We start from the raw sequence: 72089 nt of genomic DNA, 5'->3' as shown, positions 1-72089 counted from the left end.
TGTGCCTCAATCGCCACATGAAAGTACTGAACTGTGGCTCAATAGGCACAGGTCAGGCCCCAGTACAGTGCTAGAAGCTGTTGGTTTTCATTGGGGTAGGCAATGAGAGGTGATAACCATCATAGAAATCTGCCCAAAGCCTTCCACACACGCAGCCACCCAGGGACGGGCTGCCTCAGGGCACATTTCAGTATTGCCTTACCCAAAAGTTGTTTTCTCCTACATCAGGAGGAGACCAAATTCCACAAAACCTATAATATGCCAACAGTTTAATTAGCAGTATTAAACAGCTCACATAAGGGTGAACAAGGACCTTGGGAGCCTGCATAACAAAACTATGCACATCAGTCCTGGGCAGGGAGAGGGAGATGTATTCCCTCATCTTCTCCACACAATAGCTTCCCCCAGCACAGCAAAGCCATCAATGCCAGGGCAAAGTACATACCCATTATTTCTATTAACATCTTCCCAAGCTTAGCAAAACAGAGATAAGCAGTTCAGCAAACAAACTTTGTGACCCACTGTAAGAGACTGGGTTGGTGAGACCCACCATCACCACAGCAGATGTGTTTTCTCAACATTGCTATGGTAGGAAACTCATGCCATCACCACAGTGAATGATCTATCTATACATTGTTAAGGCAGGAAGATAACACCACTGCCACAGAAGAGATTTAAGGCGGGAAGATAACACCACTGCCACCGCAGAGATTTATCTATACGTTGTTAAAGGAGGAGACCGACGGAGCAATGGGGGAGGCTGATCCTGCAAAACTTAACCAAACCCCTGTGCATGGACCCAGACCTGGGGTCAGGGGGATCAAGGTGCCTGGAGGCCCCTGACAACCATGTTGGGCACGTACACGATTACCGAGTGGAAGGTGTGGTTAAGCAGAACAGCTTGTAACAACTCTATAAAAAAAAAGGAACCAACTAACATCGGATGGAATGTTCCCCCACCGGACTTGGAAATGAATCGGACTGTCGGGACACCACAGCTCCAGGGTGGTAGCTATTGCTGTGAACTCTTTCATTCTTTCCTTCTTTCTTTCCTTCCTTTCTCTCTTTATCTCTCACTCTCTCCCTTTGCATTTGCAGATGTATTGTTGGGTAAATAAAGTTCCTTGGCTCTTGACTCCATTTTGAGTCTTAATTCTGTTCCCAAGAATACAAACAGAACCATGCTCCGGTCTCAGACTGGCATGCGATACCCACACAGGAGCTTGCCACTTAATAACTACTATAGCTATAGCATATTTAATATAAAACTGCTGTTGTCTTGCCCCACATTGGGCGCCAAAAAAGACTGTTGTCAGTTGACCTTGACTGGATGACAGGTGCCTGCCAAGCCACTCTATCACTCCCCTTCTCAGCAGAACAGGCAGGGGAGAAAATAAGATGAAAATAATCCTTGTGGGTCAAGATAAAGGCAGTTGAATTAAACAATAGCAAAAGTCATGTATGCGGAAGCAAAGGAAAACAAAAGATGTCATTCTCTGCTTCCCATCAGCAGGTGATGTTTGGCCACTTCCCAGAAAGCAGGGCTTCAATATGTGTAGCAGTTGCTCTGGAAGAGAAACATTGTAAATAATGAATGCCCCCACCCTCCTCCTCCTTTCTCTTAGCTTTTGTATCTGAGCAGACATCATATGGTATGCAATATCCCTTTGGTCAAGTTGGGTCAACTGTCCTGGCTATATCACCTCCAAAGATCTTGCCCACCCACAGCATACTGGGGGGGGGGGGGGGGGGATTTTTGAAAGAGAGACGAAGAGGGTCCCCCGTGGAGAGTCAGCCAAGTCACGACAATCACACCGATATGGCTACATGCCGTGCTCACTTTATTAAACAAACAGGTCATATTTATAACTTAAACCGACCGCTCACACAACTTTACACACAGGTGATTAGATAAAAGTCTCTGGGCCACGTGGGGGTCCGTGTCACTGATTGGTGGGCATGCTGCAGGTGCCTGATCAGAGTGTGCTGATGAGAGTGTGCTGATTTCGCAGTTCCCAGGACTTGCTCTGCACCTGGCTTCTTGTTTGTGCACAGCTTGTTTTCTTTCTCCCACTGCTTGTTCCCAGGACAATTTAAAGCTGCTCTGCAGCTTCAACTAACAGGCCTGGGTTGTCCAACCCGGACAATGGTAACATATGTCCTCGGTCCTTTAAAAATCCCTCTACATATCCACCTTTTTCTTTTTAAACAACCCACGTCTGTTTCACAATAGATGTTAAACCTTTCTTCACACAAGAAAATAAACAGCTAAAAACTAAAAACATTACAACAATGATTATAACAAAGCGTATTCCTTCCATCAATAACGTCCTTAACCAACCTGTTATCCCCAATCCTCTCAACCATTCATCGAAGGGATTATCATCAGCAAGAATATGCTTCATGTTTCCCTGCAGTTATGACAACTTCTTGTGCATCGATATGGAATGATCAGAAAGGTTCACAAAACACATCCCTTCAAAATCCTCACAACCGTGTCCATGTGCTAATAACAAAAAAATCTGTTGCAGCTCTATTTTGCAATGTAGCATGCCTAACACTATCTACATCAAGCAATAACGAACTTAAAATCTGCGATGTAAGATTAAATTATTTCTCTCCCCAACACGCTAACCTTCGCATATTCTTAGCATTTAATGCTGCCATTGCCCCTGGCATAAATATGGAGGCTAGGACATTTACTGTTACAGACTGTAGATTGACTCGGTCATTACATGTTTCATCAAAGGTGCGCAGTGCCCTCCGTGATCTGTGAGATTGTTGAGTCATTTTTAATAAGTCTTTCATATGTGGAGCAAACAAAGTCAAACGCCCTAAATAACATGGTCCACCGACAGGATACAAAGGAATCCCTGGCCACGCTCTGTCCCCACATATCAAAAAGACTCCCGGTGGCAACTGATAACCCCCTCATACAACTATATTGAAACCCCCAGTTTTCAATTCACCCCAAATAGGTGAACCGGTTAGATTTTGAAACCCTGTATAAAATCCCCGTTCACCTTGACATGTTAGCCATAACTGCCACAGGTCACCAAACCAAATTACTCCAGTGCCATTCACGGGCTGAAGTGGTGATGACATGTGGGTACAGTCTGCCATACCAGTTGCAGTTACATTAACATATTCAACAGGTACAACGCTAGCCAATAGGTCTAACTCCTGCAAAGGTAAATGATGTGGCTGATTTAAATTCTCAATAACCGTCTTCTGCCACGCTGCATTACGCATAGAAGGCCAAACATATTGCCCATTTGGACTCATACATGTACCATTCTGATTGGAAGTCAGATCCACTGTTTTAACATTCCAAAAACCATCAACATTTGTTTCATTCTCTTGCAGGGGAATACCAATTAAACAAGTTCTAAAAGGGTTGTCTGCCTGTTGCAGACTTAAACAAAAGTCTGTTACTCCCGTGATATTTGCCCATGTCACCCATATGTTTGTTCTAGGCAAGACGTCAAAAATACTTTGGCCAATGGGTAAAAAATTCATCAAGACCGTAAACCAAGTCCACCACTTAAACATGTTTAGTCCTACAATTTCCACCTTTTTTTTTTTTTTTTACATTCCACCCCACAAATCTGTGCTCACAGATTCTGATGATGTATACTGTCTCCAATCAGCATGGTATTACACTAGTCGTATGCTTTCTCTTGCTTCATGCCCGGTTACCAATCAAACACATACACTCTTTACACCATTTACATTTAAGCTTTGGCTTACAGAACCATTTTACCCCACATAGCATACATTGGCACAATACCCACGGGTTACATCCCATACAACATAGACAGTTCATTCTGTCTGCTCGCTCTGAGTCTTCTCTTCCATCTTCTGATCTTGACATACAGGTCGCAGAAACTTGCTAGGGACCCATATAGGTCCTTTATCTGTGGAGATACAAAAATAACCTCTACCGATAAATAACACCGGATTAGGTCCTTCCCATACACCTGAAGCCATATTTTTATACAGAACATTCAAACCAGGAACTGTAGTTGTTTGGTTCCCTCGCGCTGTTTGGTGATGTATAACAACAGGTGGTCCCTCTCTATCCTCCATAAGGGAGAGATTAAGGTAAACAACACCTTAGTCAACCGTTTAGTTACATCTATGTCCTGCGATACTTTCTGTCTCTGAAGATAATCCTTCAGGGTACGGTTTGCCCTTTCAACAACTGCTTGCCCCGTTGGGGAGTGAGGAATCCCTTTAACGTGTTTAATTCCCCAAGTTGTCAAAAACCTAGCGACTCGTTGACTACTATAAGCTGGACCATTGTCTGTCTTTATTTCAACAGGTACTCCCATGACAGCAAACCAAGACATTAAGTGTCTCTCCACATGTAATGCCTTTTCACCGGTTTGTGCAGTGGCCCATATAAAATGAGAATAAGTGTCAATTGTGACATGCACATACTTAAGCTTCCCAAAGTCAGGTACATGTGTTACATCCATTTGCCAAACCTGAAGTGCCTTCAGACCTTTTGGGTTAGTGCCCACCCCTAAACCAGGTCCATGATGACTACATTGAGGACAGGAGCGGACAATACCCTTTGCATCTGCTATGGGTATTTGATACTGTTGATGTAAAGACTTTGCATTCTGATGAAACATCTCGTGGCTGTTACGAGCTTCTTCAAAGTTACTTGTTGGAGGAGTTATTGCCGGACAGCTGACTGCTTCATCAGCTCTAGCATTACCTTTGCCCAACCCAGCGGTCCACTGATGACTTCTAATATGCATAATACAAAATTCATGTTTTCTCTGTCGAAGAGTACTACGCAGTTGTAGAAACATTTCACCAAGATGTTGATTCTTTGTCTCTCTCAACAAGGCATCTTCAATACGCTGTACTACACCAACTACATACAACGAGTCTGATACTATGTTTACAGGTGTATTGTTCCAGCTTCCCAATGCCCAAAAAACTGCTTTCAGTTCTGAGGTTTGAAGGTTGTCCCGTGGTTCACCGGTGGTCACGTGTTTCTGCCACTGATTATCGGATTGCCAACCACATGCAGCCTTCTTCATCTTTCGTCCTGCATCTGTAAACACCGTTGGCCCGTCAACTGGTCTTTTTGAGCATAACGGTCTCGCAATCCACTGGTAATGTTCTAACATCTTCCAGAGAGGTCCTTTTGGCCAGTTGTTGTGTAGAAAACACGTATAGTCCATCAAGGCTTCCTGTATGGCTGTTGAATGGATCAGGAGCCATTCATAATCATCACCACGGACTGGAATACTGATACCTGCCGGTTCAGTCCCACCAGTTTCAACAATCCTGTCTCTTCCTTTTCTCAACAAGGCCGCTACTGCTTCAGTGTGGATAACTGGCTAGCTGAAAAGGGTCACATAGACATAGTCCAGCTGGCTGGACAAAAATGCACATCGCTCTCAGCTTATCTGAAGTAAAGCAAAATACACTGTCTTTGGCTGTCCTTGTTACACAATAACAGGAAGATTTTGGTGGGAAAAGAATGTTGCAGGTGGGAACAGAAAACTACAGAAGAGAAACTAGGGGTGGGCTTGGTATTTAGGCAACTAACCAATAATGAGCTTAACTTTTGTAATATGTATGAGCTATTTATAAGAAGGCATAAAAGGTGACTGTAAGAGACAATAAACGAAGTCTGCTGATCACTCATATTGAGTGACTGTGTCTTCCCTCCGTCGCAACACTTCAGGACGACTTAAAATACGATGTCTGGGTTGCAATGGCAAAAACAACCACTCTAAAACGATCGCCGTATTTTCCCCTTTTTCCTTTTGCCATTGCAAAATCAGGGCAAAAGGTGAAGTGGCAACATTACAAACCAAAAAAGATAACGGAAGATTCTCCATTCGGCAGCCACACCAGCCAGTCTGAATCTTGCGGGACACAACTTCTAGGGCAGCCCGCTGTTCTGGTGAACAAGTTCGAGGATGGTTGGCTTCGGTGCCATGCAACCAGGATCGGAACGGTTGCAAATCATCATTAGTGAGTCTCTTTGTGTGTCATCAGGGTGTAAGGGAATCGTAAAAAAGACAGAACAGTCTTTCACAACAATTTGCCAAATCTGAGGGATCATCATAAAAGGTGGAAGAGCAGGTTACAACACTCCCATCGCTAAAATCTGATCATTAACCTTCCATAAATCATGTCCCAATTATGTGCATCAAGATTATTAATCAGTACTGGACCAGCTAACGAGCTGGTCACCTGCCAATCACCCTCCAAAGTAGCATCATGAATAACACCAGACCAATGCTGTAGAATTGGATCTTTTCTCGAGTTCAGCATCGGTGGGGCAGTTGGGCTAACTGGAGGAATTAAAGGTATTGAAGTAGTAGGCAGGTTCATTTCAACTCGCTTTTCCACGTTTCTTAATTTATCTATTACCTCCTGTATGGATTTCCCTGTATTGTTATCACAAAGTTTCTCCCCGCCTTCCTCCTCAAATTCGTGCGATGATGTTTCAGGAAGAGGAGGATACGACATCGGACGGCGCTTTTGCCCGCCCTGACGAGACCTACGAGCTGTGGGCACTCGCCGTTTCGGCCTTGCTCCACCCACAGCTCCGATTGGTGCAGCAGGACTCGCTGCCCCGCCCTCCTGGGGAGGCTCAGCAGCCTCTTCCGGGTTCGGCTCAGTTACAGCAGACTCCCGAGGAGGAACTTCCGGTTTGTCCGCTGTCTTATCTAAAAGCTCCTGCACTATTGAACACGCAGGGGCGGACATACCCTTCCTAGGACGAGTATGCCCAACTCCGAAAAGTGTAGCCAAGAGAGAAGGCTTAGGTGAATCACCCTTCTGCTCCACCGGCTTTTCTACCACATCTCCCCCCAACGCTTCTATGGTTGCCGCCGCTACTTTTTTTTCCGCCTTCATAGTTTCCAGAGTGTTAACTATCGACCGCCACGTAGCTCCTAACGCTTTAGCTTCTTTTCCTTCTTTGCCTCCCTCGATCGTAGTATCCCAGAGGCAATTTCCCACTTCTCTCCATTCCGCTGACGTGCGGAATTAGACTCTATAACTCGAAAGTTATAAAGTAGGTATGTTTATTGCGCGCAGATGCACGGGGGATCGCTCCTCCACAAGCGTGCATACCCGAAGTGACGAACCATCTCACATTTATACAATGAACAAATGAATATTCAATTAACGCCTATACATATTCGTTACCTAAACCCCGCTTCGTATGTTAATTAGCTTATCAGTCCGTTTCCTGGAATGTGGTGGTCTTGCAGGTTTGTAGGTGATTCATGTTCTTGTGACCATCCGATCTTCTTCAGGTGATTGTGACCACCCAATCTTTCCAGCAAGGAGACTTAGCACTCCCTCCCTCTAGATAGCATTTGAATGTCTCTCATCTTTTCTTATTCTCTTTTAAATAGCCCCTTTGTTAGAGGAAGAAGGGCAGGCGTCTCCCCTTTGTTAGAGGAAGAGGGGCAGGCGTCTCCCCGTCTCCCCTTTGTTAGAGGAAGAGGGGCAGGCGTCTCCTCAAAACTGTAGTTGTCACCGCACCCATGACTAGTCACCATACCCACATTCCTTAAGCAGACACATACAATCACAATCCATGTCCATTATCCCCATTTCACATTATTTCTCCATATCACCGCAATACTAAACAATAACGCGGGCTCGGGGATCTTATTCTTTTTTCGTGCCCAGCGAACTAAGGTGTCCACTTCTTTTTCTTTAACGCCCTCCCCTCTCCCAAGGAGGATGCCAGTTAACAGCTTAATTGCCGCGTCTAATTCCATTGTGGTCTTCTCAGAGCTCCCCCCTCTCACAGAAAGGGTATCAGCGGGGAGCCCCGCCGCACTCGTTGCGGTCTTCCGTAGTGCTTCCCCCCCCCCCCCCCAGAGAGGAATTTAGCGGAGAGTCCTGCCGCGATTTACTCTACGCGGTTTTACCGCCGGCGGGGGTGCGATCTGCAGCTCTACACCGAACTCTGGACTCCGCTTTTCGCCTTCCAGGTTCCGCCCGCCTCCGACCTCCAGCTCCCTAATCGGACAACGTCCCTTCGGGTCCGATGCACGGAGACTGCCGCATTTAAGCGAATAAATGGGTCCCTGTTGGGGCGCCAGACGAAGAGGGTCCCCCGTGGAGAGTCAGCCAAGTCACGACAATCACACCAATATGGCTACATGCCGTGCCCACTTTATTAAACAAACAGGTCATATTTATAACTTAAACCGGCCGCTCACCCGACTTTGCACACAGGTGATTAGATAAAAGTCTCTGGCCACGTGGGGGTCCGCGTCGCTGATCGGTGAGCATGCTGCAAGTGTCTTATCAGAGTGTGCCGATGAGAGTGTGCTGATTTCGCAGTTCCCAGGACTTGCTCTGCACCTGGCTTCTTGTTTGTGCACAGCTTGTTTTCCTTCTCCCACTGCTTGTTCCCAGGACAATTTAAAGCTGCTCTGCAGCTTCAACTAACAGGCCTGGGTTGTCCAACCCCGAAAATGGTAACATATGTCCTCGGTTTTTTAGAAATCCCTCTACAGAGAGCCTTGATGCTGTGCGAGCACTGTTCAACAGTAGTCAAAACACTGGTGTGTTATTACCACCTTTATAGTTTCCAATAGAAAGCACAGCACTATGAGGGCTGCTATGGGGCTCAGCCAGACCCAATACAAAGGATATTGCTAGGAAGTATTTTTGCTTGTGTACTGCAACTGGTTCATTTACCGTGTGCATATGATGCAAAATTTGAGTTTGCATTAACACTTGTGAGACTTTGTATTAGGATTGAGTGCTGGGACATTGAGTTTTATTGTTTTTCTTTTTTTTTTCTGTTGAAATGTGGTATTATAAACACTGATAACTTTCATTTATGATTTAATAGATTATTTCATTAATCTTCTGTTGATACCATATCACTGCTCAACGTTTGAATCCTGTTGTTAAAAGATAACACTTTTTTGCTTTAATCACTTAAAACCTTGGTGAAAACATCTGGTCTTTGTTTTCACTGCTTAAAAAAATGTAATTTCACTTTAAAATAAGGTTGATAAACTGATGTCTCTGTGTAGCTATGTGAAATAATTCCCAGGTGCGAAGATAGCATTGGACTTATAGTGTTTTTTAAAAACTCCTATTTAGGGTTTTTACAAAGAAAGCAGTAGGTATTAAATTACCTTTTCAAGAAATAAGTGCAGCTTTTGTTAAAATGTTCTGTACTTAGTGTAGGAAAGCTTTAATCTTCTGCTGCATCTGTCTGCCCTCTGGTGGTCACACAAAGGCCAGCTGAGAGTGTTTTTTAAACAAACTGGAAGGTTGCCTCTAAGTAATCTTACCTACATCTGCTAAAAAAAAAAAAAAGAGTCTAGGTTTGTTCAGTTTTATTGGTTTACAGAGAAGGTACAAAAGATTTAGAGTTTTCCTCGTGTTTCAACTACAGCCTTGAAGTCCTGTGGTAGCAGCTGAGATGCGCATCTTGGAAATTAAACTAGTAGGATTGATGACACTGCACATTATATGGTGCTTTCTTCTTCTCACCATATTTTGGAGATTTCCTTTCATACAGATGAGATGAAGGTCAAAGATTTGTTTTTCTGAATGATAGTTTGCTGGTTTTGTCTGTGATAATTTTTAGATGCATTGAACTTTGCACAAATAGAGTAGCTGTACTACTTAATCACAAATTAAAGTTTTGCATTCCAGTGTATGTTTTCATTCTGGAAATTATTGGCTATTCTTCTCTAATCTTAATAGGAACAGAGATTAAGAAGGTTTTTTCCTATTTAAAAAAAAATAATCTTTTGAATATTTCACTAAAGCTTTTCTGCCTTTCTCTCTCTCTGCCACATGATTTTTACTTTATCACTCTATTTATTTTCCTTCCAGTTATGGGTACAGAAATGGGTAAAGTTCAAAATGCCCTAAAGGATCTAATCTGAATTTATTATGGTTTCATTTTGAAGCAAATATGTTGCATGTCTTACAGAGATGCAATCTTGTTTTATAACCTGTTGGGGTCTGCAGACAAGTTAGTTGACTTCAAAGACTTAGCCGTGTACCTTTAAGACAGTCACAAATTGTCAGGTATGTAAACAGGATGTGAAGAATCGTAACTTAGAACCGCAGCATACGGGCACCTACAGCAACAGCAAATAGCAAGCAAGAAGAAGGACACAAAAACCTATCAGGGTCTGACACCTGTACTGTCTAAGATATAAAAATAGTTTGTATAAACAATAAAGGCCATTTTGTCCGAACCCAGCCACGCAGGCATAGTGGTTTCTTTTAAGTCCGCCTTGACTTGCGTCACCACAATAACCCACTGAGGTTTTCTAAGTATAGACTATGAATCTGATCCTGCAAGCTAGTAGTAATGTAAATAGATGTTATGTAACAGTTCACAAAGTCACCAGGCAGCATCAGGTTCTTATTAGGAAAATGCTGAGGGAAAGACTTGCATAATACCACTGTTTGGTTTTGGTTTTTTCCCAAGAAAATGGGAAAACTTAGTATTTTTTTGTCATACTTCGTAAGTGTGACTTCTCATAAAGTATGTTGCAATCTTTTTAAAGTGATATATGCACTGAAGATTCAATATGCAAAATTCAACTGGAAAAGTAATCTGAAAGTTCTGTTGAAATTGCAGCCTAATCGGGCTGCCAAACAGGAGCTTATGCACAGACAATATGCAAGGCTGAAATCACAAGATATAAAGTGGAGTATTTTAATTAGAATGACTAGAAATTACTTGGATGAAAGAAGGTATGAAAACTAAGACAGAAGTCTGTATTGTGAAAAAGAAAGGTGGGTTTTTTTCTTCAGCTTTTGGAGCCAAAGATTGAAAAGAGTGTAAATATTCCGAATTTACCTCATCAATCCAGAAAGAATAGGCAATTGCAGACCTACCCACTTGTAAAATATAACTTTAGCGGTACAGCATTAAAAGGTATGTTAATGTCCGTGTGTGTATATAGATGCTTATTTTTTTACTGAAGTGTGTATTGAATATATATGTTTATCAGTATATAGGAAGGTTTATAACTGAAAAAACTTGAAAGAATGGAACAAAGAAAACTTCCATTTCCTGTTTGTCCAAGTACTGTGATCCGGTGGTCCAATTGTGAACAATTTTTCATAAAAACAAGGAGAGGGGAGTATAGGTATCTCTCATTTTTGTATCCCAAGTGCACTGAGGTTCTTGTGGCAGAGGTTCTTTCAGTTCTGCTATAGAAGATTTGTGTAGAACCCTTTCCTGAAATACTCTTGTATATAGGTTCAGGATTAGGGCTTTTGTTTTTCTAAGTAATAGCAATTAAATGTCTTCACCCAATAGCTGCTTTCTTCACATAAAAGCACTCTGACTGAAAGTGCACCACAGAAGTTGGAAACTTATTATTTTTCCCATGCAGGATCCTTTTCCTATTGTGCTTGATTAGGATAATATTAAGTTCCTATGCAAAGCTAATAATAATGACCAATAAATTATGTTCAGTGAATTGGCAAGGATGTTTGGCATCTTAAGCTGCTATGCTTCATATGCAGCTGTGTGATGGGTTTGACTTGGGCTGGAAGCTAGGTGCCCACCAAGCTGCTCTATCACTCCCCCTCCTCAACTGGACAGGGGAGAGAAAATATGCCAAAAGGCTCATGGGTTGAGATAAGGACAAGGAGTTCACTAAGCATTTACCATTACAGGCAAAACAGACTCAACTTGGGGAAATTAATTGAATTTATTACCAATTAACAACAGACTAGGGCAATGAGAAATAAGAACAAATCTAAAACCACCTTCCCCCTACCCCTCTCTTCTTTCTGGGCTCAACTTCACTCCTGAATTTTCTACCTCCCCCCCCACCAAGCAGCACAGGGGGATGGGGAATGGGGGTTGTGGTCAGTTCATCCCTCATTGTCTCTGCTGCTCCTTCCTCCTCACAGTCTTCCCCTGCTCTAGTGTGGGGTCTCTCCCACAGGAGACAGTTCTCCACAAACTGCTCCAGCATGGGTCCTTCCCACAGGCTGCAGTTCTTCACAAACTGCTCCAATGTGGGACCCCCACAAGGTCACAGGTTCTTCAGGTGCATCTGCCTGCTCTGGCATGGGATCCTCCACAGGCTGCAGGTGGATATCTGCTCCACCATGGACCTCCGTGAGCTGCAGGGGGACAATCTGCCTCACCATGGTCTTCACCATGAGCTGCAGGGGAATCTCTGCTCTGGTGCCTGGAGCACCTCCTCCCCCTCCTTCTTCACTGACCTTGGTGTCTGCAGAGTTGTTTCTCTCACCCAGCTGCTGTTGCACAGCAGTTTTCCTCCCTTCTTAAATATGTTATCACAGAGGCCCTACCACTGTTGCTGATTGGCTTGGCCTTGGCCAGCAGTGGGTCCATCTTGGAGCTGACTGACACTGGCTCTATCGGACATGGGCAAAGCTTCTGGCATCTTCTCATAGAAGCCACCCCTGCAGCCCCACCCCACCGAAACCTTGTCATGTAAACCCAATACAAGCTGCAATAATATAAACTTTAGATGATAAATTACTTTTCTCGTTTGTTTTATGATCAAAAATATTTCTGTTGAAGTTTTACTGCCTAAGATGATTGCTGGTACTGTGGGATAAGGGAAACCTGTGTTTTTGTGAGGACTGTGGGAGATCCCAAGCAGGGATGTTTTGAATAAGTTGGACTTATGGAAAAGAAATACTTCTAAAATGATCACTTTATTCCAGAAGCGAGTGTTTTAGGAGTCTCGATTAGTTTAGATCAGGGGTCCTCAAACTTTTTAAACAGGGGGCTGGCACGCAGATTAAGTGGCAGGAAGTCATCTGTGTCTGCTTGGTTTCCCCCCCCCCCCCCCCCCAAACCCCGGTGTGTGGGGGGGGTCTTTAAATACCGCGGGCCGGATTGAGGACCCTGGGCGGCTGTATCTGGCCTGTGGGCTGTAGTTTGAGGACCCCTGGTTTAGATGATTAGAGAAGTGTATATCATAGTGAGGACAAAGTACACAAATGAGATGCAAGTATTTAAGGATTTAAGTTTTGCTTTGTTCAGAGCTTTGAGAAGCATCTGCTTCTCAGAGGGAAAGTGGAACAGGGTTATGGGGAACAGATACAAAATCAGTCACTTTGAACGGGAGGTTACTGCACTGACTGTAATGTACTGCCCAACAGTTTTTAGGAACAATCTGATGGACTGTTGGTTCCTAGAAACTTCAGATAAATGGGCCCTGTACAGGTGAGTATTTACCTCACATATACAATAAGCACATGGGAACTATTGCACAATTTATTTGTGTATGTGTGTCAGCTGTGGTGCTTTAGGGACAAGTCAGATGATGTGCAGATGGCTGGATGACAGCTATGTTGCTCTTCACGTGTGGGGTTGTGGCGGTGCACCCTGGGGCCCAGGTGAATCTAAAACTTGTTGCAAGGTTAGACAAGTCCTAGGTCTTGCTGTGAACTCTGCATGTGTGCACTAGCTGCAGGTGCTGCCTTCTAGTTCCATGGCTTTGTAAGAGTGCTAACTAGGTACCTGCTGCATATGTCAATCTTCAGCTGACAATGTGCTTGTTTGGGTGTTTTGCTGACTGACTGGATACCAAGCAAAAATGATTTCCAAATCAAATGTAAGAATAAATGCAGTTTATTATATTATAATACAATAAAGGAAAATAGCATGCAATATGATAAAAGGAAACAGTAATAGTTATTATGCAAAATATGATAGAAGAGCAATAGGAGCAAAGCATCAAATCATTACTGCAAAGCATTACAGAGACTAAGAAAAGGATACATCACCAATTACCACCTTAACATCATCCAGGCCCACACTTTGGCTGGGAAGCCCCGTTGCAGCTGGTGCCAGGAGTCTCTCAGCAACTGGGAAATCCCTATGCAATGTGTCCACCCGTAGGTGAGGCTTCTGGCCCAGTCCCAGGGTTTGCCCACTTTTATACTCAGTGAAAAACAAAAACAGTTTACATACCTAGTGTATGCAAACTTTTAAGTTTAGGCTAAGTGCAGGTGTGCACTGTCTCATGATTCGTAAGGTTCACACATGCCCAGGACATTGGCCAGATGCCCAAGCGTGGTAGAGTTACTGTCATGACACAGCTGCACACAATATTTATTGTCTGGATGTTCCTGCTCATATCTTGCTTGTTCGGGAGGCTCAAGACAAACACCACCTGCTCATTAAAGTTGTCCTTGAGCTCCCTGAGCTCCCTGTCCAAGTTAAGCGATTCCTAATTAAAGACAAAGGCTTTTTCATAAGTAGTAAGCAATTTAATAAATTTCACCACAGCGGGAAAGTGGGTAAATACTGACATGTGCAGTACATGCATAGGGACAAACACCAGTATATGGCAAGGGTGGTGGTGACCCGTTTCTCCTAGATTTCTGTTACTTGAGCTACCTACTTTGGTGTGTTGTGCCTTTGCAGGCAAGAATGAAAATCCGACCCTATCCTTGCAATGAGTTCACAGGTACAGGTGTGATGTGACTGTGTTATCAAATTTTGTAACCAGAACATATAAACTAACTAACAAAAACTATATGGACATATGGTTTTGTTTAACATTTTGCACATATTCTTGAAGAAACAGAATGCACACATTATTTCAACTCAGGGTGTCCCATGCAAAGAACTATCAAGGATGATTAACTCAAGTAATTGCTGCTGAGGACAAGGCGACTTTGAAGAACAATTACATTCTGGAAAGTTGGTAACACAAGTCTCTTGCAATCAAGATATATCTGATACTTGTTGGACAAATAGCCAGATGTGTCTTTAAGCAAACTACCTTCATTATAATACTAAAAATCACTCCCCTTACACCAGGTACCCTGGCCTACAAAGACCCTTCCTCAATGAGCATGCAGTTAGCCAATAAGATTGTGTAACCATTATGTAGATTACCATCCAGTCAGTGTTAGAGGGTTGGAAGTTAAAAAATTAATATTCATGAAATCATGTATAAATCTGTTTGTGGAAACAACCAAGGTGTGCTAGTTCACCTAGCACAACTTTGGGCAACTTTGTATTAAAAGCAATATCTCATGTTTTTATACTTTTTCTTTGACTTAGCACACTGGGTAACGAACTCACTTTTGAAACGCGAACTGTAGATGCAGAACACGGAATAATGGAGGGAGGAAAGGGGCAGGCGAGTGATACCTGCGACAGTCCTCTAAGAGCAGCTCTCTCGCGCGCCTAGGCCTCAGGGAGGGAGAACTACAGGTCCCAAGAGCCTTTGCACAGTCCGCGCATGCGCATATGAGGATTCGCGCCTCAAGCGTGGTGGCAGCTTCCACGGCAGTAAGCGCAGTATTCTACGGATGGGGGAAGGGTATGTAGTTATGGGCCAGACTACAACTCCCAGTAGCCTCTGAAACGTCTTGCGCGTGCGCACGGGTCCAGCCGCAGTCCATCGTAGTCGCCGGTGGGGGGGGAAGGGAGCGAGCGCAGCGGGGAGGAGTGGGAGAGAGTTGAGAGTTCAGCCGCCATTATCACTGTCAGTTTGGACTCATGATTCCTATATGCCCGGTAGTTTCGTTCACTTATGGTAAGTAACGGCGCTCGGTGTTTATGTGTGTTTGTGCGCGTGGGGGCGGCGGTGAGGAGGAGGGGATGCGGCCTGCGCGTGGAGCGGATGAACGGGGGTCCTGAGGCGCCATATCTGACCTGGCGCTCGCGCGCTTTCTGTCTCTTGTCTGTCTGTTGTTGTTTCCACCACCACCACCACCCCCCGTCGGGTCTCCTGTCATGGCCCCGATCACCGCCGCTGCCGCCGCCTCTTGGTTATCGTCGCCACAGTGCCCAGCCGGCTGGGAGAAGATGCCAAAATGGCCACCGGCAACTACTTTGGTTTCACCCATAGTGGGGCTGCTGCCCAGTATAGGTAAACACCGCGACCCCTCCCGCCCCTCCTCTCCCTCTGTCTGGGCCCGGAACCACCCCTCCCCTCTTCGCCTTCGGCCCCGTGTCCCTGACCGGGATCTCCCCGCCCCCTCGGGGTGAATGCTCGGGACTGCTCCCACCCCCCGCCCCGTGTGTGGGGTCTCTCCTGCGCCCCGCTCCTCCGGAGTGGTTGTGTTTGGGACACTTCTGCTGGTCTGCCCTGCCCGCGGGTATGTTTCCTTATCTTCTTGGTAAGGGCCTCCCTGTATCCCTAGTGGTGGGGAGGTGGAGCCGGGCACTACGGAGGAGGAGGAGAATCAGCGGCAGCATCAGGTCCCAAGGCCCTTAAATTAAAATGGCCACTTGCAGTCAACAACACCAGCGAATTACTATCTGCTGCTCCTGGGCCCTTCATCTTCAGCGAAGATGGGGCTTGCTCCCCAAGTCTTTACCCCCCCTGCGTCAGCGTGGGAGAATGGAATTTTTTAACATAGGTTAAAATTACACCAACCCGACCTACGGGAGACTGGATGGATAAGGGAAGAGCTGAAGCACCAGAAAATACAGGCGACTGTCTCATTCCACTGAAGCAATGTTATAAGTAATGTGTCTCAGAAAGTAGAGAAGGCACTTTCAGGGCCACACACCTTTTAAAAAGATTTCCTACTTGGATATCTAAGACCAGGAGCAAGTCTTATAGTGGAGCTCAGGGACTTGTAACTGTACATCTTGTATAGACATACTGCCTTAAACCTTTGTATCTTTGTACTCTTTGTGCATCCAAATTGTGTATCAGTGTGTTTAAAAAGTAATTGTTAGCATCTGTTATCTCACTTTTTCTGAAATCAAATTATTAATTTGGCAAAACCCAGATACAGTCAGGGAACATCTTCACATTTTTGGGTTTTATTGGAGTAGCACCTTGAAGTCCACATTTTAATCTAAATTATTTGTTTCATAAATCTGTAATAAAGACTTTCCTTGACTCCTAAGTCTTGGTTAATGGGAAAAACAGAAGAATAAAGAAAATATCTGAGGGGTTATTAACAAATGAATGCAGATGTGTGCTACTGTTAACTAGCTAATAAAAAAATGCATACCTGACAGTTTCAGGAATATATAGTTTCATGGGGGTCTTGGAATGACTCCCAATCTATTCTTTCTATCTGTTCTTTCCTGGAAATGGACATAAAGTGCATAAATTTTCATTTACTCTAATGTATAACAGTTAAAGGAGAGAATTAAACTTCACCTGTCATCTTGTTCTTTTAAGATTAGGTGCTCACAGTATGTTTATGTTTTACTTGACAGTTATAGTGAAATTTGAAACTGGTTCATCATGGGGTATGAAGGAGTTTCTAAATAGCATAGAGGATTTTTTTTTTTTTTTAAGTAAATAAACAGTCTTTAAGTGAAAAATAAACTGAGATCTGTACATCTGCAATTTTGAAGTGGAGACTAATTTTTGAAAATTATTCCTTTTATTGCGGAACTGAGGTGATCTGTAGGCTTAAGAAACTGAACAACTCATTTGAAATTTCCTTTTGAATTGCAATATAAAAACGTATAATTGGAATAAATTTCAAGTTCAAAACTGTTTCAGTAGTTAATCCTAAATGTGTTCTTGAGAAAATGGAAAAACAGATTGAAAGGCACTTTTTTTCCTTTGCTGTCATAAGCGCAAGATACTATTCTATTTGCGTATCAGTAAAAGACTGCATCCTGTAAATGGTTTGTATATTTGCTGCATCTGAAAGTGAAGAGACAAAGTAATTGGTGTCGAAGCAGTCCTTTCACAAGAATTAATTTAATAAGTTGAGCAGAAAACACAGGAGTCTCTTAAAATGTCTAAAAGGGAGCTTACCTTCATGGAGCAGATTTGGCAGGTCCTTAGTAGCTTGTTTATGGAGTGCTACAAAATGTATATTCCACTCCAGTATATTTGCAAAAGAGATGGTGGTGGCAGGGTATATATAATAAAAGATTTATTATTGCAACAAGTCCTCTAAGATTGTTACCAGTATTCAAAGTAACAGTTCATAGAACAAAAAAAAATCCTATGTCGTTAGAAACTAGGATAATAGAGAATACGAATGGATGTTTATCTGCATAGTTAATATGTGAGTGAGTCTCATAAATCTACAACAACAACAAAAAAATTATGGCCACAGGACTAATCCATGGATTTTAAAAGAGTTACTCAAAATAGCAAGTTGTTTTAGGAGGGCAAATCAGACACTTGAAACTGAAGACCTTAGGTTTTTGATGTATGCCATTTAGAAGTCCTAGTGCTGTAGTTTTTATAGCAAGTAACAGAAACTTTCATAATAAAAAACATTAGTCAAATTTTTTTTGGTTCTCTCTTGACAAAAAGGCTGTTAAAAATTCTGATGCACTGGGAGGACTTTAGGCTCCAACTGTAAAGGAATCTGTCAGTACTCCCTAATGATAACATATAGAATGCTGTCAATTTCAGCACTTCAGCTAAGTGCAAAAAATCTGTGCACTTCTTTTTAGGATATAAGCCTTTCTTGGAATATCTCAAAGTATGAAACTGTTAAATCTTTAGCTGGAGTCATGCAGAAATAAAACCCCAAAACAACTTTGCATCAGAAAGAAGAGAGTCTAGTTTCTGATAGATAATTTCAAAGGAGAAAAATCTGCTATACTAACTAAATATTTGAAAGGTGCTTGTAGTAAAGGTTTCCTGTATTTAAATCTAGACTTGTAGACCAGTATAAACCCTGTTGGAATTCCAGTTTCTCAAAATGACAATATTCTAATTTGCATTAGTAGTAGTGAAGGGACAATGTATTAGAACTATTGGGTTCAAGGAAATAGCTTCTTAAAATCAACAATTGAAAAGATGATGCTATTATTGGCATAGAAATCACTGTGTCTTCCTGTGATTCTAGTTTATGTGTGGCTATGGTGGATAATTTAAATACTCCCTCATCCTTCACATGAAGGATAAATTAAAATTTGTCCAAGTAATATAGTTTTAATACTAAATACTGATATTTGAAGCAGTTAGAAAGGCCAGATTGGTAGCTGCTCAGATGTTAGATCTTGAATTAATAAGTAGTGTGTGCAGGAGTTGATAATGTATTTACTGTTGTAACAGCATAAGCAGTATAGTTCCCTGAATTGACCAGATAAGAAGGGGAATAGATGTCTGTTTTTATTGGTTCATAAATATTAGTTTTCATAAAATACACCTAAAATCTTAACTTGTTTCATATTTAATCAAAGGTAGCAAGAGTTAAGTGCTTTTTAAACCCGTAAATAATGGATTAGAAGCATTCTTGTTCCTTTCAGTGTTGTCACTGCATAAAATTTCCTGCTGCTCCACTCATTCAAAATTCTTTGTGCACTACCTGGTAATAACATCATGACTTAATGAGAGAAGCATTAAATTATGCAAATAACGATACAGGAAATTTCTCTGAATGTTGCAATACTTTTGTACTTTCTGCTAGTGGTGGTATTGGGTCCTAAGGTTATAAACCTGTGTGCAATGCAAACCTCATGTTACTTAGTTAACTGTATTAGTCGATCTATTTAGGAGCCTGAAATAAATGTGGAATTTGGTGTTACTAGTCTTCTAATGTGTGTGTGCGCATGTGCGCTCTGTAGGGCACCTGAACCACTGTGCGTGTATTCAGTTTGAAATGAGCAACTTAATATAGGCTTGTCCTTATGTGTAAAAAATATTAGCATTCTTGATTCAGTGCTGGAGAAGAGGCATATAGTTATGCTTTTATTTTAAAGTTGGCTGACTGAAATGTGGGGATGCTGATGGAGAGATGGGGATGTTGAGAAATGTTTGGATGGAGAAGTGTGTGCAAATGTGGTGGTCTTAATTAACCTTGTGTTAAGGTTTTGGTTTCTGTTAAGAAGATAAAGAATCTTTGAGTGTCTGAGTTTCATCTTAGTGATGTTCACATTGTGTCCCTGCTCTAATGAGGTAGGTCACAGACAGGAGATTCTTGGGTAGTTAGGAGTGATTTGTTAACTTTGAATTGCTATCAAATAGCATGAATATTACTGAGGTGAGCCTTCACAGACAAAGGCAATTGTAGTAGTTAGGGTCCAGAGCCAATCACAGTGCCTGTGAGTTCTAGGCAGCCATATGGAAGTGAATTCTTGCAACTATAGCTAGTTAGGCATTCAAGTACAATGCACAATTTTATGGGATATTTGAGACTGGTGCAGAACAGCAAAGGAAGGTGAAGTGCTGTGGATGGATAAGTTGGCTATTGAGAATTGTTTGGGGGTGGAGTGTTTTTTCACATTTGCTAGTACTTGTAATTAACTTCTGTCTTCTGTGTCTGCCCCAGTTACCTCTTCTTCAACTAGATACTGGTTACAAAAGTATTCAGTCTTTCAGAGATGTTAAGGCTATAATCCACACAGGCCTACTAGCCCAAGCTTAAAGTATTACTAAACATAATTTGGACTTGTACTGGTGGACAACAGGAAGATAGGGACAATAATAGTGAGTAGGACTTCAGGCTTATTCTGAACTGAAAATGTGCCACTAGACTTAAACTTAAGAAAAACATTTATTCATCTTACGGTATTGTGTTATATATACCCCATTTTAAAATGCATGGGGAATGAAAGTAATTATGGTTTTATCATAGGATGGATGTACATATATCATAGTATAAAAGTTCCAAATGCTTTATTTCTGTGAATTTTATGAAAATTATGATCTCTTGAGTTGCATCCCATCTTAAAGGATATGCAAAAGGGACTTCACTGAATAGGGTTGAGCTGCATGATGCTGATTCTCCTTTGTTCCAATCTATGTTAAAGTGCCGTCTTAAACATGCTAGTCTAGCTTATTTAATGTATGCAAGAAGCCTCTAGTAAGTTACTGCTGTTGATAAAAAAGATTTTCATAGGCTTATTTTCAAGTCGGTGAGGTCCCGCTCTCAAAGGAGATATGCCAACATTACAAAGGTAACAAGGGGCTCAGGGTTTGTTAACATGGGCTGTATGCCAGTATTGCAGTTGACTAATGGTGGGGAGAAAAAGTACCTCACTGTCATGGTTTAACCCCAGCCAGCAACTAAGGACCACGCAGCTGCTCGCTTGCCCAGGGAACTTTTGGAATCTTCCTCCTTGGAGATAGTCAGAAGCTGTCTGGACATGGTCCTGGGCAACTGGCTCTAGGTGGCCCTGCTTAGGCAGGTGGGTTGGACCAGATGATCTCCAGAGGTCCCTTTCAACCTCAGCCATTATTTGATTCTGTGATTTTGACAGGGAAAATGTTAGTAGTTGGTACTTTTTCCAGCCGATGTAACATCTCGAGCTCAGTTCTTTTTGTCTCGTGTTATCATTGTGAACAAAGCTGTTAACACTGATTTTATTCAAGTCTGGTTTTGGTAATGAAGGAAGTATTATAAGCATTGAGCTGTCCATTGTGTGCAACTGAGTAAAGAGAGGTAGATACAGAGCATATATTGCATCACTGTTACAGGCATTTGCAGTTATGTTGTGATGTACAGTGAGGAAAACATTGCAGAATTTGATTGGATATCAATCAGGTAGTGAGACTAAATGTGAAGGTGAACAAAGCAGTAAGGGTGTATTGAAAACATGAGGATATTTGTCTTTGAGGTGAGTTATTGATAGTATATGGTTTAGCTATCCATTAGAAATCGGTATTTTTTTGGTTTTAATTGAATGATGCAAAGATGTTACTAGAAACAAGGAAGAGGAAGGGAAACTCAAAATTACTAGAGATAAATGTCTTTTTAGGCTGTGTGTAGTTAAACTATAGAATATGTTACCAGGAACTGTTAAAATTTAACAGAATTCAAGAGGACTGCACATGTGCATGCCTTCGGGTTTAGTGAATTGTATTATAAACAATGTTCTGTTCACAGGGTACTAATAATAGGAAACAATAATTTTCATTAAAGTTCTAAAAATATAAATTCAGTCTTCAAAGTTTTATGCCTTTATTGAGTGACAGGCTATAGAAAAACATAAGTCTTCTAAAATGCAACTTACCGTAGTGCGATATTTCATTTAATCATTTTAGGCTGTTTATTGTCAAGTGTGGTTTAGGAGAAAAAAGCTCATTTGATTTTTTTTTTTAAATTATTATTTTGTTTTTACTTTGCCCAGGTTCCATTAACACACCTGAAACTTCATCTGACCAGTTACTCAGTAGTGTCTCTTTCTAGGTTAGAAACTGAGGAAGCAGCAGTTTGTAGTGCTTCTTTCAGTTTTTGGAGAGTTAGGTCATACTTGTTTCAGTCTTCATATCCTTGAAAGAAAAACTGCAGAATTGTATGTTTTGCTATTCTGACTAATAGAGTAGTCTATGAAACTTTGAGAAATCTAGCAGTTAGGTCTCAACAAATATAGTTTCCTTAATGCTGAAACGTTCGAATATTCCTAAAAGTTACAGTTAGAGAAATAAAACTTTGTTTGTGTGGGGTGTTTGATTGTTGTTTTTTTTTAGTTCAAGATATTTGTATTTTAAAAATTATTTTTAAGAGTAGCTTAAGTGTTATGCTAAGTTAGCCTGAAAATCACTTCTGCATTTGCATGCAAAAAAACCTGCAAGAAATATGTTTTAGAAGTTGTCATTTCTGAGGCAGCTGGTAATTTGGGTAGAGACAAAATTGGTTTTAGTCCTGATTGTAACTCTATATCAAAATAGCACTCTTCAGAAAACTAAAAAAGAAAAATAAATGTCCTTTACCTCTAGGAAGAGAATTTTCAGTGTTCATCACCCTAAACAGAGCTGAAATAGTAGTAGTGTTAATGTGTGTGGTGATTGTTAGTACAGAGATATGCTGGAGATCAGCATTTTTGTATTCCTTTGGCTTATGTGCACATTAATTACAATTAATTTTTGTTTTTAAATTAAATCAGTCAGTGTGATGAAAAGCAAGGCTTATAGGGAATCTTCTGTGTGCTTTCCTCTATATATACCTTTTATGTTCTATATATCTTATATGGAAATAGACTGTGTTTTTCTGAAAGTGTATTCCTCTGACAATAGTTGCTAGATACCTTAAGTTTCTTAATGCATGACTGCACAGATATCCTAATGTGAAAAATAAAATATATTATAATTTTAAGTCACCTGAATTTATTACCTGACAAAATAGATAGCATTATATGAAAGCGTTGCATTTTCTTGATATTGTTAATGTGCAATAAAGAAAGCTTTCTACCGTTTTTTTTGGGGGTTTTTTTGTTTACAAAAATACCTCAACACTTTTTTACTAGAAAAGGCCAATAGCTGGAAATGAAAAAGGACAAAAGCAAAGCGTTCTCCAGAAGATAATTTAGTATTTGTTTCTCAAATTCAAATACTCTTAATTCTTTGTCAGTCTTGGGCTGATAAATCCCAGGAAATCCAGACCCTCTATCAGTGTCACTATATTAAAGTAACAAGTAAGGATTCTGCTATTTTAGATCTAATAATAATACAGGTTCTCACCTAAGCTGCTTTTTTTGTGTGTGTGAATGAATGTTGCCCATTTGCAGACCTATATAAAATAGCTAAATTAGGCAAACCTGTATGGTTTTGGAACTGGAGAACAATGTTTTGTGAAGTGGACACCAATACTTCGTTAATTCCTATTGATCGGCACTTTCTGCCTCCTAGCCAGCTTCTGACTTAAAATCATTTTAGGTGTACTGCCATCTTTTTTTCACTCTGGAAGCTCATATTTCTTTTTCTGTATAACAAACACTGCTACAGTTTCCTTGTTGAAGATCTTTGTGCAGTTCAAAAAAGATTTTTTTAATTGCTTCTTGAATATTTGGGGTTTTGAAAAGGGGAACAAAAATTACTAACAGAAATATGAAATAATCTAGTTATTTTAATAACTAATGTGGAGTAGTGATGGCTAACACATTCTTTTTCAGAGCTTGTTCTCAGGGTGTGGACTTTTTGTTGCTGATGCTTTAATACAACTTAACCAAATGTAAGTATTCAGGCTGGACTTTTCCAAGCTAAATATCTACCTAGACTTATACTTTTTAAAAAAGCTATACTATAGTTTAATTAATTTTATAAGCTATACTATAGCTTAATTTGTGGTGTAGAATCGGGCAGGGAGATCTTAATAACTTTGATACCTTAGTATTTTGGAATGGGGACTTAGAATTTGCAAATGGGAAAAAGATTTTTACATGTGTTATTGTTTCAAAATCACAGTTCTGAGTGTACACAGCAATATTAAACATTGATACCATGAAAGTAGCTTCAGTGTTAGTCTTATGTCCAGCTTGTAATGTATCAACACAAAACATGCACCTGTCTTGGGAAAACTTCATTTCACTTGGTGAAAGGAGTTTCTTATACCAGACAGCAATGTGGACAAGGCTAATTTTTGCTGTGGCCTTTGCTCTGGGATGAATTCTGCAAGATTGTGAGCCAGTGTGGCCCTTTGCTCCCCAGAAATTCAGGTTGACATGGAATTGGAGGTTAGAGTGGAGAAAGATACACAGTCACAGCTCACTGCAGTCAGTCTTATCTAGAAGGTTTAATATCATAGTGATATTTCATAATATGTGGTACTTTTTCTGATACTAATGCATCAGAAAGATTAGTGTTTTCCATCATTAATTAATGTCAGTAGAAATTCGTATAGTTGTTATTCAAAGATTTGAGTCAAAGGTGTTTTACAAAAATACTTTTTTTGTGCACTGTAGTACAATAATTGTGTGTAAAGAATTAATTCTCTTGATCTTGAGGTTCCTTAGATAAGATGTGGAAGATAAGAGTAAGCTAGGTATATGCTGGAGTGTAAAACTTCTGAATAGAAGCAAGCTTATTTGGGAGGAGGAAGCAAAAAGCATGGGGAAATAGGGATATGAATGTAGCAGTTGAGGGCAGGTAGGGAGAGACAAAAAAACATTAGGTAAAGTGCTGGAAATGACCTTCTGTAATTGACTGAAACATACATCTACAGAATGTGGAGCAGAACAGTTGAGTGCAACATGTAGACTGTAAACTGGCTGTGGCTGGGATAGTGAAAACACAGTGAAATAGAAATCTGAGCCAGATGATGAGTATTGAAGAATGTGTGGTGTTACTAGAAAATAGAAACTAAAGTGAGCTTGGTGGGGAAGCACTGTTACTGTTATGATAAGCTCAAGAAATAGGTGTGGTATGAATAAAATGTATTCTTTTAAAATGAAAATCTCGGGCAGAAGAGTTATTATTAGAGCAATACAGCAGAGTAAGATTTGAAGCTTCCAAGTCCTTTGCCTGTAACTTCTTAAATCAAAGATCAGTGTTTATTTTGATAGTAAGTTAAAACACCGTAAGAATTGTAATATGAAGTTACTTTGAATTGAATGTTCACAAACTGAGTTTGCTTTAAGTAAATGTTTCTCTAGAACTCATTTGCTTTTGAAACTGAATCTTTTCTAAACTAAGGGAAAAAATCTTGAGAGTGCTCAGACACCGGAACAGGTTGTCTAGAGCAGTCTTGCAATCTCCATTCTTGGAAATGGCTAGAACCCGACTGGGCACAAAGCCCTGAGAAACCGAATGTAACTTCAAAATTAGCTGTGCTCTGAGCACAGGGTTTGAACAGATGACCTCCAAATCTTTGTTTCAGCCTAAATTATTCTGTGATTTTTAAGCTCTGCCTAGTCAGTAAAGCTAGTTGGACTGTGTATCTTTTTATCTTTTCATATGAAGAGCGCTAGAATTCCTTGAACTCAAAGATGCTAATAAGGATATTAGAATTTATTTTGGGAAAGAATTAACCTACAAAGAAAACTTGCTAAGTTGCCAGGTCAATCAGCTTCTTTGCTTGTAATTTGGTTCAACTTTTTTCTCACTGCGTTGGGGATTAAGCTAAACTGAATTACTTTCTTTGTTGTGATGAAGAACACGCATGTGGTTTGTTACCATAGCTCAGCTGACATACTGTATTTCATTGTTGCTTTGATAACTTGACCAGATTCCTAAGTCGTTTGGAGTCTTATTTATTGGGACTAAGTTTAAATACTTGATGTGATGCAGTATGGAAAATTATTACTTAAGGTAGAGGTAGTAAAAGGATTGTAGAGAAGGAGCTGATAGGAACAGTTAGTAGAATTAAAGAGTGATTATCAAATAGGAATAATTGCAGTGGAGTACCCTGGGGATTGGTCTTGAGCCTTACTTTAGTATTTATATTAGTATGGTGTATTGTGATATTTGATGCAAGGAAAATATTGTCAATACAAGAAGCTGCTCTGAGGAAGGTAGACTGTTTGGAAAGAAAGCAGTGTGTGTACCACAGCTGAAACGTCATCTGAAATGATGCATACAGTTCTTGCCATCTGTAGTAAGGAAGGAAGAATACATAATACTAGGATAGATGCAAAGAACAACTGCAAGAAAGATCAGTGGAATAGGGAGTCTTGCAAAATTAGTCTGGGAGGAGGTAAGTTCATCTCAGCAAATATGATGAGGCACTAATCACCAAACCAGGATTAAAAACTCTTGTAAGTTAAATGAAGTCGTCACAAAAATCTTTTGATATAAATTACTTACATGAAAGTGTCTGGTCATAATGTTAAGAGTTTCTCAGTAAGACCGGGGGAGAAAAAGAAACATCATAAATTTAGGAAATATGTGTCTGTGAATTTCTGTACCATAACTTTTAAAAAGGAAGGAGGAGTCAATTCTAGAATATTTTTCTTGTAGTCTTGCAAACTTGGTCACTAGCTCTGCATGATGTTGCAGAAGCAAGGGGAACAGATTTGCTAACGTAAACGTGGTCATAGAACTAATTAGCCTTAGAAATCAAAGTATTTGGACTGTTAATTTTATACCATGATAAGGAAGTTTGATACAAAAATAGCACAGAAGAAATGAAACTGTAGCAGAATCTTAATAGTCCTGCTCATAATGATCACAATCTCTTCACAATATTAAATACTGAAAACTGTCAGGCAGACTTAATCATATATGTTCTGAGAACAAAAGCATTTTCTTTGATAAACTGACTGATATTATTACCTCATAGTGTGTTGTGAACACTGTATTGTATTTTCTAATAGTAACTTAAGCATGGTTTCATGAAACATGAAGAGCCAAATTAATGCTTCCTGGACAGGTCTCTGTTCTTTCTCTCCCTCCCATTCCCCCCCCCCCTACTTCCATACATATAATTTATGTGGGGTCTGGCACTCAGCAGACTGTTTTACGAGCTCCAATGTTTGTAACGCTTCTACCATGTTAGAAAATGAGCCCAGGAAAAAAAAAATCTCAGTTTTCTGCTAGATTAATGAGTTAAATCAGTGCACTTAATAGCTTGACAAGTAGCAGAACTAGCACTAGGGATTGAATAGGATGGCATAGCCAAGTTTAGTATATGGGAGGTGGGATGTATAAGAGTGGGAATAGGATGGAGCAAGATTTTCCTTGTTGGCAGTATTAGACTGTTGATGTGTTCAAGTGCAGTCAGAGTTAAATAGTCTGCTGTCTGTTTTCTCAATTTAATGTATTTTTAGTAGATGCATACGATAATGTGAATTACCTCAGAACTTTTTAATATTTTACACCTCTGTACTGTTAGATATGTAGATAATGCAGCCTAATTTTATAGATTGTCATTGACTTTTACCATCATAAAATAATCTTCCTGAATTTTCTGGTGGAGTCTAATTTCTCATCTTAAACTGACAAAACAGAGAAACTGCCTATATACATCAAGTAGGAGGAATTGTTTCGAGCAGTGGTGGGAGCTACACCAGAATGGCTCAGGTCTTTTCCTTCCACTGTTATGTTAAGAAGCTGAAAATAAAATGAAACATAATTGTGAGTACAACTCACAGCTTAATTAAGTTTGGATGGAATGCAAGTGGTCTTTTAAGCAATCAGGGGCTTAAGATGGGAAGAAGGTGGAGTCCAGGCATGTAAATCAAATATTTTCTCTGTGTGTTTCTGCTGTAGGAATTTTATTATTTTTTTTAAATATATTAAAGTTAATGGGTTCTGCTGTAATTGACAAAATCAGTTTTTCTTAATAAATAAATAAATAAAAAATTACTAAATACAAGGGAGTTATGGAAAAGTCTTTTGCAAAAATAATAGTATCTATAATTAAAAGGTGCTTTGTTTCTGGTAGTTATGTCAGAGAGAATATTGTAGTCTTTAGGAAAAAAAATACTATAACTTCTTGTTCCTTTTGGTTTTGAGCATAACCATGCTGCAGTTCCACTTTGCCACTGAGTATGTTTGCTTCAAGTGAGATTTAATTTTTCTATTTACTTCTAAAAAATAGGGGATGCTGCCTTCTCTAATAGGCATGGAATTGGTTTTGAATTATATTTTTATAGTGGTATAGACATTCTTAAATATTATTGAAAAGCAGTGCTGGAAGTGTACTAAAAATTTCAGAATAGTCACTCAATCCCCATTTCATATCAGTGTTCCAGATAGTGATATTTTGCCAGTTTATTTGTTTAAAAATAAAAATAACTATTGTAGGCTTTTAATCATAATGCACAGTTATAGATCAATATAGGACAATAATATTAGTTTCAGTTCAAATAATTAAGCCTTTGAAGCCATATTTTTTTTATTTCCACTGTTAATATTTACTCATTCTTAGTAAATAGCCACATATTAATGTCCTACCTGCAAATTTAAGAGAGGCAGATTAGTCTCGTCATGTGTCTGGAAGCTTGCCAGAGCTCTGGTAGCAGTCATCTTGCTCGATCTGACTGACTGTTCTTTTGATGCTTTGTGTTGTGAGGCAGTAGAGTTCTGTACGAGTGAGTGGGACCAGCTTTTATAATTCTAAACTTTTGTGGGAAAAGTCCCTTATCAGAGGTGTGTATTTAAAGTGTCTTTGCCTTAAATTTAAGAGTTCTCAGCTAATTTTCATGCAAGTCTTTAAAATCTCATTACTTTAATATGGTTTACTGAAAAACATCATGCAAGTGCAGGTCAGTAATGAGCTCTCACAGAAAAGCAGTATTTTTCTGAATTTGACAGGTATGTCAGTTTTATTGAAGAACTACTAAAACACTTAAAAACTTATTGGTCATGAAAAGTTAATAGTGTAAGGCTTCTGTATTATTTTAAATGAAAGACTTGGGTTCTTTTCAAGCAGTGGAACACACCACCACCCCCTTTGCTAAGAAGAAAGTCACCACCTACATAATATGTCTGCATCCACAGAAACTTCAAAATGATACAGCCTTTTTCATGGGGGTGGAAGAGGGGTAATAAAAGCCATTAAAATGTATGATAGCTGCTCCAGGTCTGTTTGTAGAATAGACAGGTATTAATCAAATCTGTGATTTTGAAATGTTTAGGCATTAGCTAGTATGTTGAATCAATCTAATTATTTACTTACTGTCTTTTTCCAATATAGCCAGCAGCCAGCTTCAGGTGTAGCGTATTCCCATCCAACTACAGTTGCTAGCTACACTGTCCACCAGGCACCAGTTGCTGCACACACTGTTACTGCGGCCTATGCTCCAGCAGCAGCTACAGTTGCAGTAGCCAGGCCTGCTCCAGTAGCTGTTGCGGCCTCTGCAACAGCTGCTGCTTATGGAGGCTATCCTACATCGCACACAGCTACAGATTATGGTTATACACAGAGGCAACAAGAAGCTCCACCACCACCACCACCTGTCACTACGCAGAATTACCAGGTGTGTTAAAATAAGCAATTGCTTGTGTGATTTTTAAATTATATGTTCAAAGGAGGAGGCCTGCTTGGATAAGAGAATGTGATGATATTTATATCTTTTTCTTCCATGAATCAGTTTGATTGCAACTCAAATTACTTAGTAGCTAAAACTGATAGAATGTGAAGTGACTGCAGTCTCATATGCTGTGTATAGAGGATTATCAGCAGTAGTACTGCAGGAGCTAAGATTTAGATGTCCACACAGTAAGCAATGAATTGACATTTATCTCCAAATGATTTTGTGAACCTCTGCTGAAATATTTGTCTCAGCTAGCCTAAATGTTCAAGTGGCATGTGGTAAACTGGGTCATGGAACTGATTTAGATGAAAAAACTGTTCCAATAATTTTTTTCAGTGGGAGATATAGTTCCTTTGTCAGATTTCTGGGTGCCACAGGAGCCCTAGTACCAAATGTAAGAGGATAGAAGATTACCCTAGGAGAGGAACTACCCTTTGAGTAGGTTTTGGGTATCCTTTGTGAGACCACTGCCTAATCTTGTGTGGCTACAAGCTTCTACAAAAGGGAACTGTTGTCTGTTTTCGTCTAGCCCTGACCTTTGCTTGACACTTCCTTGCATTGAATCTAGCAGTTGTCAGCATTTGGGTGGGTCAGTTCAGGATAAGGATCCCACAGAAAACTAACCAACCAAAAAAGAAGTAGCATCTTTCCACAGATTTGACAGACTTCTGCAGAATTTCCTTGGTTCTGCACAGTTGTGATGCCAATGCAAGAGATAAAGGTGGGATTGTGTAGGGCTGTGAGGAGAGATGTGATGGTACCTCAGACAACTTCCCATTCTTACGCTGGCTTAAATGTCATATGAAACAACATCCTGTCAGTGACTTGTATTTCTCTTCAGTCCAGGAATAAAGAAACTTAGCAATACAAATCAGAGTGCTGCATCAGTTTTACAGTTGGAAGATTTCAGTCTGTAGTGGTTATCTTGGGACTTATCTAACATAAGTGTTTACTCCTGTTCAGTTTTTAAGAAAGAGTGAGAAATTGCAGTTTTCCCTGTCTGTCCAGATTCACACAGTGCAAGCATATATGTACATCAGTAACCCTAGCCCATTGGTTTCAGACAGCTTAGATGCAGAAAGATGAGGGATTTTACATGGCCAGGTAGTTTCCCATTGGAAATGTGAATTTTATTTGTATTTTTATCAGCTTTTTTTCTACATTAGCATTTGTTAGTCAGTCTTTAGTGGATATTTCTAGGCTGGTGTGTTTATGTGCAAGAGTTACCAAACTCTTATGGCATGGCCCGTAGTTAAAATGTGCATTTACTATGAGAAGACACTGAAATACTATGTCCCTTGTAATAATTCTTTAATTTTTTTAGTCCTAAACTTATCAAGGCATTATCTAGATTCTAATTAGTATTTTTGTTTGTTTAAAAGGACTACTGTTGCTCTATGTTATAAATTCCTTTGTATGGCTTTTGTAATTTGTCATGTATGGTAATGAATCAAAATGTAGGAATCTTTCCAGTAGCACATTTACTCATAAATACAAGGTCATTAAACTAGTCAATTATTAGATGCATTCAGGCAGAAAAGAGTCCCCTAAACTAAAGAAAAATAATTCTACTTTACACAGGCTGGATGGAAAAGAGGTTTATTGTTATATTTCTTTGAAATCAAATGAAATCGTATACGTTAGTACATTTCGGCTAATGTAGTTTGTGCCTTGCTACCCCTCAGTTGATCAACTCTGCACTTTACCATAAATATGGTGAGGATGGGAGAATATATGTACGTGCATATAGTGCCTTCCAAGCCCTCCCTTTCTAAGCTTGCTAACCATCTCCTGAGTTCTGGAGTTTTTGAGTGGGCTACTTACCTTTCCCTTATAAACTAGATATGGTTCCCCAATGGAATAGTTGATACACCAAAAAGTAAAGAAGGCTTTAAAAGTATAACTTTCATACTCTAAAAAATATAACCAAGAAAAGTATTGTTGTTTGTGGGATTTTTAAAGCCAGTAAAGGTTCATGTTTGTAAACTTGTGAATTTATTGTAGTTTGTGGAAATCTGTGGTGTTTTTTTACTTCATGTTTTACAGGAATGTAATCTGATACAGTTGTCATGAAAAACTAGTGAGAATAGTTGCTTTTTGGTAACAAAAATAATTTGGAAGGGAAAGTGACTTAATAGCATGAGGTTAATTCCTATATTAAGTCTGAAAAAGGCCATCAGGGTTGTCTTCAGGCCTGAAGTATCTGTAAACATAAATTTAATTTCTTTAATGCATATATTAGTATATACTGTCTCTAAATATTTTTTAAATATCTAATGTAGTAGAATAGAAGAAAATTCTTTGCTGCTGCTAATGATCTTTATTACTCCAGATATATATTTAAGGAGAAATTTGCTGGGTTTTCTCTTTTGAATTTTTAGGATTCCTATTCTTATGTTCGATCTACCGCCCCAGCTGTCGCTTATGACAGCAAACAATACTATCAACAACCAACAGCAACTGCTGCAGCTGTGGCTGCTGCTGCCCAGCCTCAACCTTCAGTAGCTGAATCATACTACCAGACAGGTGGGTGTCATGATTCAAACTCCTGTCATTATACACAGTCTGCGTACTACCTTAAAAATATATCTTTAAATATTTCACATTATCCAGATTTGGTTTTAGTTTAGTTTTCACATGTAATCCCTGTCAATGTGTAGAAAAATTTGCTGTACCTAGAATTTGAACGTTATTGTGACACTGCCATAAGTAACTATCTTTGAGGTCTGGATTGTTATTAAACACACTCAAAACATACTTCTAGGCAAACTTTTAAAAGTCAGTGGTGGGTTCAGATTACAACTTTTTTTTTTTTATTCTTTAGTTACTTAATGCATGTACTTTAATTATTGGTATCATGAATGCTACAATGTGTAAATCCTATTTACTTTTTGTACTATAAGTAGGGATAATAGGAAAGTTTAAATGTTTCTTAGGCTTAGTGTACACTAGTAAAACCATTGAACAAGAAGGTTGTTTAAAAACATGGCAGCACAGTTAAAAATACATAAATCTGAGGTACTGTAGAAAGAACCAAAAAACCAAAACCAAAAAACCAAACAGAATAAAATAACACCAAACAAAAAGGAAAAAAAAACCCACCCAACCAAACTAAAACAAAACCCACTTGTTATGTGTTTATTCCCCAGCATATCATTAAGTATCACTTAATATGGTTTGCATTTCATTCAACTAAAGCATGTCAGTATTCGTACACTTCTATTTTCTATCCTAATTAGCTCCAAAAGCAGGATATAGCCAAGGGGCAACTCAGTATACCCAAGCCCAGCAAACACGACAAGTGACAGCTATAAAACCTGCAACCCCAAGTCCAGCAACAACTACGTTTTCTATATATCCGGTATCCTCTACTGTGCAGCCAGTAGCAGCTGCAGCTACTGTTGTTCCATCCTATACTCAAAGTGCAACGTACAGTACAACAGCGGTTACTTATTCTGGTAAGAATTTTGTGTATTAAGTTGCTGGGAACTTTGCAGTTGTTACAGGAGAGGATTTAAATGCTCAGAATTTTAGCAGTTTGTGTTCAATTGCATCTTAGTCTACTGAGAAGTATCAACCAGTTAAATCATAATAATGGCAAAATATTTTGATGTATCTTTAAAAGAGGTTTGATGTTTGTACGTGCCTGTTTTGTTACATGTGAGAATCCAAAGTGTTGGCATTATGTGCATGGTGTTTTATGACTTACTGTAAGGTTTGGAGAGAAAAGATGGGGGATAGAAAAAATAACGAAACATCCACACAAATATAACCCAGGGAAACTGGGAGCATGCTGCCATCAAACAGCAGTGACAGAGAGGAGCGCGCCAATATAAATCTTGTAAGTTTGGGTTGTCTTGACCCAAAATGGGAGGAAAATGGGTGCTAAATAAAAAATAACTTTCCTTCAAACATTAGAAATCCAAAAAGTAGTTAAAGATGAAAAGATGTTAACTTTATGGCCAGATAGTAATCAACTGGCATATTATAGCTACCTTGAACTTTCTGTTTTGTTTTCTGTTTAAAAATGGATTTTAAGACTTCCTTGAAACAGAACCTGATCAGAGGATTAAAATGGTTGAACGTGTAGATATAGAAAGTTTATGGGAAAACCGGCTCAAAGGTGCGAAAGCCCAGTTTCCTTGATTTATTCAACTTTGATACTAGAAAACAAGGAGTGTGTAGACAGGGTGTGCTGCGGAGGTTTTAGCAGGCAAGCAGCTTCTTTGTACTAGAACAATTTAAATCAGTGAAATAGAATGTAATAGCAGTAGCAATTCTGTCTTTTATCTTTCTTTTCTACACCACGCCACCCCACCCCACCCCCCGCCCCCCCATCTGTCCTCCTTTTCATTTTGGAACTTGAACAGTAAATCTGATTCTGGAAGACTACTTACTATATGGCCTTTGATAAATCTTTTATTAAAATACTTAGAATGATAGAACTGTAGGTTTGGGTTGGAAGGGACCTTAAAGATCATCTAGTTCCAGCCCCCCTTCCATGGGCAGGGGCACCTTCCACTAGCCCAGGTTGCTCAAAGCCCCATCCAACCTGGCCTTGAACACTTTCAGGGAGGGGGCATCCACAGCTTCTCTGGGCAACCTGTTCCAGTGTCTCACCACCCTCACAGTAACGAATTTCTTCCTTATATCTAATCTAAATCTACCCTCTTTTAGCTTAAAGCCATTCCCTCTTGTCCTGTCGCTACAGGCCCTACTAAAAAGTCTGTCCCCATCTTTCTTGTAGGCTCCCTTTAGGTACTGGAAGGCTCCTATAAGGTCTCCCCAGAGCCTTCTCTTCTCCAGGCTGAAGAACCCCAACTCTCTCAGCCTTTCCTCACAGGAGAGGTACTCCAGCCCTCTGATCATCTTTGTGGCTCTCCTCTGGACTTGCTCCACCAGGTCCATGTCTTCCTTATGTTGGGAGCTCCAGAGCTGAACGCAGTACTCCAGGCGAGGTCTCATGAGAATAGAATAGAAGGGGAGAATCACCTCCCTTGACCTGCTGGTCATGTTTCTTTTGATGCAGCCCAGGATTCAGTTGGCTTTCTGGGCTTGCAAGCACACATTGTTGGGCCATGCTGAGCTTCTTGTCCACCAGCACCCCCAAGTCGTCCTCCTCAGGGCTGCTCTCAATCCATTCTCCACCCAGCTGTTATTGATACTGGGGTTGCCCTGACCCAGGTACAAGACCTTGCACTTGGCCTTGTTGAACTTCACTAGGTTTGCATGGGCCCACCTCTCAAGCTTGTCAAGGTCCCTCTGCATGGTATCCCTTCCATCCACTTGTCACCAATCTCCACTTGGCTATTGAGCCGTTGACGGCAATTCTTTGAGTGTGACTATCCAGCCAATTCCTTACCCACAGAGTGGTCCACCCATGTCTTTCCGGTTTAGAGACAAGGATGTTGTGCAGGACCATGTCGAAAGCTTTGCACAAGTCCCAGGTAGATGAGGTCAGTTGCTCTTCCCTCATCCGTCAGCACTGTAACCCCGTTGTAGAAGGCCACCAAATTTGTCAGGCATGACTTGCTCTTGGTGAAGCCACGTTGGCTGTCACCAGTCACCTCCTTGTTTTCCATGTGCCTTTGCATAGTTTCCAGGAGGATCTGCTCCATGGTCTTGCTGGGTACTGAGGTGAGACTGACTGTCCTGTAGGTTCCCGGGTCTTCCTTTTTTCCCTTTTTAAAAATGGGGGTTATGTTTACCCTTTTCCAATCCATGGGAACTTCACCGGACTGCCATGACTTCTCAAACATGATGGATAGAAGCTTAGCTTAGTTCCCTTGGCACCTGTGGATGCATCTCATCAGGTGCCCTGGACTTGTGCGCCTTCAGGTTCCTTAGATGGTCTCGAACCTGATCTTTTCCAACAGCGGGCAGTTCTTCATTCTCCCAGTCCCTGCCTTTGCCTTCTGTGACTTGGGCAGTGTGGCTGGAGTACTTCCTGGTGAAGACCGAGGCAAAGAAGTCATTGAGTACCTCAGCTTTCTCCATGTCCTGGGTAATCAGGTCTCCTGTTTCCTTCTGGAGAGGGTCCACATTTTTCCTGGTCATCTTTTTATCACTGATGTACTTATAGAAGCTTTTCTTGTTGTCCTTGACATCCCTGTCCAGATTTAATTCTGTCAGGGCTTTAGCTTTCCTAACCTAATCCCTGGCTGCTCGGGTAGTTTCTCTCTAATCCTCCCAGGCTGCCTATCCTTGCTTCCACCATCTGTATGCTTCCTTTTTGTGTTTGATTTCATCCAGCAGCTCCTTGTTCATCCATGCAGGCCTCCTGGCATTTTTGCCCAACTTTGTCTTTGTTGGGATGCATCGCTCATCGCTTCTAAGCTTGGAGGAAGTGATCTTTGAACATTAACCAGCTTTCTTGGGCCCCTCTTCCCTCCAGGGCTTTATCCCATGGTACTCTACCAAGCAGATCCCTGAAGAGGCCAGTCTTCTCTCCTAAAGTCCAGGGTGGTGATCTTGCTGCATGCCCTCCTCGCTACCCTAAGGATCTTGATTTCCATCATTTTGGGGTCACTGCAGCCAAGGCTGCTTTTGAGCTTTGCATTCCCCACCAGCCCCTCCTTGTTGGCGAGAATAAGGTCCAGCATGGCACCTCTCCTTGGAGAAGGAAGTTATCAATGCATTCCAGGAACCTCCTGAATTGCCTGTGCCCTGCTGTTGTCTCTCCAATAGATATCTTGTTACATCATACTCGGTCTTAACAGAAAATTTCACATAATTTCACGTATTCCTTAGGGATGCTTTGATATATGAAACATAACTATGTTTGATTTGTCTAAAAACAAATATATTCCTGATACAAGTGGTACGCTATGTATTTGTGGGCTGTGAAACATCAAGAAAAATTCAGACTGCATCACAAGATCTCAATAAATTGTTTATATCCTGCCCCCCCCCCCCCCCAAGTATTCAATATGCTTGGAATTAGTGGATTTTGGGATTTTGTAATTGATACATGATGTACAGTGATGTAACATTTTATTTTGATCTTTGAGGTACCTCTTATTCTGGCTATGAAGCTGCAGTGTATTCAGCTGCATCATCCTATTACCAGCAGCAGCAGCAACAGAAACAGGCAGTGGCAGCAGCTGCTGCTGCTGCTGCAACAGCCGCTTGGACAGGGACTACCTTTACTAAAAAGGCACCATTCCAAAATAAGCAGCTGAAACCGAAGCAACCTCCCAAACCACCCCAGATCCACTACTGTGATGTTTGTAAGATCAGCTGTGCTGGACCACAGGTATATATATATAAATACAATATTCTGCTACATACTTCAGTCGTAATATTTTCAGCTAAAAAATGACCCCTTTAAGAATATTTGTTAATTTTTAAAGACTTGATTCTATACTTTTACTAAAGTTTTACAATTAAATGAAAATGTGTGCTATTATAGAAAGAGGTCCTATGAGAAGACAAAAAGATAGATCCCCTTAGCTTGTATAGTGAAGCTTCTTCAGCTGTGCTTTGGACTCCAGAAGTATTCTAAACTTTGAATTTGATTTGCTTTTTTAGCACAGCAAGTTTCTTAGAAAATACTTTTTTCAAAACTTTGTGAATGGTAAGCCTGAAAATTTATTCTTCATTGTATTCCAGCATCTCAGTTTAGTTTCACGGTGGGTACAAGTGCATAAAAAGTAGATATCAATTCATGTAGAGTGCTTGTGTCTGGTGAAACAGTTCTTACTCTTTAGGCAAATTTGTCATTATTTCCTACCCTGTCTGCTCTGTAGTTTGCCACTGTTGGTATAGGAACAAATAGCAACTTCTGCATTTCATTTTCAGCACAGCTTTATTTATGCATTACCTTCTTTTGAATTTATTTTTTTTTATTCTCTGGATACATATAATAACTGTGGTTTTGCAGTTTAAGGAAAATTAAAAATCAAGAACAATTTAATGCAGTGCAGGAAACTGCAACAGAGATGCAGTTTTCTGGTCTTGTTAAGCTTTCAATGGTAATATCTGTTGACCAGTACTTGATTGAGGAAGTGAGAAGGTAGAAGAGAAAAGACCATATTGTATTACCTAAAAGTGGAATCCTGGCGGTGAAGAAAATTCCTTGGTCTTAAAGTGGCCTGCTTATTCCTTAGAGCATGTCATATGGAAGAAATGTTTGATGTAGGAAGTATTTTCTCATACAAAGCATATGTTCTGTGCTATGTTCTATATTACACGTATTCACGAGTGATGAACAAGCAGTACGAAGACAGGTTATTGTGTGTGTATTGTTTATTTAAACAGACTTATAAAGAACACTTAGAAGGCCAGAAACACAAAAAGAAAGAAGCAGCATTAAAAGCTTCCCAGAACACCAATAACAGCAGCACTTCTGTTCGTGGAACTCAGAATCAGTTGCGTTGTGAGCTTTGTGATGTGTCTTGTACAGGGGCAGATGCTTATGCTGCCCATATTCGTGGAGCCAAGCATCAGAAAGTAAGAACTTTCTCTTGTCCTTATTATACAAGTCAGTCGTATATTTCTTCCCATAATTTTTTCTCATCTAAGAGAGGAGAAAATATGCAGAAACAATATAATTTGAATTATTTTGTTTAAAGACATTTAGTTCTGGTTTTGTTTCAAACTTATCTTTAAGCTCACTATTAGAAAGGCCTTGTTGGGAGCAAGGGGGAAAAATATTGCCACTGCATCAATGAGAAGAGGATATATTGGGGAAAGTATGTAAATTGTAGGAAGAAGGTATAGAGTAAGATGGGGAAAGCATCAATGAGGACATCCAGTAGCATGCTTGTGCCCCCTAACTCTTTTCAAGACTTTTCTTGACATTTTTCTTATTTGTCTGGTGCTGAGAAACTCTCGGTGCACTTTGAAACACTGTAAGCTGAGTCAGTGCCAAAGGACAGGACTATTACGCATCACTTTTTGGTATTTCTTGCAAGGAAAACTGTTCCTTGCTCCCATATACCAATGTCCTGTAGTAGACTTTATAATGTCTGTGTTTGGAAGAGTTTTGGTAAGCATACTTTCCCTACTGTCTGGGTGCAGTTAGGTAGACATTGTGGAATAAAGACTGCGGACTGTACTGTGAACCCCTGTGGACCAGTGTTTTAAATTTGACCATATAATAGTGAACGGAATGGCTGTGTAGAATGTGTGATTAGATATTACAGATTTTCCTCATAACTCTGGAAAGGTTAATGTCAGTAACAGATACAAGTATTAATATTCAGCTTTTATAGCTCTTTGTATCTCAGAACACTGTACGAAGTGGCATCAATAACATCATTCCTATTAACATATATAGCAAATTTAAGACAATTTTCCCAATATTATTTTTTGTTAGTACAAGAACAAAAATTATAATTTAGATAGACTTTCCTAGTGTTCTTTTTTTCATTAATGAAGTTGAGCCATTAAATTTTTGGGTTGTGCCCAGTAACTCCATAGGTATATATTATCTTTATATATTTGGATGTCGCTTTCTCTTCCTTATAGATAGGCACTAACTAATGCTAATTTAGGTTGTCATCAGTGTAAAAATGAAATCTCAAAGGACTCTATTTCTTTGGTATGCTGAAGTATCTTGTGAATTCTACTGGAAAAAAGTAATTCTGAAGAGTTGCTTGAACTTAAATTTATAGTATTATGTGGCATTAATATGTCTGTATTCTGACGGGGAACATGCTTAAAAACTAACAAAACCCTAAGATGTGTGTATACAGTTGTGTTCATATCGTGATTGTGTATATGTGTTTGCATTAAAGGCATGTCTAGCAGATTTGTTTGAGGGTTTTTTTTGGTTTTGGGTGGTTTTTTTTCCAGCTACTTTCAAACTCAATCTTTAGTTTTCATTTTGCATGGTTTTTTCTTACAGACTTACATGCATTTTGCTTTTTCAGGTGATGATCAGCTGTCACCAAAAAGAAGTATTCTGTCTCAAGCATATTGTGAAAAGGCCTCTGCTTATTACTTCTAAGAATAAGCATGTACCTCTTTACTTTCTGTGAAATACTAAAGAGCTCTGAAATATGCCTCTTGCATCCTCCTTAACAGTCTCTGCAGATGTGCTTTAAAAAAACCAACAAACAAACCCCCAAACAAACAAAAAACCCCAAAACCCCCAAAAAACCCCTTTGAGGAATATCTACTGTTTTACGAAGTAACCTAGAAAGTTTATTAATAAAAATACTCTTAAAATGTAATGATCAAAAGAGACAGTGATGTTGAATCTGAATTAAATAACTCTTATTTACAAATATTATTTGGAACCACAATAGTTCAATGTACTACAATTTTTGGGGGTAGAATAAAAAGCAACCAGGCAACAAAACAGTAAGGTTGAAAGTTTGAGCAAAATGTTTCCTTGAGTTTTACTGGCTTGTGAGTTTATTGGCTTTCTGTTCTTGTCTATGCAGCTTTTGGAGTAAATATCTGAATTTCTAATGGAAATAAGCAATCTGAGATAACTATTAAGTATTTCCTTGTTACAGATGACAAGAACTTTTACATGTCTGTCCGTGTGTCGTGTCCATCCACCTGTCCCCCCGATCACTTTTTGTAAAGAAGCAATAACTTTTTAGTTATATTGATTTATATATATATATTTTAGCAATATTGATGCTTCTGTTAAAGCTTCCGTAACCTATAACAAGTTCATTTTTTATAGTTATCCCAGGAAGATCATATTATGAATTTCTCTTTATTCTTACAGGTAGTCAAGTTGCACACAAAGCTTGGCAAACCCATTCCTTCAACTGAACCAAATGTGGTTACCCAAGCTACTTCCTCAACATCCATATCTGCTTCTAAACCAACTGTCTCTGCTTCGAATATATTAACTAGCGGCAGCACTGTGAACTCCTCTGTTGCATCCTCTGCAGTGAAAATTCTTACTCCCACGGCAAATGCACCACTTAATGCAGTGTCCAACAACAAAACATCTTCAACCCCTGCTAATATAGCTGTAAAGAAAATATCTACACCGAAAATAAACTTTGTTGGCAAGTACAGAAGTCAGTCTTTATTTTAAAGCCTAACCTATTCTATATATATTTTTTTAAGATTTTAGTGCAACAAATACAAATGTATTTAGTTAACTTTTATGTGTAACTGTTGTGTTTAAGAGAATTAATGATAGGTGAAAATAAGAATATATATAAAAGTTTGGCTTCACAGTTCATGGTGTTTTCTGCTCTGTTGTCTCCACCTGACCTCTCTTGGAGGCTTCTCCCACCTTTGGTTTCTTATGTAGTAGTTGTTGGAGTATTGCAGTTTATAGTCCAGTCGGTCCTAATTTCAGTTTACAGCCTGGGCTGTTAAGGCAACCTGCAGTAGATTAGCAGTTGATAACTGGGCAACTGAAACACCCTTGTAACGCTAGAAATCTTAACAGTGGAAACATGAAATAAGCATGACAGACAGGTAGAGACAGGAAGCAGTCGTTCAATAAGCTATCCTACTCTTGAAGGAAAGACCTATGCAATTGCAACACTGAGATTATACTACCTTTGTTAGTACAAACATTATAAGGTTTTGAAGTACTTTTTTTTTTGGATCCACTAACAAAAAAATATCTGATGACAAAAAAAAAAAAAAAAAAAAGAGGAAGACAATTAAAATATATTTGCCGAGTTGTTCCCATTCAGTGCATGAAAATGAATGATAAACTTTTGCTTTATATAGTTGCAATATTGCTTCTTGCTAAAATAAAAAATTAGGTGTTTAAATAACTTTTTGTTAAACTTTTTTAAAAAAAACTTTAATTGTATTTAAAATATGTTAGTTTTAATTAATTTTAAAAGTCTGATAATGCTTTAGCCAGAACATTGCAAATAGTCTTCAGTTTTCACATCATGTGTAATCATATTCTCATTTTATGAAAGTTAATGATTTTACTTTTTTTATTTGTAGGTGGTAATAAGCTTCAGACAACAGGAAGTAAACTGGAAGAAATTAAATCAGCTGAAAGTGTTAAAACAACAACTGCTGCTACAGTACAAACGAACGAAGTAAAATCAGACACAGCAGCTGAACCAGTGACTCCTACAACTCTTGCTGCTTTGCAAAGTGATGTCCAGCCAGTAGGCCATGACTATGTGGAGGAGGTATTGATGTAAAAATGTGGATTACTTTTTAACTACTTTAGTAAAAAATTATTCAACGTGAAACATCACAGAATGGCTGAGGTTGGAAGGGACCTCTGGAGATCATCTGGTCCAACCCACCTGCTCAAGCAGGGCCACCTGGAGCCAGTTGCCCAGGTCCATGTCCAGACAGCTTTTGAATATCTCCAAGGAGGGAGATTCCACAAGTTCCCTGGGCAATCTGTGCCAGTGCTCAGTCACTCTTACAGTAACAAAACAAAACAAGTGTTTCCTGATGTTCAGAGGGAACCTCCTGTGTTTCTGTTTGTGCTTATTGCCTCTGGTTCTGTCACTGGGCACCACTGAAAAGAGCCTGACTCTATCCTCTTTGTACCCTCCCTTCAGGTATTTAAATACGTTAATTAGATCCCCTCCCAAGCCTTCTCCTCTCTAGGCTAAACAATCCCAGCTCTCTCAGCCTTTCCTCATAGGAGAGAGGCTCCAGTCCATCATCTTTGTGGCCTTTCATTGAATGCTCTCTGGTATGTCCATGTCTCTCTTGCACTGGGGAGCCCAGAACTGCATGTGGGATTCCGGGTGTGGCCTCACCAGTTGTTAAAGGGGAAATTCACACAGACGTGGGTACCGCTAGGTTGCTTTAATCACAACTCAGAGTTGGGCCACCACCTCAGTGAGTGGCAGAGAACAAAGGGATGCAGCACAGCTTATATACACTAATCAGATCATTAGTCAGTGTCTGAGGTTTTAGGAGTTTCTTTTGGTCTTATCAGCTCTGGAATCCATCACCTGACCTTGTCCCAGCTGATACATCTATTCTGGTTCCAGTCTCTGCCTCAGTTCTTAGGTCCTGTTTGGATCATGATTTTCTTTCTGCCGGCTTTAACTCACACAATCCTTCAAGCACACTTAGTCTTTGAACAAGCAATTCCTATTCATCTGCATTAAAACAAATAACGATTATTTTTTTCTAAAGCCATCTGTTTTTCAGAAAGCACCTGCGTAAACAAATTGTTCATCTATTTTTTTTTTCTATTTAAACCAGCCTTGGATTAGGGCTATACAAGGGCCAAGGCCTGGTTCTGCCAGTTATCAGCTTTAACACTTTAAATTTCTTTATTCAAACTATGTTTTCTTTAACACCAGTGCTGGGTTAGAGAAGAAGGATCACCTCACTCAACCTGCTAGGTAATACTTTGTCTAATGCAGGCCAGAATGCCATTTGCCACCTTTGCTGCAAGGGCACATTGTTGGCTCAATTTCAACTTCGTGTTCACCAGGCCCCACCCCAGGTTCTTTTCTGCCAAGATGCTTTTCAGCTGGGTGGCTCCCAGCATATATTGGTGCATGGGGTTGTTCCTCCCTAGGTGCAGGACTTCACACTTCTCCCTGTTGAACTTCACAAGGTTCCTGTCAGCCCATTTTCTCCAGCCTATTGAGATCTCTCTCTGGATGGCAGTGCAATCTTCTGGTATATCAGCCACTTGCTCCTAGTTTTGCATCATCAGTAAACTTGCTGAGGATACGCCCTGCCCCATCATCCAGATCATTAATGAAGATGTTAAAACAGGACTGGACCCAGTATTGACTCTTGAGGTAGGCTGCTAGTTACTAGCCTCCAACTAGGTTTTGTTCTACTGATCGACACCCTCTGGGCCTTGTCATTCAACCAGCTTTTTATCCACCTAACTGTATGCTTATCCAGCCCATACATCAACAGCTTGTCTATGAGAATATTATGGTGAGACTGTGTCAAAGGCCTTACTGAAGTGCAGGTAGACCAGGGGTCCTAAAACTACGGTCTGCAGGCCGGATACTGCCCCCCAGGGTCCTCAATCTGGCCCCCGGTATTTACAGAACTCCCCCGCCCCCCCACTCCCCCCCCCCGGGGGTTGGGGGGGGAAACCAAGCAGCCGCAGATGACTGCCTGCCACTTCATCCGCGCGCCGGCCCCCTGTTTAAAAAGTTTGAGGACCCCTGAGGTAGACCATATCGGCTGCTTCATCTACCAGGCCAGTCATGTCATTGCAGAAGTTTGAGTTGATCAAGCACGACTTCCCCTTGGTGAAGCCATGCTGACTATTGATGATGATTTTCTTGTCCTTAATGTGCCTGGAAATGGTTTCCAGGATCAGTTGCTCCATCACCTTCCCAGGGATTGAGGTGAGGCTGACTGGCCTGTAATTCCCTGGGTCCTCTGTGAAGATAAAAGTGATAAGGCATTGAACCTGCAAAGGCTTGTGCATATGTTTACATTTTTGTATTGTGCATGTTTCTTTTGAGCTCAGTGGGTGGCATGAGATGTGTGGATGAAGTCTGATGTAAATTTTTCATCATTTGCAGATTTGTAATTATTTGACTCAATATGTTTAGGCTCGAGTTTAAAGCTGTGTACTCTTTAGAATGGAAGAACTTTGTTCTTTGTTCATTACCAAACACAATGTTGTGTCTGTCAGAATTGAAAGTTCTTTTTTCCCTTCTTTCAGTTACTGTGTGAACTTTTTAGCATGTTTTAAGATGGGTAGATATTTTCCCATGTCACTGAATTAGGTTAATTTTTACATCAGCTTTGGTTTTCTTGTTTTGTTTTTTCGGTGGGTTTTTTTTTTTGGTTTTTTTTTTTTTAAAAAAACACCCTCAGAACCCAGTGTGTTATAACTTCATTTTCCAGGTAAGAAATGATGAAGGAAAGGTGATCCGCTTTCACTGTAAACTTTGTGAGTGCAGTTTTAATGATCCTAATGCCAAGGAGATGCACTTAAAAGGGAGGCGGCACAGACTTCAGTATAAGGTTAGTAGAAATGCTAATGCTTCTATCTAAAAATCTACCAGATGGCAGCTGACTGATTACACAACCTTACGTTTAAAGACTAGTCAAAAGTAGGTACTCTAAGTAAACAGCATATACAAGTCCCCTAGATAAATATATTTCTTGGGGAATATAATTACCAGCTGGGGTTAAACCACAGCAACTAAGTACTGCACAGCTGCTTGCTCACTCCTCCCTCACCCAGAGGGATGGGAAGGAGAATCAGAAAGGAATGTATAACTTGAGGGATGAGATAAGAACTATTTAATAATTAAAAGAAAATAAAAACAACAGTAATAATAACAACAATTATAATGAAAAGGAGGGAGAAAGGGAGGGGAACAAAATCCAAAGGGAAGGGAGGAAAGAAAACGAGTGATGCACAATACAGTTGCTCACCACCTGCTGACATGCCCAGCTAGTGCCTGAGCAATGATTGGCAGGCCCCAGCCAACCCCCCCCAGTTTATATACAGAGCATGACTTTCCATGGTATGGAATATCCCCTTGGCTAGTTCAGGTCAGCTGTCCTGGCTGTGTCCCCTCCCAGTTTCTTGTGGCTCTCCAGCCTTCTTGCTGGTAGGGCCTGAGAAACTGAAAAGTCCTTGACTTAGTATAAACACTGCCTAGCAACAACTAAAAACATCTGTTACCAACCTTGTTGTCACACCAAATCCAAAACACAGCACTGCACCAGCTACTAAGAAGAAAATTAACTCTATCCCAGCTGGAAACAGGACAGTAGTCTTTAAAGTAGTAATGCAAACTCTGAAACTACGTTTTGGTTTGGGTTTTTTTTTTAAACATTTTGAGCAATGCTTTCAGGCAACTTTTGCAACATTAAAATATTGTACAACATATGCAAGCAACAGTAGGTGTGTTATGTTGTTTACCATGAATTTCAAATAGCGTAAAATCGTAGTGCTCAATGTTTTTGGCAGGATAAACCACATAAACCCTTTGTGGAGACATTTGAGAAATAAGTTGCAGGCTTTTTAGTTGTGAATGGAGAGAGACCTATACTGACATATGGTTTTCGTTTTGATTATTATAAGATTATATAGGAAGAATCTACTGTGGTTACAGGAGATACAGAGGGCCTGCATAATCATGAAAGGGATGAAAAAAGAGAAAAAATTGCCAGAAGAATGTATTCAGTAACTCATGATTATGCCCCTGTATGAGGGACCCTTCAGGAACAGGGGACTAGGAAGCACACTGTAGTTAAGATGAAATGGGTTTTTCAGGTTATAGAGTAGTCATCCTGTTACAGAATGAACAGCAAATTACTTAGTATTTCATGTAACATTTTAATCTTAAATTGCTTTGTTCTCATATAATTGAAGAGGGAATTCATGCTATTGTAATATGTTGCTTTTTTTTCCCTTTAAGATACTGGTCACATTTTTCTTATTCAACCATTCATTCAGTGCAGTTTTTAAAACTGCATTTTACTCCCCTTGATTTTATTGTAGGCCAGTAGTGTGTGTTAAACATATCAGAAGAACTCCGTAACCTTGAGATGACAAGAGGCAAACCAACATTTCATTCGTTATTTTTCTGAACTAGAAAAAAGTAAACCCAGATTTACAAGTAGAAGTAAAGCCCAGTATTCGAGCAAGAAAAATTCAAGAAGAGAAGATGAGGAAACAGATGCAGAAAGAAGAATACTGGAGAAGGCGAGAAGAGGAAGAACGCTGGAGGATGGAAATGAGGTAATGCATTCTGTTTTGTCAATGAATGAGACAAAGCTGCAGTCAGATTATCTAAAACTAACTGCTTCTGTAGTTACTTATTTTGAGCAGTCTGTACTGTCTTATTTTAAGTTGTCACCTCTCTGGATTTCTGTTTGTTTTTGTTAATGTTCAGTTGCTCTGAGGAATGTAGACTTACTAGAATTATTTGCTATAAATTCAGGCCTACTTTCAAAATAACCATTCATTTTAGTTACCCTCTGGAGTTCACTGGTATTTGCTCATGACTTAGAAATGTGTTAGTGAGGACATCTGAGAATTTATTTAGAATGGTTGGAAGTATTAACAGCTATATAAAGAGAGCACTTTGATGCACTTCAGGCGATATGAAGAGGACATGTACTGGAGGAGAATGGAGGAAGAGCAGCATCACTGGGAGGACCGTCGCAGAATACCAGATGGAGGATATCCTCATGGTCCTCCAGGACCTCTAGGCCTGCTGGGAGTTAGACCAGGAATGCCTCCTCAGCCCCAAGGACCAGCTGTGAGTCTCTTAACTTGGGGGGGAATCATACTTACCAGGAGGCACGGTTAAGAACTATAAATTATTCAGTGCTACTTCAGCTGTCTCCAGTGTTTCTTAATAAAGGATTTGAAAAAGTGAAGAAAAAAATATATACCAATGAAACTGTGTAGATGGACCTGTCTTCCAAAATAAATCCACTTATATGACAAAAGGATGCCTTGAAGACAAATATTGTTTCTTCTGAAATACAAGTCATTCTGGGTTTGTGTACTAGTTCTTATTTAATTGCATTATACTTTATTTAGTTAATTGTGGAAAAATGTATGGATAATAAGTGGTTGGATTGTCAGTCCCACAGGGGATAATGGTTAGTGGTGGGTCATACTCTACCTGGAGTTCAGTAACAAGTGCAGTACCACGTGGGTTTATCCTGGGATTTGTCTCATTAGCATCTTATCAATGATCTGAAAGGTGCACACGCATTAGGTTTGCAGCTGACATGAAACTGAATTAGTTCAGGGTGGGACCTAGGCAGACTGGAGGAATGGACCAACAGGAACTTTATAGAATTCTGCAAGGACAAATGTCTAATGCTGCACTTGAGAAGGTCTAACCCCTTGCACTGAGGGACTGGGAAGTGACAGGCTGGGTAGCAGCCCAGCCCTGCTGGAAGGGACCTGGGGTTCTTGGTAGACAGCAAGCTGAACGTGAGCCAACTGTGTGCCCTGGCAGCAAGGAAGGCCAACAGCATCCTGGGTGATGTTAACAGGAGCATAATCAGTAGATAAAGGAAGGTGATCAGCTTTCATTAGACCCAAACTGCAATACTGCATTCAATTTTGAGCTTTCCAGTACAAGAAAGGTACTGATAACCCATATAGCAGGTTCATTGTGGAGCCACTGAGATGGTCAGAGGTCTGGAGAGCGTGCCCTGTGAGGAGAGATTTAAGGATCTGAGCTTCTTCAGCCTGGAGAAGAGATGGCTTCAGTGGGACATAATAGCTTTCTAATACCTGTGCATTATAAAGACAATGATGCTAGGCTCTTTATAGTTGTGAGGGGGCAAGATAAAACAACTTTAAGCTGAGACAAAAGAGGTTCAGACTGAATACAGGAATATTATTATTATTTTTTTCCTCACACAGATGTGCAGCTTCCATCTTTGGTGGTTTTCAAGAACCGACTGGATAAACCCCTGAGCAACATGATAAGGTCTTATAGCTGACCATGGTTTGCACAGGAGGTTGGACTAGAGGACCTACCTACCTAGATCCCTTCCTATTTGAATTCTGTGATTCTGTGAAAGCAATCATGGATACTTTATTTTGCAGCAGTATGCAAGTATTTCCCAATTAACGGAAAGAGAGTAGTTATTTAGGTTGGGGAGGTACTTTTGATCCTGGGATTTCATAATTTGTTTATTTTTGATACATTTCATGTTTTTTCAGACATGATTGATTGTGACCAGTGTAAGTTGTTAAGGACACTTCAGTTCATATTTTGTTACATTTCAATGATTTGAGGTTTGAATATTCTGTTGTTTAGCCACATGTTTGGGTTTTGCTCACATACCATCTGTGAACTTGGAAGTATACCCAAATTTCAGAAATGTACTTCTTTGTCTTTTAGCCTCTACGCCGCCCTGACTCCTCTGATGACCGTTATGTGATGACCAAACATGCAGCTATATATCCAACAGAGGAGGAACTTCAAGCAGTCCAAAAAATTGTTTCTATTACTGAGCGTGCTTTGAAACTTGTTTCTGACAATATGACTGACCATGAAAAAAGCAAGAGCAAAGAGGGAGATGACAAAAAAGATGGCAGTAAAGACAGGTATTTTTTTATTATTATTATTTTTTAGGAATTTCATCACTTGTTCCTGAAGTAATTTTATGGTTTTCCTTGCACTGTTATCAGTGCTTCCAGGGATTCTGTTCTCCTTGGGTTTTGATACAGCATAGGTTGCTGTGGCCTCAAGAGTATATGGAATACTCCACTCCTATTTTATTTCACTTTTCTACCTTCAGGATTAGTTTTATGGTTTTTATATTTTAAATGCAGCTTCTAATTATATTTCACAGAGCTTTGAAAGGAGTTTTACGGGTAGGCGTTTTGGCTAAAGGTTTGCTACTCCGTGGAGACCGAAATGTCAATCTTGTTTTGTTATGTGCTGAGAAGCCTTCAAAGATGTTACTCAGTCGTATTGCTGAAAGTCTTCCCAAACAACTTGCAGTAAGTAGTATTTAGATTTTTGGATTTTAATTTTTTTAAAGATACTGTAAAAATCTGTCCTCAAGTCAAATGTCTGCAGGGCTGACTGCTGCATTTCATAGCTCAGGTTCAGTTTCTTTTCATTTTCTGAGTGTTTTTATCTGAATTCAGGGACTATGCTGCATGTTTTGCTTTCTGTATATTGTATCCATGCAAGTGTCTAGGTGTTTGTGGTAGCAGCGTAGTATCGGTCATCATTTAATTGATTTCATTTAACTGGGAAGTAGAAATGAGCAGAAGAAAGACTATTATCCAGTTATCAGCAGTGATAGAGGTAACTTGTGCAGTGTTACAGGAAGCTTGTGCTCTGTATTAGATTTGTGTGGCAAAGTTTGGGGGGGGAGGCGCTACAGAGGTGGCTTCTGTGAGAGTATGCCAGAAGCTTCCCCTGTGCCTGACGGAGCCAATGTCAGCCAGCTCCAAGATGGACCTGCCACTGGCCAAGGCTGAGCCCATCAGTGACGGTGGTAGTACCTCTGTGATAACATATTTAAGATGGAGGAAAAAAAAACCACTTGCACAACAAATTGCAGCCGAAGAGAGGAGTGAGAATATGTGAGAGCCATAACACTGCAGACACCAAGGTCAGTGAAGAAGGAGGGGGAGGAGGTGCTCCAGGTGCTGGAGCAGAGATTCCCCTGCAGCCCATGGAGATCCACAGTGGAGCAGATATCCACTTGCAGCCTGTGAAGGACCCCACGCCAGAGCAGGTGGATGCCCAAAGGAGGCTGTGACCCCATGGGAAGCTGTGCTGGAGCAGGCTCCTGGCAGGACCTATGGAACTGTGGAGGGAGAGGAGCCCATGCTGAAGCAGGTTTGGTGTCATGGCTTGTGACCCTGTGGGGGACCCATGCTGGAGCAGTCTGTTCCTGAAGGACTGTGCCCTGTGGGAAGGACTCGCGTTGGAGAAGTTCATGGAGAACTGACTCCTGTGGGAGAGGGACCTCATGCTGAAGCAGGGGAAGAGTATGAGGAGTACTCCCCCTGAGGAAGAATAAGTGTCCAGAGACAACATGTGATGAACTGACCACAACTCCCATTCACTGTCCCCCTGTGCCACTTGGGGGGAGGAGGTAAAGAAATCAGGAGTGAAGTTGAGCCCAGGCAAAAGGGAGGGGTGGGGGAAGGTGGTTTTAAGTTTTGGGTTTATTTCTCATTATCCTATTCTGTTGGTAAAAAATTCAACTAATTTTCCCAAGTTAAGTCTGTTTTGCCCTTGATGGTAATTTTTGAGTGATCTCCCTGTCTTTATCTTGACCCATGAGCTTTTCATTCTATTTTCTCTCCCCTGTCAAGCTGAAAAGGGGGAGTGATAGAGTGGCTTTAGTGGGCACCTGGCATCCAGCCAAGGTCAAACTGCCACACTCTGCCTGAAGGTCAAAGTTCTCCATTAATGCTATTCTGTACTGATGTCTTGTTTCCAGTTTGTATGTGTCAGTGCTTTGTAGTCCCACAATTAGTTAACTAAGTCTTGTGGGTTTCTGTTTGTATATGTTTAGGGTTTTTTTAACTTGGGCCTTTAAAAAAAAACCAAAAACAACCAACCAACCTCACACCCCTCCCCCCCCCAAAGAAACCCCAAAAGTACATGCAGTCTTAAACCATTCAGCAGAATTCATATAAAGTATTTGCTGTATTTCCACAAGAAACGAAAGTACAGAATAAAGTCTTAAACTCCAGTGTGCTCTACTGAACAAAGCCTGTCTACCATCATTAGAGAATGCTTGTCACAGCATTACTATTTCAGTGTAGTCTGGTAAAATTCTTGGCAGAATCAGTGGCATGGTAGAAGCATTAGCAGGATCAGATTAGTTAAAGATAATCTTGGGTTTGTTCTTGTTTTGAAATATGCACATCTTGGTCTGGCTTTGTGAAGTTACTTGTCCCTCTGGTTTGTGGAAGACAGTGATAGAGGTGCTTACAGCTTCCTTTTGGGGGTATTTAGAGTTACTCAGTCTAGTTGCAAGAAGCAATTCTGAATAACCACCTTGTTACTCTTACTTTTTTTTTTTCTTTCCCTGGTGTTTATCTTACCCTTTGCTTTCATCAGAGGATGTTGTGATAGCCAAGTATGGAATGTGCCTAGCAGTACCCATCCTGTAACTACGAGCTCAAAGAACCACTGCATCTTTGTGCTTTTTAAAGGCTCCTATGTTCCAATGAGAAACATATCCAACTGGCATTTAAAGAAAAGCCTCGGTGCCACTTAATCTCAAACACTGTCAAGATTCTCGTTATGTTATTTACTTAATATATGGATTTTCTTTATGGGTGGTATTTTTCTTTTGCATGCTTGGTGACTGCTGTGTATTTTCATTAATGATTTGGAAACAATATGCAAATCCATATATATATATATATAAAAATTGTGAATACTGTTGTTTCTTTGAATGCAGAGATATCTGCTTCATATAATTATATTGCATTTCTGTTTTTCTATTAAAAAGACTATGTTGAAATCTATTTTCTTCCCCATACTTTTCTTGGCCACATTCTAATAGAAATTTCTGTTTCTCAATATTTAGGTAATAAGTCCTGAGAAATATGATATCAGGTGTGCAGTCCCAGAAGCAGCAATAATTTTAAATTCATGTGTGGAACCCAAAATGCAAGTTACTATCACACTGACATCTCCAGTCATTCGGGAGGAGAACATGAGGGATGGAGGTTGGGAAGTTGTTAAAGATGTTACTTCTTTCTCACCTGTTTTTATATGTTTATATATTCTGCTTAAGATGGCATTATGATCCTAGAAGGCAACATGCTGGCACAACTAATGTATTTGATTGAAACCTTGTTTTTCAACAACCAGTCTCGGTAGAGAACAGTTGGTTAAAATAAATGCTTATATGATGCTTTCATTTTTAAAAACTCTAACTTTATGTCCAACCTCAGCTTTCTGGAAAAGGTACAAACTTGACTCCCCACCCCCACCCCCCATAAAATTATGTGGAAAACTAAGTATTTTATAGCAAGTGTCTGTAAACTGATTTTCTAGAGCAGTCTTGCCCTAAGAGAAAGATTGTATGGTTTTAGAAAAATCAGAGGGGTTTGAGTTTAAACTGAATCAGTATTACCATCACTTACACATTCCAAATAGCAGCACCACTTAAAATGCACTTTTATAGTACTGTTGATGGTAACAGTGCTTCTAACTTTAAAAGATGATGCGATTTTTTTTTCCAGCTCTCTGAGGTTGCTTTTTGATCTGGAGTGCTTTTTGAGTATATTTAGGCTCCTGGTATTACAATCAGTCTTCTATCCAACTGGAAAACCCAGACTAGTACAATAAGAAATGGCTTTGTCATCAAGCTGAAGCAGAAGGTGGAGCTTGTAAATCAAATTGGTTTTGAAGTTCAGTTTCTCTGGTGCCAGCAGTGTTGCTTTAAGGGTCTGTTCTGTAACACTTTCAAAGCTCCAAAAGCTTTTAAGCCAACAAGCATGATTAATGTCTGCAGTACGTTGGTTCTTTTTGTTTACGGGTCAGATAAAATTAACTTTTGTTTCCTTTTAATCCTGTATTTTCATAGTTGAAAGCGATCATGGCTAACAAGGTTCTGGTGTTTGACAGTGAACCTACAGATAGGAAATCTGAGGCTATCTTAACACTTCTCATATGCAGGTTGAAAAAATCGTATGTGTGTATGTATACATGTACTTGTGTATATATGTACTTATATAAGCCACAGAGACCTTTTTTATTTCATCTCATCATTACTTGTCCTCTGAAATACTTGAGGTTTTTTTTTATATTGCATTAATAAATGTTCTGTAGCTAAGACTAGTGCATTGTAAGCAAGCTGTGTTAACAAAGTCATCCTACGTAATCAGAAAGAAAAACTTCAGGATGCATTCTCTAGTTTGGATGACTTCTGAAGAGTCTTTGAGTGCTTTGTACGTGATTTTTAAGCTGTGCATATTATTCCTAGCTATAAAGGCTTTGTACATGTACTATCACACCAAACCAATTTACTTGGTTTTTGACAGTCTAAGTGTAACATGATTCTTGGTTTGTCTGTGCTGAATCAGAATTCACGTATTATTTAAGCTTATAAAGAATAATTTAATTTGAAAGATTTGACTATTAAATTATGTTAACCATTAAATGCAGTTAACCTTAAACACCATGTTTATTTCTTAATGTACTGTGCAAAAGTGCAATATTGATTTCTGCTACAATACTCAATTTCAATTTTCCGGCCTAAAATTCTATGATATAGACTAAAAAGAAAATCAATTTCAAATTACTACAATCAATCCCTTAATTTATGCCACCTAAAGGAAGCAAATCTGTATTTTTGTCTGACCCACATGAGTTAAAATGATCACTGTGAGTTTATTCACTGGTGAATGCAGTACTGCCTCTAAGCAAGCAAAATCAAGTTAGATTTCTCTTCAAGACACTGAGCAGTATAAAATGGATGTGCAGAAAAGTTCACTTCTAAAACTAGAGCAAGTAGAAGACTGAATTGCAAATTATTGCAGCAAAGAAGGCCTTATTATAAAGACTGCTGCTTATTTGCTGCAGAGTAGTAGTATGTGTTTGTGGGTGTTTTTACTGCAGCTTCTCATGCTCTGTGTCTTACAGTGGTTTAAAGTTTGGTTTAGTTTTTGGGGTTTGTTTGGGTTTTTTTAGCTTGCTTGGGGAGCTTGTTCAGGTGATAAGGAAGGCTTTACCAGAAGAACAAGTTTGAGTAAAGATGAGACTGAGACTTGCATGTGGTGTAGAATCTTGTTTGATGTGTAATAATCCCATTACATGATAAAAGGCTAAAAAAATAATAATAAATACAGTGTGAAATAAAATTGTTAACCACATAGCTACTGTTCCTTGCAGTATTGTGCATTTGACAGTTTACCAAATCTATATATTCAAAGTACTCTAACCCCTGCTGTGGAATCTTTCCTTCAGCAAACAAAGTGTACATACTTAAAAACGCATATATGTGTGCGTCTTTTTTTTTCTTAGCTAACAGCCCTGGTCCAAAGCCTTCTAGCAGAGGGACTTGATTCCTGTCAGGGGTTGCTGCCAACACATCGGAAGGATTTTTGACCAAGGTTTTCTAAAGCTCAGTGTCACACCTGCCATGCTTTACAAAGGAGTGGGGTTGGATGCATACTCCTAGCATCTACTGTTACTTTGTGTGGGGTTTTTTTTCTATTTGTCTTTGTGTCTCTCCTAGAATTAAGGCAGTGTTCACACTAGTCTTGAAATAGTTGACTGGGTAATATGTATTTCTCATAATAAAACTTACCAAAATTGATATACCTGTTAGCTTTTAACAAAGAGGTAGTGTGGACACAGCATGTCTAACTGAAGATTAACCCCTTACGCTAGTAATAAGTTATGTAGGGTAAGAATTCATGCTTGTGTTTTGTAAATTAATTCATATTTTTTGTCTTAGTTTGACAGGGTGGTGTAGGTTAGGCATCTGAATTTAGTTAAATAGTCTTTAAGGGGTTAATCCTGAAATGTGAAACAGATGCAGAAATCCACAGATTAAGTATTACAAGAGTTTCCTTGATACATTTTTTCAGCCGATATATTCTCGGTGCAATAGGTGCCTTGCAACTTCTGACTAGAAGTAATTGAGTTTCAAATTATGTAGTGAATTATTGTGATAAAAGTTTGCACAGTGTTACCTATTTGCATATTAGTTTTAGAAGAATGTAAAATATTGATTAGGCTACTAGACCCAGCAGACCCAGATTTTTATTTTTAACTTTTCAATCTTACTTTGCCTCTCTTTACCTGCTGTGGGTTTTCTCCAAATGTACTCCTTGTCTTTTATATACAAGTTGTACTTGTTTCATCAGTTATCTTACCTGACACCTCTCTTGTATAAGTTTGGTGTTTGTTTTAAATGAAATACCGTTTTAGATGTCTTCATTTGCTCTGTAAATGCCTTGTTAGTGTAGTTTTTCTTCTTTCCAATTTAACATATAGTCCATAAGTTTTAATATCTGTGCGAGAAGATACCCAGGTTCTTCTCAGCTTTGTTCTTATTTTGAAATCCTCTCCCTTTTAGCCCAGTGCAGAGCAATGGAACTGTCCTATAAAAAAAAATGCCCAAATCTGAATGTAGTACTTCAGATTGAGTTTATTTATTATATTGCAAAGTTGTAGCATGATGTTCATTCATGGCTTTTTAGTTCTCTGTATGGTAAAGTATCCTACTATTTATTTTACATCTGTGTATAAATAGGTGGTTTCAGAGCTGTCTCTCTGCAGCATCCCTAGAACCTTCTCCTTGTTGGCATGTTTTGTGAGACTCAAAATATATACAAATTTTATTCTCAGACTTATCTAAATTTATATATTGCTGGAGTAAACTATATTGTTCCATACAGCCGGCTCCTGTGAAATGAGTGCCATTGAGCAAGGGCTTTTTCTTTCCTCTTCTCTGGTGTATCGCCAGCTATGCTACCAATATACTTTGTCACTAGTCACAATAGCCATTTTCATAATTAGTAAAACAAAGAGCCTTTAAAGTTGATCATTGCATTATATCCCTACAGTTTTTAAGTAACCTGAAGATACCATTTCATATTGTTCAGTGGTTCCAGTTTCATTGATTAAGCCACTTCCAAAAGGGCCTTGTGGTCTTTTCCTTTTGGGAAACAAAGCAATTGGTTTGATAATTTAATTAATCATGAACATTTAAATAAACAAGATCTACTATATTTTCTTTATTTTTCAGACATTCTGCTTTGTGTTTTAAACTATTCCTTGCTTTTTTTTCCCCTGCTGAATCTTAAGTAAAGCAATCGCTTTTCAAATCCTTTGCATCCTGAATGATATTGGAGCATGTATATCATGGGCTGAGGAATGTGAGTAATAGAGAGAGTACTAGAAAGTAATGGAGCTCTTAATACTGAAGAGCATTTCATGTTCCTTTAGTCAGTTTTTTTAAAAGCAAAATAATTTCTATTTTAAGGTATGATAAAAATTTCATTACTAAACGTCTAGTGCTTTTAAGATTTATTTTTTTTATATACTTAGTTTTTCTTTAAAAGAGTAGGTCCCAAATAAAACATGACAAAATTTACAAGAAATTAAGTTTGAATGTTTCTATTTGGTTAAAGTGGATTTTTGTGTTCCTTCTGTCTTGTGTTCTCTGTGCTGGTGCACTGTGTCCAACCATCCTTCCTGCAGTATTTAATTTTAGGGGATATGTGTTTTTCCAGTGTTAGCTTGAATAAAGAATTACTATGCATTGCATAATCTGCAATGCATTCAAAAATAACCTGAGAGCTATGCTCTTGATCTTCATACTGGGTTGATGCCCTAATCCTAATTGAATGGCTTTTATTGAGCATTTACATTTGTTGTTCAAGTGTTTAAACTTTAAATGGCACGTGTGACACTGAATCTACTTTAAGGAAGTGTCTTGCTCACCTGGTCAAACACCCATTCCTCACTGCATTTTGCCAATTCAATCCATTTTAGATGTAACCTCGGGTATGGTGAAAGATCCACCGGACGTCTTGGACAGGCAAAAATGCCTTGACGCTCTGGCTGCTCTACGCCACGCTAAGTGGTTCCAGGTTCGGAACATAATTTTACTTTCTTCTTGTAGCCTTATGAGAGATAAGTTCAGTTGCAATATAAATGTTTAATTGTGTGCAAACACTCAGCATTGTTCATGCTAATAATACATAATATTTTTCTGGTCCCTAAATTTAAATGTAGAAGGTTGAGTATGGAAGAACTGCTTTATGCAGATATTGCTCATTTGAATTTCACATTATTTTTTTTTATTATTTATATTTTTTTTTTTGCCATTGAGAAGTTGATGTTGAAAGCTTGACTCGCTTGGGGTGATCATGTGTCGTATATTTGTTATATATTCCATAAGGCTGCAGAGTAACTGTTTTAAATAATGGATTCTGTGTTTAAAGCTTTGGGTTTAGATTTAAGACTTTTTTTCCTATTTCTTTAAGTGTATTAAGTGTAGAGAATGAAGGGCGAGAAGTAACTGTTTGGTTTAGTGACTTTGCATTCTGGCAAAGGCACGATAAAGAAACCAAACAGATTCCCTTGACCTTTCGGTCTCTATACCCATTTCTTAGACCTTTACTTTATTTCTAATATAGAAACATACTGTATTTATTGTTACAAGTGAACATAGGTCAAAGTGCACAGGGGATCAAGAAATATTATTCTTGTATAGCCTGTGCACTTTGACTTCCACCACCTTAAATTACTAACCCTGTATAAAATACTGCTGTGAATGGCAGCTCATGGAATAAAGTTGTAGAATGATTGATTTGTTTCAATCTTGTATCTGAGCTTCCATTGAACAGTGGTGTTTTAGTCTTTCAACAAGCCCTATTTGCTGTAGGTGCTGGGATTAATTAATATGATTTTGTGTTGCTCACAAGGCTAGAGCTAATGGTCTGCAGTCCTGTGTGGTTATCATACGTATTCTTCGTGACCTCTGTCAACGGGTTCCAACTTGGTCTGATTTTCCAAGCTGGGTGAGTAATGTACTTTTGAATGAGTCTTTCTAAAGTACATGGTACTGCAAGTAAAGCGTAGGAAAGTGTTACTACAGTTTAAAAATGTAGACTTTTTCAAGGAGTAATGTAGGGTTTTGTTTGGTTTGGGGGGGGCTTTTCTCCCCCCAACAAATGATCCAGATTCCCTCTAAAAATTTAATTTTCTGAAGTTTTGTCATTTGCAACTGAAATTGTTTTTTCAAAAGGAATTTTCCTGTTCTTTTGAATTCTTTGTGGGTGGAATTCTTCTTCTAGGCTTTAGCGTTTTTTCCTTTACTCTCTATATAAAAATTTATTTTTTTCTAACCACCTAATCTGAATTGCTTGAACTTTACTGAAACTGATTGAAAGTAATGTCAACTGTGTCCAGATAGCTCTCTGATAACAGAAAGGCTACTTGAAAGAACAAATCACAGTAATTCCTGTGCTCATTAATATATCCTTTCTACAAGATGAAATACCACAGTACTAGTCTGTGGATGTGTCAACATTAGAATTTTAATCAGTGTAACTTAGAAACAGATCTCTAGGTTGTACCCAGTTACCTCTCTCAATTCTTGCAGCCAAGTGTTCTTGGAGCATTCCTTTTACATTGACTACCTTAAATGATGCTCTCCAGAAGTGCAACTTGTGCTCCAAATATTAACAGATGTTCAATCTGTGAACTGGAAAAAGCTAGTCTGAAACAAAATCTCTGAAATGTATATGTGCGGAGGTAAACTCAGCTCTGACTGTTTTGTTTCATAGACCAAATCCTCTTGTACTGCGCTACTTCCTAATGTAGATTTTTCAGTTTTGGCAGGAAGAGCACTAACGTCAAGACAGTTACAGTAGTTTGCATTATTTCAATGAGAAATGTTTTACAACTGTACTAAGCTTGCAGATAATTTTATTAAATTACTTCTGATGATATTTATTGCTTCTGGAAAAAATGTAGAGCAGTTATTTGGTTTTTTAAATATTTAAAGTAAAAAAAAGTAATCCCGTTTCCATGCTATACTTGATGAAAGATACGCTGTGCAAATATAGCTTAAAAGAAGCTAAGAAGTATGTGCCCTCAATATCGCTATGATACTGAGTTGCCAAAGAATAAACCCTGGCATACTTTTAGAAAAGCATCCTTAGAGCTACTGCAACACACAGCAGGCACATAGATGAAGAATAAGTAATGTTGTTTCTTATTTCTCATAATATCTGTTCTTCAGTGTATTGTATGAGGATCCAAAAGAACTAGAGTTGAATAAATGCAATAACATGATCTGCTTTTTTTTCTTTCCTACTGTATTTTGCTTCATACTTGAAAATAACTAAATTACTGTTGCTAAAACTCAAAAGATTGATCCTGAGTGTCACAGTGGGAATATGGAAATACCGTGCTCAAGAATTGAAATCTGTCATTTAAATTGAGCTAAAATAGAAAGGAATGGGCACCCTTAGTGAAGGATTGTAATCAACACTGCCTATAGTTACTTGCATGCATTAGAATAGACGTTTACTCTTGGATAATGAAAATAAAAGGCAACATATGAACAACTGTAAACTCAGGAGAGGAATCAAAAAACACACTCCCAAAAATCCCTACCAAAAAACAAGAGACACATATTGTTTGAAAATGAAACTTGCCAAAGGGGTAGTATTGAAACATCCATTTAATGCTGAGAAAGCTAAGGAAAGCTATTCTTTATTTGTGCAAATTTCTTTTATGGATTTTTCTGGAAAAAATAGTCCAATAAAAGTGAACAATGGACATATTCACAGAAAAAAGGCAATATTTTAAATACAGATAATAATTTAAACCATTTTCACTATTATCAAATAATGTGTGAATTTTAGAAAACCTGTTTATCATCAAGGTTTTGGGTTTTTTACACTCGTTTAACATCTGAGTTAGTGTTAGCCTATATCCAAGAAAAAACTTGCTGTGAACTTCAGTTTTGCTAAACTGAAGAACTAGTAACCGCTTAAACATTAGAAGGTCATGAAATTTTTGATGCTTTAAGTTTCTGTATTCTTGTAGAAAAAAATAATTTCTCTGTAGCATCCTGTTAATTTCATTAGATGAATCAAATTCATCATTTCATACTGTGTGCTGTTTATTCATGTGGCTGATGGATTCCGGTGGCCCACCATGTTTCATGCTCTCAAAAAATGTCTGGACATGTTGTCTACCTGCATGTGTAGGCTACTACTGTATAAATTTCTACAAAACTTTTGGACAACTTGTGATGAGAAGCAGCATATCAGTATCAGGACTCAATGTTAATCTTGTAGCAGCTCTCTTTTTATTCATCATTATAAAATATCTAAAATATTTTTTTTCCATTTTTAACTGAAAGTATTCTGTGATGTGTAATATTCTTCAAAATTCCAGTATCAGAAGTTCTGTATTGAACACCAGTAGTAGCTTTTTTAAATTTTAATCAATCTTCTAAATTGGCTGGATTTTCTTATTGTTGGTCTAGGCTATGGAGTTGCTTGTGGAAAAAGCAATTAGCAGTGCTACTGGACCACAGAGTCCTGGGGATGCACTGAGAAGAGTTTTTGAGTGTATATCTTCAGGAATCATCCTTAAAGGCAAGTTGCATTTGATCAGTGTCTGTATATTTATGCTTAACTAATGTAAAATCTGTAATCTTGGTTGAAATAAGGTAGAGATGTGCTACTAATTAGCCTAACCATTGTAGGTGGTCCTGGCCTTCTGGACCCTTGTGAGAAAGATCCTTTTGATACACTCACTGTAATGACAGACCAGCAACGAGAGGATATTACTTCAAGTGCGCAGGTAAGGAAAAATATGTGTGAAGTAACTAAATTTGATGGCTGGGTTTTTTGCTGGGTTTGTTTTGTTTGGTTTGTTTTTTTAAAAATTGAGCTATACGGTGTACAGGAATTTTCCTTTTTTAGGATATAGTCTTGTTTTTCAGATGATCAGTCTAGGCAATGAAAATGACACAACAGAGGATGTATAATAGTGTTCATTTTTGCACTAAAATTAATGTATTTCCTGAAAAGTTTGAAGCACTCCCATCTATATATATCTCTCTCTCCATAAAAATGCTCACTATACAGCAGTATGTTATTAGATTTAAAATTACATTGGCATTTAATATTTTATAAATAAATCTGTGTATGTTTAATTTTTAATACTGTATCCACTTACAGTATTGACCAATCGCACTTGCATCTTAAGAGGTTACTGCCCCTACCTCTTCATTTGATCCTTTTGCTAAATTTACTAATGTGTAATGGGACATGTGACAAGCCTTGGCTGCTTCAGTGCAAGTCCAGCAACTAAAACACATGTATATTATTTTTAAGCTAAGATGATGTACTTTGTACAGAAGCAGCAAATGTGACATACACATTTTATTGTGTTGACTTTTGTTGGGGGAAGGAAGAGGGGGATAATAAGAGCTAAGGATAATATCATACACTACTACTGTTCTTCATTAATTGTTTGACAAAGTACTTAAAATTGACATTTGTTTCATAACAGAAATATCTTCTTTCTACCCTTTTTCTAGTTTGCACTGAGACTCCTTGCATTTCGTCAAATACACAAAGTTTTAGGAATGGATCCGTTACCACAGATGAATCAACGCTTCAACATCCATAATAATCGTAAAAGGAGAAGGGACAGTGATGGAGTTGATGCATTTGAAGCAGAGGGAAAAAAAGACAAAAAAGATTATGATAACTCTTAAAAACATTTATCATCACTGCTAGGATCGAAGGTGATGAAAAGTCCATTTGTTGCCTTGTTTTTAAATGGACATAATGTCTGTTTAAAACATCCAAAACCAACTCTGTAATTAGATTTGGAAGAGAACAACCTAGCTCTTCTGTGAGATTCTGAATATTTTAATGGATGTACTGTATCAGACAAATTATGGATGGAAAGACTGCAAATGGAAATTCTGTTGTCATTAGAAAAAATAGTTTGAAAATGTTTTCCTCATTGCATTTTCTTTCAATGTGTTGCTAACTTTAGTACCTTTTCTTCTTTTTTGTCTTTTTTATTAACAAGTGCACTGTCATCTTATCTTGACTGTCTTTAATGCAGCATTTGTGCTTCTGTTGATATGTGTATTTTGACTTTTTACTTAGAAGGTTTTTTGTTTGCCTTTGACACTAGTTGTATAAGTTACTTTGTGTTAGATAGTATAAACTGTTCCCCTCCCAGTTAATATTTTACAGAACTTTATTTTGTAAAGCGAGACTGCAGGATTATGGAGATTTTTTTCCTGAATGTGAAGGGGTTACAACACATAATTTTCCTGCCATTTGAGTGCTCAGAATTAAATGTTTTTGCAATCTTGTGGCATTTGTCTCCTTAGTGTGACATAACAGTGTAATTAGGGCAATTTTGTTTTAATCTAATAAAATTTGCTGTTGTGCTTTAGCAGTATAAAAACTAATATATACAGTATGGTCTTACAACAGTTGTTGTAAGATGATGATGGCACCTGCCACAACCCTACAGGACCAAGACAGTACATTTTCAGCCAGTCTAAGCAGGCAGTCAAAGCTAGAATAACAGCATCAATGACAGATGTAGACACCCAAATGCAAGAGGTAATTGGAATACAGGGGTCATGTCCAAAACATCTGCCTTCCCTCACATACCCATCTCCTCAGTACCTTGCAGCTCACTAGGCATTTCTGTTTCTGCACCAAAATGTGGGCAGAACAGCCCATCTAAGCAGCTCAGCACCCAATGACAACCCTAAATCCAGCTAGGACCCAGAAACCCAGTAGGTCAAGGACATTAAAATGCTTCCTAAGAGGCCCACCTGAGGAGCATTCTTTACACACACTGAACAAAGAGGACCTGGAAAGAGCAGAAGCTGATGCTCTTGGTCTCATGGCTAATGGCATTCAGGAGAAAGACTTCATCAGCTAATCAGCCTGAGAGCACTCAAGATCATATTTTTAGGTAGTGTCCCAATCTTTAGGTGAAGTGGTCTCTAGGGTGGGACACTCTTGAGCCTTCCCCTTGCTCACAGCTGACACTGCGAATGTTTGGGCCAGAGACAGGGAACACAACCTTTGTAGCAAGAGAAGTGGAATCTGGTCCCTAGACTGTGACCATGTTCTAACTCAATGACTGCTTAATGTAAAATACATTTACTTATACTGGTCTTGTCTAAGAGCAAAAAACAGAACATCCCTGCAAGGGCTGCTGCAGGCCCCAAAGATTGAGGAAATATATTTCTTCTAATCTCAGCACTTAATGGATCTCTGTTTCAGAGCAGAATTTAAATGCATGTCTTGTGTAAAGGGATTGTCATACAGGACACCGGTTGTCTTGGATATTTCTCGCTGATCTGTTTTTGAACAGTATTTCAGTTGCTTGGTATCACTTTTTACACACCAGCATCACTTAATGGAACACAACATCTTTGGTTCAGAATGCTGTATAAGGCTTTTCTTTTTTAAAATAAAAAAATCAACCCTCTTATACTGATAACCAACAGGTCTTAACACCAAAACAAATTTGTGAAGTGAAATCCAGAATGTTTGCTGAGGTCTGAAACGGTAATTCTCAGGATTTGCAAAAAAAATAATTTAAAACCGCTGCACAGAGTTCATTTTCAAAGGCTGCAAATTAAAACTTCCCCTAAAGGCTGCATGCACTGCAACTGCATGCATAATTTTATTTACATGCATAGAATTTAGATCTAGCCTATCCCATCCAGTAACAGACTTTTAAAGACTGAAAATATAATTGGCATCCATCTCCAATAATAAAAATTACACTTCCCAGGCACCCTTTGATTTCAGTAGCAGATGGTATGCAGTTGCCTCTGAGAGACACTTTTATGACTGTGAATGATTTGCAGTGAGTCTTGATAAATGAGCACTTGATCTAATCACCAGCCTGCTTTAAAGTGAGCATTCCTCCAGCAACACTAAATCCCAGGCCAGCTTCTCCTCCTTTGCACAAGACTACAAAGTATGCATCTTCTTTGGTCTAGCAGAAAAATGGGGGTGGAAGGAGGAGGAAACCGAAACCAAAACCAAAGATCAAGACTAAGTTCCCACAAAAATTACAAATTCCCAGTGCCCTCAGATTATGGCAGGTGAAAAAAAAGCAACTCAAGGAATTAAAACTGAGATGTAAAAGACATTTCTGTTCATGCTACAGATGAGTAGCAGCCATTTAGAACTCAGGCGATAACAGAAATATCTTCAGTCAGTCCAAGGCTAGAAAGCAAAGTCAAAATTAGGCTAGTGGAAGCGTATTAAACCTTGGGCAGCCTAATTTTCACAGGCTGTAATCAACTTTGTGTTGCTGGACATTTTGCAGTCAAAACTGACTAGTTCCCATACACCTTTCTGGACCAAGCACTGTACTTTCCAGGGAACTGCTAACACTTTTTTTATCCCATTTCTCCTTCCTCTTGAAAGGCAGTTACAAAGATGTAATGGAGGGCAGTTATATTAACCTCTTTTCAGTAGTGCTGGACAGTCTTGCAAGGGGCAGTGACTACAAATTGAAGCTTAGGAAGGTTAGACAGGACAGCAGGAAAAACTGTTTCACTTGGGAGATGAAAGTAATGAGCCTGTTAGTAATCCAAACGGGACTAAGCTGTGCTGTTGTGGAAATAGGAGCATCCAGCACAGAAAAGGGACTGGCACAGATCTGCACCAGGGCTGAACTTGGCTCCAGACCAGAATGAAGGTGTAAAGCTGATTTCTTTGAAGTGATGGGCTGCTGCCAAAATACAGAATTTGTCATGAGAGAGTAGTCCTGTCCAGAAAGCTTGGTGCTGTTTTCTGAATAGTTATTAGGACAAACCAGACACAGTTACAGAAACTGCATTTTGCAGTGTAAGGGGGACTATAAGCAAGCATTCGGTAGAGCAAGGGGATAGAAACCATCTGTGGGGCAGAGCATCAGAAGTGAGGAGTAGTAAGCAGGTGTCTCAGCTTTTTCCCAGGATCCCATCCAATATCAGTGATTTCCAGAAAATGCCAATGCTAAAATTAATGGTGCATCATTAGAAACCAACCTCTTAATCTATTTAGCATTAAATAACGTATTTAGTTAACTAAACTCAACATTTTAAATCAGCATTTGCCTTTTAATTTAGTTTCATAAGGCACAGGGAACCACAGACTATTATTGCTGTTTGGTAAAACAACAGTCAAATTCTTGGCCTCTCTGTGTATGTTTTTGTCAAATAGTGGCCCTGGAAGATTTTTTGCATTCAAGGCATTCCTGAAAAACACAGAGCCAATGTCAGAAACTGATGCCACCCTGCTCCACATCACTGATCTATCAGTGCTCAAGGAGAGAAGAGCAGTCAGGGCTGAACATTTTGGGTCACAGTCTTTTGTAGCTGCCAAGACCCTTCTCACCTGTTCTTGTGAGAATAGCTTTATGTTAAGCTAGAAATAATAAAGTCAGTTAAATATCTAGGCTAGCCCCCTTCAAAGTGCAGCAAGGGTAACAGAAACATACTTGTATCTTTGACTGTTGGGTACTAAAGCAAGCCTTTTTGTTTAAGAGGTCAGATTCTTTCTAACCCTTGCTACCACAAAATAATTTTCTTACAACGGGGAAGAAAAAAATAATAAAAAATCAGAGGCTCAGATGTTAGAGGGTTGTGCGAGGACCACGTGTCCTGAGCCAGTCAACAACACAGTCTGAACTCTGGCTTCCCATTGCTGAGGTTGTGCATTTCCTCCCTTCCCAGCTCTCAATGCTGTCCTCAGCTAGCACATGTACTATGGAGCACAGACACCTGGCTATGGATGCTTATTGCTTTACTTGGCCACACAGTGGATGCACAAGGCCTCCAGTGACGACAACTACCTGCTGGGCTTTGAGAAACATCACTACAATAACTGCATATCATGTTTTTGAGGCAGGTTAACACAAATTAAGTCCTTGCAGTGCATAGGCAAGTTATTCTCTCAAAATTTCTAAGGAACTCGCCTAGAAGAAATGAGAAACACAATATGAAAGAGTTCAAATCTTCAGCCTCTCTTCAGCCTGTTAGCTGAAGATCATTGGTCATAGACATTTAAACAGTAAAATGCCTGTATATTTATTTTTTATATTAGTAACACTTATTGAATGCTAGCAGTAATTTCAGCACTGTTCAGAGCAAAAGATGATGACAAATTCTTTCCAGGGAAGCTCTCAGTCTGAATCAGGCAGTCCATCTCATTTTTCAGCAATTGCATAACTATGAAGAACTGTCCTATTGTACATTTAAATTCAGCATTTGACTAGCATAAAAATTTCCAGCCTACATGCCATACTGGGCTTAAATATGGATAAGAGACTATGCAGACAAGGAATGCATTCCAGAAAGCATTGACTTATTTATAAATATTTGGGTTCTCAGACTTTGAAAAGTGACATAAGCAATCTCTCCAAGACCTCACGCAAAATACTTTAAAGAACACGTAATTACTTTTGGCCAAAAGTACAATCCAATACTAATTTTTTCAGAAAATCTACCAAACCCTCTTGGCTCGTGAAGCTCCTGGGACTTACAAGCTTTAGCTATGCTGTCCCTGGAAGGAGGTAAAACTGGGTATTTTGGGGAGGTCCTGTTCCCCCCAGCCTGTTCTACATTTGAAATAGCAACCTTTGTGAATAAGACTCAGAAATGATCTAAATGCGGCTCAGCCAGCAGTTTTGTGGACCAGATGTTAGTTTCCTCTCCAGTGATGGCATTATTTTATCAAATTCTGTTCAAATTTAAAAAGGGTATGGAGGGACATATCCCTAAACCACAAACACTGCAAACAGGGAAGCAATGTTCGGGCAATCATTTCATTTTGGTGGCCTTCTTTAAACACCTAAATAATTAAGCAGGTTATCTTAATGCAATAACCAGTTTCCACAGAAGAAAACAAAAAGGGCACAGGAGTCTTACAAACCCTCTGTGGTGGTTTGACGTTGGCTGAACACCAGATGCCCACCAAAGCTGCTCTATCAGTCCCTTCTTCAACTGGACAGGGGAAAGAAAATATAACAGAAAGCTCATGGGTTTAGATAAGGACAGGGAGATCACTCAACAATTACCATCACAGACAAAACAGACTCATCTTGGGGAAATCGGTTTAATTTATTAGCATTCAAATCAGAGTAGGATAATGAGAAATAAGAACAAATCTAAAACCACCTTCCCCCTACCGCTCCCTTCTTCCTGGGCTCAACTTCACTCCTGAATTTTCTACCTCCTCCTCCTGAGCAGCACAAGGGGATGGGGAATAAGGGTTGTGGTCAGTTCATCACACGTTCTCTCTGCTGCTCCTTCCTCCCCACTCTCTTCCCCTGCTCCAGCATGAGGTCTCCCACAGGAGACAGTCCTCCATGAACTTCTCCAACACGAGTCCTTCCCACAGGAGAACTTCATGAACTGCGCCAGCATGGGTCCCTCCCATGGGGTGCAGTCCTTCAGGAACAGACTGCTCCAGCGTGGATCCCCCACAGGGTCACAAGTTCTGCCAGCATATCTGCTCCAGTGTGGGCTCCTCTCCCTCCACAGTTCCATAGGTCCTGCCAGGAGCCTGCTCCAGCACAGCTTCCCATGGGGTCACAGCCTCCTTTGGGCATCCACCTGCTCTGGCGTGGGGTCCTTCACAGGCTGCAAGTGGATATCTGCTCCACTGTGGATCTCCATGGGCTGCAGCAGGACAGCCTGCCTCACCATGGTCTTCACCATGGGCTGCAGGGGAATCTCTGCTCTGACACTTGGAGCACCTCCTCCCCCTCTTTCTTCGCTGACCTTGGTGTCTGCAGAGTTGTTTCACATATTCACACTCCTCTCTCCTGCTACAATTTGTTGTGCAGATTTTTTCCCCCCTTCTGATATATGTTATCACAGAGTCTTTACCACCATAGATGATTGGCTCAGCCTTGGCCAGTGGCAGGTCCATCTTGGAGCCAGCTTCCATTGAACACAGAGGAAGCTTCTAGCAGCTTCTCACAGAAGCCACCCCTGTAGCTCCCCCCCAAAAAATCTTGCCATGCAAATCCAATACACCTTCCATCAGCTACTTTCTGGAATTGCAAGCCACCAGTTCAGCATTAAACAAGATAAATTCAGTTTCCATGATCTCAGCTTCTAGCAAAAGGCAGGTGCTTCCAGGCACAGAGAGGAGCAGAGCTTCCCCTGCATGGTGGAGAAAGTGGATCTGACCCAGATGGTTGGTGGAAAGTTAAGTTCTGATGTGTAATTATTGGTAAACCCAGGAGTTTCTCAGCTGTAAAAATGACTGAAATAGAGACATACTTCTCCACTTAAAACAGGTCTGTTTATTGTGCCTCAAAACTGATGAGAGGAAACAACCTTAAGTTGCACCAGGGGAGATTTAGATTGGATATTAGGAAAAATTTCTTCGCTGAAAGGGTTGTCAAGCATTGGAACAGGCTGCCCAGGGAAGTGGTTGAGTCACCATCCCTGGGGATATTTAGAAGACCTGTAGATGGTGGCGTTTAGTGGTGGACTTGGCAGTGTTAGATTAACGGATGGACTTGATGATCTTAAGGGTCTTTTCCAACCTAAATGATTATATGTTTCTATGAGTCTATAATTCTATGAACTTTATGTCATAGTAAGGCTTGCAGTTAGTCTATGAAAATATAGGGGGAAAGACATAAATGGAGAGAAATCCCTGCTGATGAATTCACAGCCATTAGCTTATTTTTTCCCTTGCTGTAAAGATGTAGTAGGATTTCAAAAGGCAGTAAAAAAGTATTGGTTCAGAATAATTATTTTGTTGTTGTGGTTCCCATTTGTAGTGGGTGATCAAAATTAAGGCTGGGACAAAATGGAGTGTCATTATTACAGATGATATAAGGCTGTGTAGAGCCAAATTGTGGCTGTGACTCAACCTGGCGTGACTGTTCACTGTCTGTGTGCGTCTCCATCCAACTTCCAAGATTTTTTTTTATTCAGCCCTTTTAGTCTTATATTTACTGCAACATGTTATGGAGGATACATATGTAATGTGTTCTTTCTCTTGGGCTTTGCTTATGCAAAGTAAATCACTGTCACTACTGCTGCAGTGGAAGCTGTATGGATATGCTCTTTCAGAGTAAGATACCATCCTGGAAAAATTACTCTGCTTTTGAAGTAATTATTTCCAAATAAAATTGGATCAGTGTCCACCTGAGGACCAAGATAACTCTAGGTTATTACTGCAATCATGCTGGTTAAATTTTCCACACAGACAAGGAAATTAACAGGACGATTCATTTTAGTCTCCTTGAGAATGGAAATTATAATAGCACAGCCAGTGGTGGCTTGGCCTTGATCTATTTTATACCAGCTATATACATGGGAGAATGTGTGTCTGTGTAAAGGGCAGACTGTAAAATACTGTAAAAGCAGTATTAAAGATGAAGGGTCCTAGTTTTGTTCCATAAACACAGGAAAACACAAGTCTTGCTAGTGGAGCTCACAATGTGTCTGGAGTCATGCTGCAGTTTTTAAATCACAGACTGAATTTTGGAAGCTGCTGGGGGGAATTCACAATTTAGGTTAATCAACCCCAAATGCTTCACAAATATTGCCCCACTTTTTACTGTTCGTAGTGGAAGCATTACGTACATCCCACCTGGATATGAAGATGATGTGCTTTTTCATTTGCTCTACCTACTGCCAGACAGTCTGTCACCAAGCCACTAAGCTCTACCCGAGCGGCATCAAATCATCTACAGAAAAATTTCAGAATACTGTGAACCCCCACATCTGGGGATTTCAGAGAGAGTCAAGGGCAGGTGATAGCTCAGCAGATCTGTCTGGATCGCTGGATGTTGACCAGTCATCTCCCCAGAGTGCAGCAGCAGATGGACACTGTTAGTGGCACAGGTCAGGGCAGAGAATCCTGCTTGCACTCGGAAAATGTCACAAAATTACAGATTGCTGAAGCTGGCATTGAGATAAAATGTTGTTAGGATGACTAAAATCTGCTGTGTAGCAACTCTGAAAGTACTCCAGGTTTTTGAAAATACAATACTGAAATTTGATCCTGCTGATACAGCCACATGAGGTTATATGATCTAAGCAGTGTTTGAATCCCAAAAGCTGAATCTTACTCCATCGCCTTAACCTGATCTTTCTCCCTGCTTTTTGGTTTCTCCCCTTTTTCTTGGGCTCCAGCTCCTCTTCCAGGTTCCTATGGGGTCCAGATAGCTGTTTTACTTTCAGCATTCTTCCCTTATCTAAAACAAAATAAAATGAGATTTTGGGCATTCTCTGGGAGGTGAAGTGTGGAAAACACTAAGTGATATACTTAATCTCTACCCAGCTGGTGTCCGAGAAAAACACAGAATGCTACTAATCCTACCAACATCTGGCCAGGTTGCAAAATACAAGTATTGTAAATCCTATATATCAGTGTTGAAAGATCCATACTCATGAAACCATGTTTAATTAGGATTTTGATGTTCACATTGCAGAAGACTTGCATAACTTTCAGAAAGAGCAGTAGAAAAATAATATTTCTCAGATGTGTAAGAGGAGAATGTAAAATATTGCTGGCAGCCTCCAAAATTACTGATTCCAGTTGTAGATAAAGTTGACCTTTCCATAGAGATCTGCAGAATTAACCCAACACATATATCACAGTACCTTTTCCACCTTTTGGCCTGATATCAGAAGATATAAGCAACGATTGTTTTACATTACAAAATTGAATGTCAACAGCTGCCTATGAAAGTACTTAGCAAAAGACATTGTTTACGAGTTTTCCATAGTATAACCCTGCCAGAAGCCAAATGCTCTGCAGCAGGAGCACCAAACCTTCAATGCTTTATAAGGTTATCTTACAACTGGTGTAGAAAATGGGGGAAACTCATATGACTGATTTTAGAGAGATTTAAATGTTGTTGTTATGTGGGGGCATAAGAAAGATAAAGCAAAGTCCCTTATCATGCTATTTCTACATTGGTGCAACCCTGAAATGAATTGCTCTGATTTGAATGAGAAGGGATTCAGGCATAATCTGCTCCCTTGTCCTAGCGACAAGCTGCACAAATAGGCTGGACTTGTGGACCTTCAAAAATGAAGATAAAGGATAATAGGAAGTTAGGGGATTTTTTGTGATTCTGACCCATATGCTGCTGCTGCTGAAGTTAATCATCACATTTACATAGCTATCAGCTATTATTTCCTGCCAGAATTGATCACAGGGGACAGCCATGCTCTGAAATAAGGGCTCAGCACTCTAGTCTGCTATCTGAGGTGCATCACTTGTTTCTGCTGTGGAACCTCTGGGGTTTTTTCATGTCCTACTGGGAGATAATCACATTTTTTAACTCAGGGGTCAAAGGGAACAATTCTCAGAGTTTCTTTTGCTTCACTCCATCATCCATCTTGCTGTTGTGAGCCAGCACTGTTTTCAGAGAGCTAGCTGGTAGCATAGAAGAACCATTTGCAAGCACAGCAGATAAACAATGAACAGAGCATTGTTCAAAGACAGGCCCCTAGAATCAGGGTGGAAATATCACAAACAGAGACTGAATCAGTCTGATACTGCACTGCTTTTGGAGGGGCCTTGATCCCCTGTGACCTGGCACTGGCAGAAGCACAGATCAGCATTAGTCACCTGGGATCTTGACTGGTGGCAGAACTTCATACACCCTCAAATCTGGTTTCATTGACATTTCATTGAATTGTGTGCTGGATTAACCCAATCCCTGCAGGGACCACCTAACAGGATCGTACTTTAGCACGAAGACACAGGGGGAAAAGCACAGTGGGACATGGTCCTCCTGAGCGCTGCTTGGTTAACTGCAACGTGGCATGGTGTCAGCATTTGTCATCAGCACTGGTGGAAAACTAGGTGTGCTGCTTGCTGGGAGCTACTTTCCTGCCAGCCCCAGCAGTCCCAGCAGTTATTACTTGCTCTGTGTGCCTGGGATTTCCTCACTGAAACAAGGTCACTGGCAGGAATCACACAACTATGTTTTTCTGCCTCATCCCAGAGTTCAGCAGCATGGAAAAGGGTTGGTGGTTTGTGGTTTTTTTTCATCATGTGATACAGGGCCTGTCTGGCACCACTGAAAAGCTAGAAAAGAGCTCTGTGCTCATGGAGGGTGGTTGAGAGTGCATTCTGTGATACTGTTTTGTTTGCATGGAAGTATTCTGCATCCATGGAACAATTCAGCTCAAGTAACAGCATCTTTTGAGTGTTGAAGAGTACTAAGGCACTGCCTGGTACGTCATGCCAAGCCTGTCACTGCAACAAGTGCCTCTAGACAACACTCCACTTGCACAGACACTGCAGTCATGAGCAACCATCTTCAAAGGACTGACAGGCAGAGCATCTGGACCAAATTGTAAAGTGATTACCTGACAGTCTTTAATAAAGACAATACTTTAGAGACACTTTGGCTGATTTGAATACTTTTTTTAAAATTTATTTTATTTTTAGAACAGCAGTACTGGAAATGCACTCCCTGAGCCTTGTACAGGAGCATGAGTCAGAAAAAGACTTTGGCTTGAAAGAAAACAGAGCTGCTGACCATTTCCTTTTGCAGTGCCTAGGAAAAGTGAACCTGAAAAAGCAACCAAACATTTTAAAATGTACTTTCATTTTAATAACCTTAAGTTTATAGTAAAAAGGAGAACTTTTTTAAATTTTAAAAAAAGGATTCTTTTAGCT

The 72089-nt window shown here is 39.6% G+C and overlaps 1 protein-coding gene and 1 non-coding gene across 9 annotated transcripts; both read left to right on the top strand.

Moving 5' to 3' along the window:
• The first annotated feature begins 15390 nt into the window (after window positions 1-15390).
• LOC130141962 (zinc finger RNA-binding protein) lies at window positions 15391-61771 on the top strand. 8 transcript variants are annotated; one of them, XM_056323301.1, is made up of 20 exons: window positions 15391-15533; window positions 15785-15869; window positions 29233-29515; window positions 31954-32098; window positions 32812-33030; window positions 36583-36827; window positions 37832-38023; window positions 40260-40548; window positions 41459-41652; window positions 44321-44440; window positions 46027-46172; window positions 46533-46695; window positions 48307-48512; window positions 48761-48911; window positions 51476-51617; window positions 56401-56498; window positions 57336-57431; window positions 59915-60026; window positions 60137-60234; window positions 60977-61771. In XM_056323301.1, exons 1-20 carry the CDS (start codon window positions 15497-15499, stop codon window positions 61154-61156), a joined length of 3201 nt encoding a protein of 1066 aa, XP_056179276.1. In that variant the 5' UTR covers window positions 15391-15496; the 3' UTR covers window positions 61157-61771. The 8 variants fall into 8 exon arrangements, with proteins under 8 accessions (XP_056179276.1, XP_056179275.1, XP_056179278.1 ...); XM_056323300.1 differs by having other exon boundaries at window positions 40260-40560; XM_056323303.1 differs by lacking the exon at window positions 32812-33030 and having other exon boundaries at window positions 40260-40560.
• LOC130142167 (small nucleolar RNA SNORA66) lies at window positions 26555-26690 on the top strand. Its single transcript, XR_008819318.1, has one exon. It is a non-coding gene; the product is annotated as a small nucleolar RNA SNORA66 (small nucleolar RNA).
• Window positions 61772-72089: the final 10318 nt, after the last annotated feature.

This window comes from Falco biarmicus, chromosome W (assembly GCF_023638135.1).
Source record: "Falco biarmicus isolate bFalBia1 chromosome W, bFalBia1.pri, whole genome shotgun sequence".
Lineage (NCBI taxonomy): Eukaryota > Metazoa > Chordata > Aves > Falconiformes > Falconidae > Falco > Falco biarmicus.
This window is presented reverse-complemented; position numbering and strand designations above follow the sequence as displayed.

Coding starts and splice junctions, on each gene's coding strand:
- LOC130141962 (XM_056323300.1), top strand. CDS start 15,497: ATGATTCCTATATGCCCGGTAGTTTCGTTCACTTATG. Junction 51,618..56,400: donor GGAGAACATGAGGGATGGAG/GTTGGGAAGTTG, acceptor AATCCATTTTAG/ATGTAACCTCGGGTATGGTG. Junction 56,499..57,335: donor GCCACGCTAAGTGGTTCCAG/GTTCGGAACATA, acceptor GTTGCTCACAAG/GCTAGAGCTAATGGTCTGCA.